The 72,089-nt window shown below is 40.1% G+C and overlaps 1 long non-coding RNA gene across 1 annotated transcript; it reads right to left on the bottom strand.

Moving 5' to 3' along the window:
* Positions 1-43,623: 43,623 nt before the first annotated feature.
* On the bottom strand, positions 43,624-65,935 carry LOC122460196. The gene is made up of 3 exons (XR_006281330.1): positions 65,923-65,935; positions 53,670-53,674; positions 43,624-43,755 (listed from the first exon to the last, which is right to left on the bottom strand). It is a non-coding gene; the product is annotated as an uncharacterized LOC122460196 (long non-coding RNA).
* Positions 65,936-72,089: the final 6,154 nt, after the last annotated feature.

Raw genomic sequence — 72,089 nt, 5'->3', positions numbered from 1 at the left:
AAAAAAACTTCAAAAACAGACTCCAAGGAGAGACTGCTGAATTGGAATTAATTTGCAAACTGGAAACAATTAACTTAGGCTTGAATAGAGCTGGGAATGGATGAGTCATTACACAAAGTAAAACTATTTCCCCATGTTATTTCTCCCCCCCACCCCACCCCCCACTGTTCCTCAGATGTTCTTGTTAACTGCTGGAAATAGCCTACCTTGCTTGTCACCATGAAAGGTTTTCCTCCCTCCCCCCCCACCCCGCTGCTGGTGATGGCTCATCTTAAGTGATCACTCTCCTTACAGTGTGTATGATAAAACCCATTGTTTCATGTTCTCTGTGTGTGTATATCAATCTCCCCTCTGTATTTTCCACCAAATGCATCCGAAGAAGTGAGCTGTAGCTCACGAAAGTTTATGCTCAAATAAATTTGTTAATCTCTAAGGTGCCACAAGTACTCCTTTTCTTTTTGCGAATACAGACTAAGACGGCTGCTACTCTGAAACCTATGTATATCATGTTTTCAGATAGGTGGCTGACTGTTTACAGAACTATATTTCACCTACAAAGGGAATTGGGGTGAATCTGAACACATTTATGCAACTGTCTATGATGGTTACTATATAAAAAGTAACTTTGTATAGATTTTCCTTTAGCACGCTCAAATAATGTGCATGTTTATACTGTAGCTCAGTAAACAGGGCCTGATTCTGCAATCCTTACACATAGTAAGGAGCACTTACCTTAGGGGTGCCTTTTCTTTGCTCCCTTCTAGACATCTACGTCAGCTGATCCCTCCCAACTTTAAAAAAAAAACAGAAAAAAAAATCAGTTTTCAGAGGGTTTCTCTATTTTAATTTAGCCTGTAGCAATTACATAAAATGCTAACGTGATATCATGCCATAGTAGCAGAACTGAGCTTAACATTACATGACCTTGCACTGGGAGAGAAGGGGGAAGAGATTGTGCTGCATCAAATGAACCGAAAGGCTGCCCATTCTCATGTCACGCTCATTGGTGACTGCAGCAGAATCTTTGTGATACTGAGAAGCAGGAGCTGTGCCAATAAAATCAATGGGAGTGTTTCTGGGAAATAGGTAATGCTTTAGGTTTTACTACCTGGAAGTAGTGCTGACTAGCATTACTTATAGAGAGCCAGATTGTGGCCCAATTTACACTCCCACACAGTGGAGTAAGAGAGTATAAAACATCCTATGCTGAACGGGTTAAAGTGGCTAGGTGGGCCAATAAATTGCCCAAGTTGCACCTGGAGGAGGAGCCAGGGAGCAGGGATTAATTAGAGATGAAGCTCAGCTGGACAGGGACAGGTGGGGCCTGTATAAAATCCAGGAGCGGGAGACTGCTGGGGAAGTAGTTACCCTCTGGGAAAAAGGGAGATGTGTTTGGTGCTATAGAGGCAAGTAGCTTATAGTTACTCCCTGGGAGGAGGATAGGCTGGAAAGGTAGGAAAGGCTCAGAGGAGAATCAACAAGCCTGGGATAGTGCAGACTTTGGCTGCTGAAGAGAGAAACTCTGAGCAGGATCCTGGAATAGAGGGTGGGCCAGAGTCCCCCTAACAGCCACTGGGGAAGTGGCACAGAACAGGCAGTGGAGAGTGAATTGTCTGGGACCGTTTGCCCAGAAAACTTTGATACCCTGGAAGGGGATTACTATAGTGGCCTGGCTGGACAGTTACATCAGGAAGAGGCAGCTGCAGGTCCTGGAGCAGAGAGGCTGCTGGGTGAGAGGGGATAATGGGTGGAGAGACTGGCAGAGGAGGGTGCAGCACCTGGGAGGAGCTAGTCCCCAGATCAGCCAGGAGGAGGTGCCCCTACTGGTGAGTGGACTCTGTGTCACACCCCTTTACTTCCCTGTGTCAATTACCCATACCGCGGATCTCCAGATATAGGGGACAGCAGGCTCCACTGGGTCATTATGTCTCCTCCTGTGACTGTAGGCAGAGCCTTGGCTCCTCCCCTATGCTGTGCCAGCCAGTGCAGCAATGCCAATGAACCAGGGGGTATATACTGAGACAGGTAGGAGCTGACACAGGATACTTCCCACTTGAAATAAGGAGATAGTAGGAGGTAAACTGATTCTTTTAATCACAGTTTGGTTCCTGGCCTGCTCATGGGGTAGTGCAACTGCCCACTGCTGCCTATGTAGGGTTTGTGGCAAAGCCACAGTTAAGCATACTTACTACTGTTGTAACCACTTGCCTTTCTGAGCTGACCCTGCATACACCACAACATGACAAATGTTGCTTTCAGCATTATCAGTGCACAGCCGCTTTCCAAACAGTGAACACCTTTACTGTGCTTTAGGTTTATAGAAGTAAAAGTCTAGGCATATATATGGGTCCAAAAAAACCCCAAGAAGTGATCAAATGGAAGAAGCATACTATCCCATGATATTAGCAGTGAAATGGAAAGCAAGAGGCTGCCTCTCAAAACATACTCTTATCAAGAAAGACAGTATAGGCTGTGCCATGGAGGAAATGCCAATGATAGTTACTGACACTGCTGCACCATAAACTACAACATGTATTTTATGACCCCCACATATATTAGCCCCATGCCACACATCCACCAGAAGGAAGTAACAGCTGTACCAAAAGTGCCACAAAGGAGATGACTTCCTAGTATTATAACTTTGTGCTGTAGGTTTCCTTTTCATAGTTTTACAGTCACTGAACTTGCTTTCACCTTCTTGTAATAGTTTAACTGTCTACTCTATCGGATTTAATGTTGTTTCGAAGATATATTCCCATCCATTGTGTCCTATGTAATTTTAGAATCTGCATGCGTAGCTTGGTGCAACATTTCATGTGAAAATTTTTTAGGAGGTCCTGTAATATATGAGAGAAACAAAGTATTTTATGTTTCAGAGTAGCAGCCATGTTAGTCTGTATCCGCAAAAAGAACAGGAGTACTTGTGGCATCTTAGAGACTAACAAATTTATTAGAGCATAAGCTTTCGTGGGCTACAGCTTATTTTACTGGATGCATAGAATGGAACATATAGTAAGATATATACAAACAGATAAGTTGGAAGCTAGCATACAAACTGTGAGGCTAAATAGAAAAGGAGTACTTGTGGCACCTTGGATACTAACAGTCTCTAAGGTGCCACAAGTACTCCTTTTCTTTTTGCGAATACAGACTAACATGGCTGCTACTCTGAAACCTGTGAGGCTAATTAGTTAAGATGAGCTATGATCAGCAGGAGAAAAAAACTTTTGTAGTGATAATCAGGATGGCCCATTTAGACACTTGACAAGAAGGTGTGAGGATAGTTAACTTAAGGAAATAGATTCAATATGACAGGTTTCAGAGTAGCAGCCGTGTTAGTCTGTATTCGCAAAAAGAAAAGGAGTACTTGTGGCACCTGAGAGACTAACAAATTTATTTGAGCATAAGCTTTCGTGAGCTACAGCTCACTTCATCGGATGCTCGTTTTCTTTTTGTAGATTCAATATGTGTAATGACCCAGCCACTCCCAGTCTCTATTCAAACCCAGGTTAATGGTATCTAGTTTGCATATTAATTCAAGCTCAGCAGTTTTTCATTGGAGTCTGTTTTTGAAGCTTTTCTGTTGCAAAATTACCACCCTTAAATCTTTTACTGAGTGGCCAAAGAGGTTGAAGTGTTCTCCTACCAGTTTTTGAATGTTATGATTCCTGATGTCAGATTTGTGTCCATTTATTCTTTTGCATAGAGACTGTCCAGTTTGGCCAATGTACATGGCAGAAGGGCATCGCTGGCACATATCACATTGGTAGATGTGCAGGTGAATGAGCCCCTGATGGTATGGCTAATATGATTAGGTCCTATGATGGTGTCACTTGAATAAATGTGTGGACAGAGTTGGCATCGGGCTTTGTTGCAAGGATAGGTTTCTGGGTTAGTGTTTTTGTTGTGTGGTGTGTGGTTGCTGGTGAGTATTTGCTTCAGGTTGGGGGGCTGTCTGTAAGCAAGGACTGGCCTGTCTCCCAAGATCTGTGAGAGTGATGGGTCGTCCTTCAAGATGGGTTGTAGATCCTTGATGATGCATTGGAGAGGTTTTAGTTGGGGGCTGAAGGTGACAGCTAGTGGCATTCTGTTATTTTCTTTGTTGGGCCTGTCCTGTAGTAGGTGACTTCTGGATACTCTTCTGGCTCTGTCAGTCTGTTTTTTTCACTTCAGCAGGTGGGTATTGTAGTTTTAAGAATGCTTGATAGAGATCTTGTAGGTGTTTGTCTCTGTCTGAGGGATTGGGAACGTTGGTTTTTTATGAGAGTATCCAGTTTTGAGAGCTCATTCTTAATCTTTCCCTGTTTGCTGTAGAGGATGTTGATCAGGTGGTTTCGCAGTTTCTTTGAGAGTGTGTGGCACAATCTCTCAGCATAGTCTGTGTAATATGTAGATTGTAATGGATTTTTTACCTTTAGTCCTTTTGGTATGATGTCCATCTGTTTGTGTTTGGAAAGGAAGATGATGTCTGTCTGTAACTGTATGAGTTTTTTTATGTAGTTCATGAACTTTCATTCCATATGGCTAAATTCAGTGCCTTGCATAATGACAGATTTCAGGGTAGCAGCCGTGTTAGTCTGTATCGGCAAAAAGAACAGGAGTACTTGTGGCACCTTAGAGATGAACAAATTTATTTGGGCATAAGCTTTCGTGGGCTACAGCCCACTTCATCGGATGCATATTTTATATTACTGGGAAGGTATCATCCTATAACTATGGAATTACCTTTATTGTTTATTATAGAGGTAGAGCTGGAGTGGGAGGGAAAGGATGGCATTTGCTAGAGAACATACTGCTCTCTTAGACCTACTTACTCCAAAAGCTTAGCAAAGAGAATGAGGTTTATCTATTTGGAATTCTGACTCATTTGCTAGAAATGTGTTCTTTAGGCATGCCAAACTAAGTGAGAGACATAAGAGAGCTCAGTATTTTGAATGAACCTGTGGTATGCATGATGTGTGCAAGATATTGAAGTATATGAAAGATGATAGTTGATATAAGTGTTGTTTGAGAGGAGGATGAGCATGTCTTAAAGAAAGTATATTTGTGTGTGTGTTTCCTGCCAAAATAAGGAGGCGATGGATATGAAAAGTAATAATTTGATATGTTAGTGTGATATTATTATTCTTTTTCAGATACTCCAGAAGTTGAAAGACTCACAGACATTTCTTTTCATCTATTAAAAGAAAATGGGGTGGAAGAAGGGGGAAAAGGATGTATTAAAACGAACTGGAAATAGAAAGTGCTTGTTCATGAACACAATTCATTTGTCGTTAAGAGCTGGGCCAAAGATGTCATGTGAATATAGTGAAGAATGACTTTCATCTCACACTGAACAAGGAACTTTATTAGAATAAGGAAAACAGCAGTAATCCGTAAAGATACTCTCTTGCTTTGTTTCACTGTAGCACTTCTACCTATACCTTCTCTACTGGTGTTCTCCAGGGCTTCCTGCTACAGATTTAAAGAAACAATACCCATATTCTTACAATAAGGAACAAGTTGATACAATGGGTTGTTTAGCATATACATTTTTCATCTATTCATATTGCACCTGGATTCCAATCTTAGTCTAGGTTACATCAGAGGAAATATGGTCTCAGCTCCCAACCTGCTTCCTATTATTGCGCATTACAAAACCACTACACAGCTTGGTACCTCTGGCAATTTCTACTCCAACAGGAGATCAGGATTGCAATAGTAGGAAGTGTTGCAAGTCTTCCTACTACATTTCCAAAACTGAGCTACATTTCCAAAACTGTATGTAAAGTAGCTTAAGCCCTGTTTTACTACACAAAGCAAATCAAAGTCTTTCCTTACATAAGCACTAAATTCTCATAAATATTAAGAAACAATTGTGGCAATCTTCATTCTCTCCTACTCTTTTGGTTCTTTAAGGCATAATATAATCTTTTTAATGATAATCATTATAGAATATATTAGATACAGTTAGACTGAGGAGGAGGCAGGATTAGGAAGTAGATTTTTTTTTAACTTTCTGTTGTTAGGTCAGGGCTATTTTTTTTTATTCAAATCCAGCAGCAATTATAGACAGTCCAAGTGGATCAAGTTGTGTACACTAAAATTGAAGCATCCAAAACCATAGTCACCTTTGAAATGTAACCCACTGACTCTAAGCAAATCTAAATCAGTGCACAGGAATGAAATTTACACGACTTTACTCATCTCAGAATGTGGCCTGGTGTGTTCACTTCCAACTGTCGGGCTCTGATTAGTAGGTAGAATGGATAAACTCTTTGGCAGAATGAGGTTAGTGAGGATGCAGAATGTAAGGAGTAGGCTTAAAGCAATGAAGTATATGCAGAGATGCTGAACGCTATCTAGAATGCAGGGTATGTCTTCAGGGAAAAGGCTTCCCCATTCCAGAAAGTATTATTTTTGTTTTATCCTATGCAACACATCAATCATGGGTGCAAATAATATAGTTTTTTGAAGTTTAAAAGTTATTTGTGGCTATATCAGGCTAAATTCTTTTCACAGTCTTGAACCCAGAATAAATCCACTCTAGTCAATGAAATTAATGAGGGAGCAGAATTTGGCTCATAATTTCACATTCAGCTCTTGTTAGCATGCTTATAGCTATGTCTGCTATCACAATGTATACAGAGTACAAAATGTAAAACCAAAAGCATTTCATGGAATATGATATAGTTTTGTTCACATGTTAAGGGGATTTCTTTGATACAAGGATGGGCAAATGGTCAACTGAACATCATACATAGTCACTCAAGCAGCAAAAATATATTCATGACCTTGAAATAGTATCCACCTATTATCATGAAGAACTCTGAATGTTTTATACAAGTGTGTAACTAATACTTCAGGGAATACTGGGAAATAAAAGAAGGCAGGTATGTTATCAGGCATAAACATACACTGTTGAATGTCACTGACAAATTAACTGATTATCATATTTTATTAGTTACATTGCTCAAGAAGCATTTTGTTTATTCTCATCAGCTTGCTGTCTTCTTGTTATACTTTACAATTACATAAGCAATATACTGCAGCCTTATTTGAAACACTTCAGAATCTATTGACCCTTTTAATCAGGGAACACAGTACAGTTTTGCTCTTATGTAATTCTGTCTTTACCTCCTATCTTTAGGGAAGAAGGATTTTAAAAAGCACATGAAAGGGAAGACTGATTAACGTATGCTATTTGTGATGATGGCAGTAAACTTAGCTGGATTTCTCTTCTGAATCTCAGTACAGGTGGCCCTTTGTTAGTGGGACCTACACCAAATGCTTTAACTCTTTCGTAGAAACAAAGGAAAAATCTTCTCTAAAGCAGATGTAGGTGGGACCAGATCTTGTTGCTCTGAATTCACAGACCATGCTTAGATCCCCATCTACCAAATGCCTTTCAGATGGATTAAACAAAACTGTTTATAGTGAAGTGTGTAATTACTGTGCTAACAACCTGAGGAAAAATTAATATTTGAACACAGTTGTCAGAAAAAGAAGACAGGAGGAACTGGAAAAATAGGTGGGGGGAGAGAAACTGCACTATTTGACAGAGTCTGTACACTTAAAATATAATTGGTGAGATATTTGCCATATATTTCCAGGTTCCTCTGGGATGATGCTTTCTTCTGGGATGATGCGAAGTGAAATAGATAGTTACTGTAGTTGTTGTGTTTGTAAGTGAGTCTCAATTTAAGTGAAAATCTAAGGATGACATTGTCTGTGAAAAATGTAAGGGCATCTAGAGAGAGTCTCTTGGTATAACATACCTGCTAGAAGCTCCAGAAAAAAGTGTACATAACCTCTTCACTTAAGAGTCACTCCAAAGTTTGACTCCCAAACGTCTAAGCCCTAAGGTCTTGCTTTTGGGGTTCAGTAATAAAGAATTGTAGAAGAAGGCCAGCTGGGGAGCTCTGGCAAAACTAAATTAAACAGATTGTATATGGATGAAAAATAGCACCCAAAGGAAACAAACTAAGTGTTTTGCCTTCTCATCTAAGAGTTGTTAGACCAGCATATAGGTGTGTGAAAGAGTGGGGGGATAAGGGACCTAAACCAATCTCAGTGGCTCTTTGATACAACAGGGCATAAAGAGTTAGAGGGCTGCATACTCCAATGATACCAACAGTTTTCCAGAATAATCCTTTTGACAAACTCATGTTACTGTAAGACAATAATGAGGCACTAGTTCATGTACCAGCTATGAGTTCTTCACAAACCATGCCTCTTGTTAATTTCTGGCTGAACTGAATCCTGTATCTGTTTTCCCCATCTGATCAGTTTTAAGTTCCAGTGATTCCTGAGGTCCTTTTCTATACTGATTTATTTCAATAACAGCATGATGCTGAAAAGTGGTGTTTGATTTGGAGAGAGTCAATTTCTGTATGCTCAGGTTGGGACACTTTGAAGGGGCACAATTTTCAGACAGTGCTGAGCATGTATACTCTAAAAATCAGGCACCTTTAAGGTGTCTCAGCTTGGGCACCCAAAAATTAACACACCCAAGATTAGAACTGAGTGAATAACTGAACTTTCTGGTTTACTGGCAAATCTGAAAAAAATCAAAAATAATATTTGAGTTGTGGATCCAATTGATATTTTTGGTGAACAGAAAAAGTTGGAAAAAATTTATTTTGGGTCAAATGAAAAATGTATTTCCCCTAGTTTTAATAAAAGCAAAGGAAATAAACGCCTATATTTCCAAAGCACAGCTACCAAAGGTGGTGATGACGGGATTCCCTTTCTAAACTTTAGCATTTACCTGGCATGTCGGAGACCCAAGTTCAACTCCCCACTCAGGAGCAGGGACTTGAGCCATGAGACTTACTTGATCTTTCTTGTGGGTGCCCTCATCACCAGATTACAGGGATATTCTGGGGTGGGGCTCAGTCTCACCTGTTGAAGCTGTTTCACCATCTATAAATTATTAGCCACTGAGACAGAAAGAGAATGAGAATGACTCAATAGCCCTGTGGTTAGGGCACTTACTGGGGGGATGCCTGGGTTCCAATTCCTCCCCTACTGAATATATACATTTTTATACAAAATGGATAAGCTTCAACAGGAAAGACTGAGAAACACTCAATTTAGAATACCCTTAGCCTGGTGGTTAGAGATCTCTCTGGGGAGAGACTTGGGTTCTAACCTGGGTTTTCCACATCCCAGATAAGTGCCCTAACCAGTGGGATAAATGTTATAATGGAGGTAGCTATTGCCTCCTTCTCGGATTTTGGTTTCTAGATCCTCTTGTGAGTCTAGCCCAAAATAACAAAAGGAAACATTGTGAAAATGTTGAAACACACCATTTTGACATTTTCAGAATGTGTTTTGTTTGTTTTAACCTAAACAATTTGATGAAATCAACATGAATTCGTGAAAAGTTTTGGTTGACCTTAATTACATTTTTCAGCAAAAAAAAAATTGTTTTGACGGAAAAAATATTATCTGGTTCTATGCAAGATTGCTAAGTATCTTCAAAAATTGGGATCAGAAGCCTGTTTTGCCTTTCCTTTAATGTAAGTTTAAGGCAGTCATTCATATGAAGTGGTAGGGACCTGAAATTTGTTAACACACAAAATAACAAAAACCAACTCAATCAGACATTGCAATCATTATACTGACATTACATGAAATTGTGTTCAATTTGGGATTTCATCATTTTATTGAGATGTATAAAAATTGCATTGGCCTTATAGAACAAAAGTTGAGAATTGCGAATGGCAAGAAATAATATTTTATACCTTCATGCACATAATAATGATTCTTCTTCTCAGAGACCTTCTGTATCACATGGTTTCCTAAGATATTGCTTTAGCCTGAGTTAAATGCAGTATCTAATTGCTAACTGCACTGCATTATGTTTATAAAATATGATACTTATTTTTTCCACTTGAGTAGATAAAGTGGGTATCTATTTATATTATCATGAATGTTTAGTCAGTAGAGGCTGATTAGTTATACTGAAGATCAGCAAAAGCAAATGCAATCTCCTGAAAGAAATGGCAAATTTTGTGGCATGTGAACACTAATGGACAAACAAGAAAAGAATTGTGCTCTATAAGAATGTCCTGGTATTTTTGTTGTTTGGCCTATTTACACAGCTAGAATTGTAAAATGTAATAATTCATTCAAGTTTTCCTTTCTTCGCTCACCAGATAACTAATTTTCTTGGCACAGCTCAGCACTAAATATACATAAAGATAAAGCCCTCAGCCAAACAGTGTATGTTATTTCTTTTTAGTGTGAAACAGTTACAGTGTCACTTTGCTGCATTTGATAGAGTTCATTTAGGTGAAGAGGCTCTGCTTTAGATGAGCTCCGTATTCCACTAATGAGTATTTTCGATATATTGCTTCTTATGAAAAACTGACAGCATTGTAATAATCTGTGTAGACATTATTTCCAAGAAATATTGTGTTAAATATTTTAGACATGAGAGATCATGGACATATGGATGTAGTTGTGCGTGTCTTGTCTAATTATATGCATTATACGATTTGCCATTGTTGGGGACTGTTGTACCATCTTCCATTCATTTAATAATGCTTTTGCAAATTGGCAGATAGCATTTGGGCTAAAATACACACAGGGTTTTCCAGGAATAAAACATGCTCTGCCTTGTCTCTAGTGTAGAGCAATTTGTCAAGTAATTAGCCAACCTAATTAAATTTTTGTAGCACTAATCAAACGAATATGCTAAAATTTTCTTTGCACAGCCAGTTTGCTGTCTGCTTGCATTTAACTTGATGGTTTGAAAGAGGCCCTAGTATGTCTGCCACTCCACTTAATCACCTAATTTGCATTTTATATTGGTAAATCAAATTAAGCACCAGTGGCTTTTAGTATGATTGACTGTGGTCAGGGCTGTTCAGATGGGACTTTTTCACAGAAAATTAGGCACATTTTAATATGAGTGAGGCTGTGCTTTCAGCATTCAGCAAACTACATTCACTCAGCTAATTAAAAGTGCTTGTTGCTTTTTGCCAATGTATGATAGATTTATCCAGCTGTTGCATAATTTCTTGATGGAAGTTTTTATCTTTATATACAATAAGATTGTCTAAACAACACTTCAAGCCAATTTGCAAGAACTATATAAATAATATTTTGTAGGAGCTGTTTACTTTGAAAGAAATATACTTACTCTACAGTAGACAGATATCTGCTATCCTAGTCCTTCTAATGAACAAAGAACATCGTCCTTGATACTATTAATTTTTTCAGTTGTTGGGTTCATTGGGCCTCCTCCATAAAACTTATGGGAAGGAATTAAATAAGATATTCTTCCCAATCTTCTGTTAGGAGGTGAAGGTTGACCCTACTGTGGAAGAGGTCATGGCACTGACCCTAAGCCCCACAGATGGGACTACTTATAGGAACAAAGTTATTCATGTCCATAAGTGTTCGTTGGATTGGGTTATTTTTTTAAATTTCCTGACCATATGTTGAGTTGTTTGAACAATAAAAATATATCCAATTTTTTTTAATTTAAAAAATGTCAAAACTTACAACAAATATGATTCACAATGGATTCCCCAACCATCTGCACATTATGTACCTGCTAGCAGTGGCTGGAAAATAGAAAATTGTTTTCAGTACAATTTTGGTGGAAAAAAACAAAACATTTTCCAGCTTTTCACTGAAATTTGAACATTTCTCTGAAAAGCCCCAATTGGATCTAATTTAAATGTTTGCAAGGAGAGCAGACAGATGAAAAAAATGTCTAGAAAGGGGGATGATCTCTGCCTGTTCACAAGGAAGTGTGGACATGAATACGAAGTTGTAAGCTACTATAAAAGACAGTGAATACATACGCTGTTAGTTTGTCACGCAAGTTATTGCCCTCTCAGTAGCATCAATTGGGTCATGAATCACCTGTGATAAAGAGCTAACTCTGGATCTGGCTAGGCAAAGAGCTCATGCTTTGAAACTCTTCTTTTATTTCAGGTTTCAGAGTAGCAGCCGTGTTAGTCTATATGCGCAAAAAGAAAAGGAGTACTTGTGGCACCTTAGAGACTAACAAATTTATTAGAGCATAAGCTGAAGTGAGCTGTAGCTCACAAAAGCTTATGCTATAATAAATTTCTTCTTTTATTGTGTTCCTCCCTTCAAAATGAAATTGATGATCTTGAAGCAACCTTGTGTAATCACAGAAGCAGACATTTCTCCTACAATTTCTTAACATCACTACCACTTGTCTAGTTGGGAGCAGAAGTGTAGAACAAGTACTGGTATTTTTAGCCACCGTCTGCCTGCACCTTGTCTACACTAGGACTCATATCATTGCTGCCATTGATGGAGCTGGATTGGTAGTAATTTCAGCAGGAAATTTTAGGAAAATCAGTTTAGTGTGAACAAAGACAGGTTCACACACATGTTAAATACACAGGGCAAAAGTATACCACTAAATGTGGACACAGATTCCCCATCCAGAGCTCCAGAATGCTGGGTGCACAATGTCTCCTGGACTTCCAGGGAGTCCAGCTGCTGTGCCACCCTTAAAAAGGGTACATTGTACACTTCTGCAGCTGTCAAGATATACCTGCTTAAGTGTGGGACAATCCCCCTGAACTCTGGAATTGTGGTTCCCACTTGTATGGGTGATGGGGAGGATTAAACATGTGAAATGGACTCTTTGCATTATTCTTCTCTTGAACTTCCTTGCAGGGACTAGTCACTAGCCCAATTCATGGAAGGTAGGAAAGGAGCAAATAAGGCTTGATAACGGAGGACTTGATAACCCCTGTAGAAAGAGGTTAATTTCACAAATTATGTGAATTAAATTTATTAAAATATTGTATTTTTTTCTTACAACCTGAAGAATTATGCAACACATTTGTATGCAATGGCCCAAATTCTCTTCTCCACTTTTATGAGCAGAGCAGGAGCAAAAGCTGAGGATCTTGGGAAATAGGTAACTCTGAGGTAAACCTACATTGTCTGGGTATACCATAAGAAGGACAGAAGACTTGTTATGGGTGTTAATCAGGCCACAACTTTATTATATAGATGTCTGAGACTATCCAGCAGATAAAGTATACAGTGCAGGAAAATTCATGCTTATTCAAATCAGTTTTCTGGGGCTTTCACCAGCCCCCCTTTGTTTCCATCCAGGTCCCCCAGCAGACCCATGGCTTGGACCTTATCATCCACCAGCCTCGTAAGAGGGTTAAGGAGGGCTATGAGAATGGAGGGGGTTGGCTCCCTGCTGTACCAATCATAGGAGTCCCTGAACCCCCTCACCCGTTCTTTTCCTTTATCCAGGATCTCCTTTTAAGTCCTTTACCAGGCCATTTATCCGGTCACTGGCGGCTCTCCCTATGGAGTACCTGCACTGAACATCCACCCAATATTACAAAATAAGTTGCGACATATGGCCTACCACCTTTTCTATTCACCAGAAAAGGTCCATCCTCACACCCGCTGTGAGGAAGGCGAAAAAACCACTCAGCCGAAGCCAATTCTGGTGATGCGGGAAAAATTCCTTCCAAGTCCCCCTTTAAAAGGGACGACTAGTGTAATGCCCACAGCAGATCCTAACCCAGCCTGCCAGTAGGGGAGGTAGGGTGGGTGCTGGCTTCCTTGCTGCTTGGACCTAAAGACTTGCCCCACACAGATTTCATACCTTTATGCACATTCCCAGGGTAGGGATGAATCATGGCTGCAAAGCACCTTTTGCAGCAGTTTCTGACCTTCCTCCTCTTCCCCCTCACCCCCCCCCCAACCACAAAGCAGAGCTGCCCTTATTTGGTACAAATTCTGTCCCACCTTTAGTTGTGGTGCAGTCATTCCTCAGCCTATGGAAACCTCTCCACAGAAACCCAAGGGAATCTAGGTGTGCAGGTTGTCAGGAGACAGGAGAGGCCAACAGCTGGGTTGAGCGGCCATAGTTATCAGCAACAGGAGTTCTGCACAAAGATCAGACAGTACATAGTTTTTACAGGCCCAATCCTCGCATAAACAAAACTTCCAATGCCATCCAAAGGTCTATGCAAGTAGAGAATGATGGTTCATGTTGTATCTGTTGTATTTGTTTTTATCATAAAACACTATTGAAGACATTTGTAATTACATATATTTAAATTATGGGTGTTAAATTAATTAATTTAAATTATCTGTCAAAGATATCAAATGATATATATCAAATGATCATATACAAAAATGCTAGGTCAAATATTGTACTCAGAATAGCTAAAGATGTATTATGTACTGTTGCTCAAATCTATAGCAATGGACTACATTCAAATGAATTCAGTCTCTTACAGGGAATTCCTGCACATAACATCTTAGTATTTACTCCTTAACATTTAGATAAAGACTGCAAATTGAAAGGACTACTACAGCCCCAATTACTGTTGAATCTGAGTACCGCACAATGGTTAAAGTATGTATTCTCCCAATGGTTAATGTATTTATTCTCACAATGCCCTTTGAGATAGGGAAGTTCTCTTAACCCCATTTCATAGAAGAGTAGCTGAGACACTAAGAGTACATCTACAGTGCACACTCTTTATAACTGCGTTTAAAATACATACACTGCACTTCCCCGCCCAGCATGGATATAAAGAACAGAGTAGATGGTGAGGCACTGCTTGGGTGAGCAGAGACATGCGGGAAGCCTTAGAGTATGTACCTTACCCATTTCTCTGCTCACCCAAGCAGTTCCTCCCTATCTACTCTGCCACCCCACTGCTGGACATAAAGGTTCTGGTAGTCTGGCAAGTGGGAGGCAGCAAGGTAAGACTCCAGCAGCTCGAGCCTTATCCCGCTGCAGGGAGCTGTTGGAGTGAAAGACTGGAAGTGGGGAAAAGCTCTGGCAGCTCTGCCCTTCCAAACTTTCACTGACACATGTAGCTACACACCACAGTGTGGACTTAGCCTACTTTTCACTGTGGCATGTTGCTATACATACACTACACACTGCCACGAAAGAGATGTAGTGTAAACAGAGCCTAAATGACTTGCCCAAGGTCACTTAGGGAATCTGTTGCAAAGCCAGGAATTAAACAGGGGTCTCCTAAATCTGACTAGTGCCCTAACCTAAATACCATCCTGTTCTCAGTTCAGCCTTTCCAAAAGGGGATGCTTGCACAGCTCTTACATAAACATCTCTCTTCCAGCATTAGTGATGGCTGAGCTTTTATAGCTAGTGCCACTAATACCTCGCTATTCCTGGAGATCTGACAATCTCTGTGATTGCTGCTTTTCAGGTCATTAATGTGAAATTCACAGTGGACATTCCTCTCTACCTCCTGACATTCCGTTGTGTATATACACATCAGAAAGGAAACCCACAAATGTGTAAGATATTCTTTAGTAGGGAAAGCAACAGCACAGTTATTCTTATAACAGACTAAGGCTTTGCATGTAATTTGAATAATTTCAATCCAATAGTGCTACAGTCTGGCATGAGGAATTACATGATATATATTTGTACTGTGTGTTGGTTTCAGATTGGGAAAGCTAGAGAGTACATCCCGGAGCTAGTAAAATCTTTGTTGTGATAAAAATGTGTTTATCCAATTGGTATTCATTATCAGAGTTTCACTTTTCAACAGGTGGGTTGCTTAATCCCTTGCTGTGCCCTCCCGCATTCTATCCCTTCCGCCAAGCTCCCACCCCCACCTTGCCTCTTCTTGCCCCTACTCCACCCTGAGCTCAGCCCCATTCCACCCCCTCCTCCAAGCACCCGCTGCTCCTTCCCTTCCCTCCCAGTGCCTCCTGCACGCTGCTGAAGAGCTGATCGCTGCAGGCAGGAGGCATTGGAGAGGGAGGAGGAGGAGCTGATTGGTGGGGCTGCCAGTGGGGAGTCAGCACCTATGCTTTAGAATCATTTGAGATCTGGTTAACCACAGAGGTGATAACTAGTTTCTATACTGTACAGAGATGACACTGGGAAGAATGCCTCAACCTGGTCTATATACTACTATTTCTATTGTTGGTACCACCAGTGGTGAATTATGGGCCCCAAGTAGATGCATTCCTAAAGGACAGCAGGTATAGAATGGGAGATATATATTAATTAATACAGGCTGGAGTGCAACCAAAACACAGTTGCATTTCCACAATCAAGTACAACAGGCTGCTACTGAAGATTTATTGCACACATCCCACAGCAGGATTTTGCTTTAAAATTGCATTTGCAAGTAAAATTAAACTTTGGAAAGATATCAATATTAATAACTCAAAATAATAGGGACCATATTGAGTTAAAACTTTCAAAACTATACCTATGGCTTTAGTAACCTAGCACTAAATCCAGTTTTCTTACTCATGTGAGTATCTTCATTGATTGGGACTGATGGTTTAGGTAAGATTATCCCAGAGTACTGTTCTGGACATGTGGGGGATGGGCAAGAATGCAAAAACAAACAAAACCCCAACAAAGGTAAAATAAAAGAAACAACCAAAAAGGCCATTGTTCACAGTTATCCAGTTAAAGATAATGCAAGCATGCAAACAAATGCAAGTACAATAGAGCTCTCTTATTGACATGATTGTTTTAACAGACTAAACTTCATTTTAGGAGAAAGTTTATTATAATCCACATTGCAATCTGCATGCTGCAATCCATGCAGTTCTTCAGGACTTTCATTCTATTTCACTACAAATTAAGGTTTCACTGCACATAAAATAACGTAACCAACTCTAGAAACTAAGGGATGAACTCTACCCTTTCCTTTATGACTAAATAATTGGTGTAATTTTGCCGCACAAGGGGGAGAGGATAAGGTTGGGCGGCCATGCAGATTTCATCTTGATAACAAGGTTAGCATGTGACCTTGTATGAACCAAATGTAACAGATGTCTGAATACTACCATGCAGATTAATCAAACATGTGCCAAAAACACCCTGCTCAGATGATTATGGTGATCAGGATTTGTACCTGCAAATATAGCACTTCAACAAAGAAGGAAGACCTTGTGGATAGGGCACTGGACTAGGACTCAAGAGACCTTGGTTCAATTCCTGCTTCTGCTGCTGGTTTGCTTGGTGACTTTGCACAAATCATTTCCCCACTCTATGCCTCAGTTTACCCATCTATAAATGGGGCTGCTGATACCAACCTCCTTTGTAAAATGCTTCGAGATCTATGGATGATCAGAGCTCATTGTTTATTAATCATAAGCCAGCAAAATATACTACTGTTGAGGTTATTTTGAAAAGAAAATTGGTGATGTGCATGCAATCCCATCTTTATCAATAGCTTGATAGCTTTTATTTATTTTTTCTCTAAGTTTTCCTGATTTGCTTTTCCAGCAGTCTGGCCTTTTAATTTTCTATTAATGAATTTACATTCAGCTAAATGTAATTTTCAAAATGTTGATATATGTCACTCTCCAGACTATATTCTGAAAATGCTAATATTACTAAAATGCATGTTGTCGCAAATCTTATGGTAAATGAAATACTTCATAGTCACTTGAAGGTCAAGAATCATTCTCCTAATAATAAAAATACTTGAAGAACCAAGTTTAAACACTAGCATTCAACTCCAGCTTCTCACATCTCCAAGAATTAACTATTGCTTGATATATCTTTGTTTTTTATCAGTCGCTGTTATGACTGCTATAAAGGTCACAAAGGACTTATGGCACCATAAGGGTTATTGTTGTTATTCTCAGGAGGAAGTTTTGACATATAATATACTACCAAGATAATATAGACACTCGCCAAGTTTTGTCAATGAATCTAGTTTACATGTAGGCCCAAATTTTTAACAGAAATGCCAAAATTCTTTATTTTGTCTAAACCTACAGGGGTTTAAAGACCTGATTTTTTGATATAAGCAAAGGATCCAAATTTAGGCCCAGAACCACAGATTAACACTGAATATAGAAATGAGCAAATACAAATATATACAAATACATTCTGCATAATGGTATAACTTTTATTGCAAATTCTTCACTATTAAACTCATAAATATATGTTAATGTTAGGAAGACACATTTCTATTTCTTAGCACAATTTGGAAGAAATGAAGGTCTCTGAATTTGGTTTTATATGCTGTATTCTGCATGCTAGAGAGAAAATAAATACTGTAGTAAAGCCTAAGGGCTGCTATTAACTTTGCCTTATACAATTATTTGTTTAGCATGAACTGACCTCACTTCTAAAAGGGCCTGATCCTTTTGATTTCAATAGGAGTTTTTGTGTGTGTATGGGACTGGAAATTCAGGCCTTTAATGATAACATTTTGTTACTGCTAGGTATCATCCCTAAAAGACCAGTGTTCTAGTCTAATTTTCAATAGCTATTTTTACCCTTAGTCGGTTTTTTGTTTAATTTTTCATCAAAAATAAGTTCCTGAAAGCAGTGGCTGCTTGCTGAGTCAGTATTTTCCTCTGATGGCTGCCATCTTGTACTGAGTTTGTCTAAGTTTTCCTTTTACAAAAAAATTACTGTAGACCCTGATCGTGCAAAGTCTTAAGCATGTGCTTAACTTCAGTGCAATTATTCACATGCTTACAGTTAAGCATGCATATTAGTCTTTGCAAGAACAGAGCCTGAGAATCTAGCTATTATAATTGTGAAGAAAATCAACAAAATGTGAACTGAGTGTAAACTGATACAGTGATGTCTCCCTGAATCTGCAGAAACCTGGAGACAATATCTTTAAGAGACGTTAACTGTCTTATTCATTGCAAAGATGTGTTAAATCAGAAGCTTTGCTGGTGGTAGATATGGTAGATTTAACTGAAACTATAAGCACTGAGGACCAGCTTTTCTGTGCTTATAGTTCAGTTAAATCTTTACCTCCACTTTAACTGAATGGGAATTCTGATATAAAATGGATGACACAAAATAGCTGCAGATTTGCACTTACAGTCAGGTACTTAGTCGTGTGTCTACTCACAGTTGTGCCTGCAACCAAATTGCAGATGCAAACCAATTCAAAAGCACAAATTGCATCTGCAAAAGTGAGGTCTGATTTCTGAAAATTTACCCTTAAATGAAAACAACAGATATTGTTTATTATCCGGAGAAGAGTGTAATATTGGATTTGAACAAGGAAAAGAATGCACTGTCATGCACACGGATTTAGGCAAAGCAACAACAAAACAAGTGCCATAAATACAGCTGAGTGATGCAACTGAAAAGTAACTGTACGCTAGTAATACAGTAGAATCTAAGGAATGTCTGCTGACTCTGGACAAACAATAACCACCACTTCTAATATCAGACTTAAACAATAATGTTTTGAGCAGCTTATTCAGATGAACTAATTAAAGACAACGGGTTTCTTCCCTTTATTATGTCTCAGTGGTGAAGTAGAATGTCAGCCAGTTCACTCAACAGAGGGCTTGTTTGGTCTCTTTGTGTGGTATTTATAGCATGGTCTGGTTAATGTCAGTCTTCACTTTACTGGTATTCTCTTAAATCCTGAAATTTTACCCAGACTTTTACTAATAAACCAAATCTTCTCATAGACAAGCTATGTATATTTCCAACATATCCAATGAAAACTTTCAAATCCTTTTCTTACATATGCCCTTTTGTCCTGTGGATAGCTATATTTCATTAAACTCCTTTGTTGTACTGTAGTATTTTATATCCTATTCTAGTCTTTGATTCCACTAGAATCCTTGCCATTTATATTTATATGCATATTTCTTAAAACCCTTTTGTCCACAAGACTGATTTTCTTCTTCTGATGGACTTTGTTAGCCACAGAAAAAAATAGAAACCTACTGTAATAGCTACCAGTGAGCTATTAGGATCACCCTCCATATTATGGTCAGTTGGGCTATTTCCATATAAATAAAATATGTTCAAAATAATACTGGTAATTTGCTGTAGTACAGACATATTGAAAAGAAGATGTTTCTGTCATTGCTATTTCTAAGAATGGAATTTGTATTTCCCCCAGATAATAGGGTTCATACAAACCTGTATTTCCAGTTTAGTGCTTATGGTGTCTACCTACAACCTGGGCTTTTGCTTTGAGTTTCAAATGTGAAGGTTCAGAGAAAACTCATAGGAAGCCACCAAATTTTACCTAATTGTGCAGTGGAAGCATGTGGAATTACCAATTTTTCATGGTTTCAGCCCAAAAGCATAAATGGGCCCAGGTTTGCCTGAAACTGGAAACAAGTAAACTTGCTCAAAACTGAGCCCAAGTTTGCTGAAAGTTTTCACAGTTTCAGACAGTTCTAATATTAATTATCCTTGTATATCCGTTAATTACTATATAGTTCTTCCTATTCCTAATGGAATGGTCTCACCTTGAATAAAAAAAATTGCATAAAGAGCAGAGTAATTTGCAAATAAATAAAAGCTGGAAATGCCAACATTTTAAAATTTTTGATCAAAAATCTAGGTGAAAAATCATTTTTTTTAAAAAAGTGCTTTGGAAACATTGAAACAACCTTATTGAAGAACCATTTCATTTCACTAATGTCAAAACATTATAATATATCAAAATGAAACAAGAAAGTTAGAACAAAATGGAAGGGGAAAAATCAGAACAAAATATTCCATACTGATTTTGAATTGTTTTGAAATTTTTCTATTAAATTTCCTCAACCTATTCCTGTGAAACACTTTGATTTCAACAAAATGATATTTGCAGGGGCAAATATGTTCCATGACAATTTTTCAACCAGCTGTACAGATCAGCAATAGAAACAAAATGGCATATATGCCATACCTGTGCCCAGCACAGAACTGCCAGTGATGTAAAGAGGAAACCTGCATGCAAATTGGACCCAATCCTGTGTTTCTTGTGCACCCAATACTCTCATTGCCTTCTCTGTTAGTTGCAATGAATAAATGCAGAATAAAGTCCATTATGGCTTTAATAGTTTTTATAGTGTATCATCAGCTGTGTGTTAAACTCCTATTAGAAGTCAATAGGAGTTTTGTATATAAAAAAAATCAATGGCTCTTTTTCTGTCCCTTTCTTTTCTTCTATAATCTGCTGTAAGCAAAAATTACTTTAAATGTGACATATAGATTATTATATAATTCAATTATCAACACTTACATAAAATAGAAGGTTACTTTTTTTAAGTTAAGTGCTTCATATTTTATATCATTTTAAATTTATAAAATACTAAAGATTTATCGTTCATGCAAAATATCCTAGGGCATAAAGATTCAATAATTCTACAGATTAAAGAGTATTGAGTCAGAGCCATTCTAATCTGAATGTGAAAAAAACAGGAAGCCTTCATAAACATTACCTTTTGCCTCCTTTCTTTTTTTTCCAAAATCTCAACAAAAATGCTAAGAGCAAGGAATTATACACCTATCACCACAAGTGTCTGGGAACCCTGCCGTCCATAGACTGTTTACTACATCTGCTTCCAGTTCATTCTCCAGGCCCATTAAGGTCTGGCACCATTAAGTCACTAAGAATTTGCTCAAGTGGCAGCAGAATCATGCTGTCAATCCTTGACGTCTCCTTTTAGGCCTTGTTTTTACTAGAGAACAAAAGACTGTTCACTCAGGTTAGTTAACTTGACTTAACTAATACAAGGTAAACTCCTCTAGAAGACAAGAAAATGTGAAAACTATACATGAGTTAGCAAGTTGAGGTAAACCTGAAGTTCCTCCATAGTCTTTAACTCAACCTGCTAACACATTCAAAAGCTACAACATGCCTTGTCTTCACTAGGATTTAATCCTAATGTTAATTAAATTGATGTAGCTAACTCAAATTAAGAACACACCTTTTTTCTAGTGAAGATGCACCCTTAGACTATGACCAAAAAGAGCTGGTGCTCTCTAATCAAAGAGGTGGGTCACACACACAGGAAGCTCCATAAATCTCCCTTCTTTGCTGCACTCAGGCACCATCTATAGGGTGAGAAATATAGCCAGAGGAAACCAGGGACACCAACTTTCTGATCCACACATAAGAAGCACTATATATATTTAAAGAATTAGTCATTAGTCATCATTATTAGGAATGGACCCAAGTTGTTTAGTTTGGATTAGCATCCAGATTTTCCCTATTTTAAGACTGCTCATATTGCGGGTCCAAGTGTGTGCCCGCTGTAGAGATCAACCCTGTATTGCCAATCCCCAGCATTAAAAATTAGGTGTCAAGCTCCCCAAAATCAGGAGATTCATTATAATTAAGCCACATTATTTTTTAAAACTTGAGTTTATATTACTTGCCTTCTGATTTCTGTGTATTTGGGATGCACTAGCTTCTCATTTGGGGGCTCTTCTCTTCAATGGTGAGGGCTATAAATTACTTTTAAAAAAAAAATATTAAAGCTGAAATTCTCATATATTGTCTCAATTTCAGGTGCTGGGGATTTAAGAAAAATCCCCATTATCTCTAGACTGGGGAAATTGGCAATATGATAGATCCATGAAATTCACCTCAAATCTACATTTGGGTTACAATTCTGCCCTCAATTACATGGGTGCAATTCCAAATGAAAATTGAACCACTGAGCCTTTTTCACATTCACCCATTTCCAGTTTTCACAAATCAAACATACCATAGGAAGCAATCCAGCACTGTCATGGGAATGAACCAGATGACTTAGATGGAATGGAAGAGGTTTAATAACCTCTAATAATTCCATATTTTAAAAAAGGTGGGCAAAAAAATTTCCCTGCGGAAAATTGTAAAGTGCGACAATTAACATGAAAACCAAAGAAATCAAAAAAGGTAGCATCAGCTCCAGTTTGCTTTGTGACTTTTTATAGTAGCTATTCTGAGAGCAGTACCAGTATTTTGTTGTACAAATCAACTTAAAGAACTAAAATTAGGGTTGTGAGGAAGAAAAAATATATACACATATGCCTATGGCTAACCTTTCCCTCTGAGCCATAGAGGATCAGATTTTAAAGTAAAAGGAAAATGCATGCACAGTCTTTGCCCCCTCAGAACTCATATTTGTTCATATAAGGCAAATACTCAGCCTAGCACCCAGTACAAGTAGCTAGGCTGGACCACGGGTAGAAAGTGTCCACAGTTCAGCTATGAACCTTCTCCCCAAAGATTACTTCAGCCCAATAGATGAAGTAGCCATCCAATCCCCTAACACAGCATCCCTATTTGTGTGGGGGAAGCTGAGATCATTCACATAGCACAAGATCTGCCAGATCCTATCCTTCCCTGGCTCAACCCCCACCTTCTGTATCCCACTGCGCAGCAAAGAGCTGGGTTCCATAGCATGCAGGTGTGCAATGGTACTGTGCTAACTCCCTGGTTTGGGAACCCTCTGCAGCCTTGGAGGAGAGGCCTGTATTGCCCCATAAACCATTGTTTGTGTACACAAATATGGATTTAGCATGCACAAGGTTTGGTGAGATTTGAAATTTGGCCCTGCATCAATAGTGACATGATGCATCCTTCCTGGAAGTCCAGACTTCAAGTTGGGCATTTCTGCAAAAGGCATTACAGGTGTCATTTTTAGAAGCACAGTTTTTTCCAGGAATACTGCTATTGTTCTCCATGGGAACTACACAAGCAGGTAGCCTTGTGAGAGTTACAAGATGCCCTACTGCAGTTAAGTGCATCCTTGTGTTAAGAAATTCTTCTACCTTAAACAGATCTTGAAGTCAAATTGCACTACTCACATGCATAAGGTTAAGCACATATTTAAATACTTTGCTGGATCAAGGTCAGAATGCTTCACACTTTACAGAGTTGAGCCTGTGATAAGGATAAATTGATACGCAAGAAATTTTAGGATGGGAATCTATATGTCTGTGACATCCTCTATGCTAGTTATTTTGTCTCAGAATAGCTTTTACTGAAAATATTTGCCTAGCACTTATAGGTTTTTACATTTTTTTAAATACATTTCGGTGGTCCCTCAATGGGAGTTTAGATACTGTCATAGTGAACAGTCCAGTCAACTATAACCAGTTGAATTTGAATCCAAACATCATTACTGTACCAGTGGCTTGTCAAATTTTCTTAAGAGTTTTCCAGTCTTGCCAACCTCATGCATTCAAAAATCATGTACTAGCATTCCCTCCCCCCCTCAAATCATGAGATTTGTTTAATATCATTAGGGGTTTTTTATTATAAAATGTGTGGTTCTTTACATTTGCCTTCTGAGTCTTGGATCATATTTTAAAACTTTTCTCCAACACCATGAAGTCTAGAAATACACTTTAAAAAAAAGAGTCCTTGTGGCACCTTAGAGATTAACAAATTTATTTGGGCATAAGCTTTTGTGTACTTTTCACTCCATGCATCTGATGAAGTGGGGTTTAGCCCACAAAAGCTTATGTCCAAATAAATTTGTTAGTCTCTAAGGTGCCACAAGGATGTCTTGTTCTTTTTGCTGATACAAACTAACACAGCTACCACTCTGAAACTTTTATTTTTAGTTGAGATGCTCATGCAGTCTCTCAATTCCAGCAGAAGGGGAAAAAAAAACAAATATCACAAGGCTCATGATATAATCATGATAGTTAGCATTGCTGGATTTCTAAGCTTGACTGGATTTTTGATATTGGTACAATTTATTTAAAAAAACCACTTAAATTAATTAAATGACTAATTATGATACTTTATGAAAATGTAATAAGTAACCATAATGTCCACAGAAATATTGCAAAAATGATTTCCCTGTAGTTCACCTTTAATGCTGTTTATCTGGGGAAGCACAGGCTGAGTTATTGGCACTTTCTCCATTCAAGCTGCATAGGGTTATGTGGAGGAGAAACAGTACTGAACCAATATATAAGGCATGTGGTGGAACTGTGTTTCACTTAGCTTAATTAAAAATACCAACAGTCTAATGACTATACTGTAAACTACAAATAAAGGGATGAAAGTCATAAAAGGATTTACATGTTTTGTTCTTGTAATTAGCCACCAGGGCTGGCTGATTAAAGACTTTATTTAAGGCACAGGTCAGACAAGTTTTGTGCTGTCTTTCAGGTGCAATATATACTTGTTTTTATTTATGAGAGACTTTGATCCCTCGCTTGTTCCCCCCAAACCTTTTGAGTTTGGAATTCTTGTGTTTTGAATCTTGAATTCTGATCACTTTTGGCTTTTAGTATGTTCAGGTTCATTTTTCGTTCTTTGCACAGGCTTTGGCATGTCTTTAACTTGGAGTATAAAAACACAGTAAGAAAAATAAGAACTAAAAAAAATGGGGCTTTGTACACCAGAAAATGTAAATTAGGGAAATTTCACTGAATAGACTAGTAATCATGTGCAGCATAGCTATGGAAGTTTAAAATACAGAATGGTAAAATATGGAAGCATACTCTCTCTTATTTTAATGATATACATCACCTTATCTAATAAAAGGATAACCAAATGGCAATAGGCCATTTGTCTATTTTCCTCCTTACTTCTCCCTAGACAGTCAGGACTTTTTTTTTTTTGGTAGTTATTTTCCTTCTTCTCTTTATTTTCATTCCTCTCCTTCTCATTTCAGTTTCTTCTCATTCTCTTCTTTCTTGCCTATACCTTCTTTTCCTCCTCCTCTTCTTTGTTATTTGTAGTTACAGCTGTTGAAAAGCTAAATTGAAGATGTGAGCATTACCCTTAGTTTGGGAGTCAATGAAATTTGCAGTCATTCTTGTAGTAATGAGTTCCAAAGCCTTGGTCCTGATGCCAAAAAAGACCGGTCTCCCATTCTCACAAGCTTCACTCTTGAGGTTGACAGCTTCATAGTTCCTGAGGAACAGAGCTGTCAAGGGAGGTCATCACAACAAACAGAGTCTTTTTGAGGTATCTCAGGCCAATTCCATGGAGGGTCTTAAAGATTAACACTGAAGCCTTGAATCTGACCTCGGATACTGGGGGTAATAGTATGGTGAACTGAAGTCCCATGTGATACATTCTCTCTCCGGTGTTGCTGAGTAGAAGGACTGCTGCATTCTGAACTAATTGAAGATTTTTTTAATACAGTATTAAAGTGCTAATACCTATGCCTAGAAAATCACAATAGTGCAGTCTGAAGGTCAAAAAGACTTTTTGGCTCTGATCCTTCAGTTCCAGAGTGCCCCAAATGCCCATTGAGTCTAACTGATTTTATAATTAGGGCCTACCAAATTCATAGGCCATTTTGGTCTATTTCACGGTCATAGGATTTTAAAAATCGCTAATTTCATGATTTCAGCTATTTAAATTTGAAATTTCTTGGTGTTGTAATTGTAGGGATTCTGACCCAAAAAGGAATTGTGAGGTGTTCGCAATGTTGTTGTAGAGGGGTATTGCTGGCCGGTACTGCTACCTTTACTTCTGCACTGCTGCTAGCCGCGGCACTGCCTTCAGAGCTGGGCAGCTGGAGAGTAGTGGCTGCTGGCTGGGAGCCCAGCTCTGAAGGCACAGCCACCACCAGCAGCAGCATCGAAGTAAGGATGGCACGGTGTGGTATTGCAACCTTTATTTCTGTGCTCCTGCCTGTAAAGCTGGGCCCTCAGTCAGCAGCCACCACTCTCTGGCCTCCCAACTCTGAAGGGAGCAGTGTAGAAGTATGGGTAGCATGGTATGGTATTGCTACCCCTAACTTCTGCACTACAGCTGGCAGGGCTCTGCCTTCAGAGTTGGGCATCTGGCCAACAGCCACTGCTCTCCACTGCCCAGCTCTGCAGAAGTAAGGATGGCAATACCATGACTTCCCCCCACACACAAAAAAAACCCTTGTGACCCCTTGCAATTCCCTTTTGGGTCAGGATGCCCAATTTTTGAAATGCTAGTCTCCCCCATGAAAACCCTATAGTACAGGGTAAAAGCACACAAAAGACCAGATTTCACGGTCCATGATGCATTTTTCATGGCCATGAATTTGGTAGGACCCTAGTTATAATTCTGACTGGATTCAATACAATGAGCGCTTGGGATGCACAAAGACTGTGGGATTCACACCTTTGTTCTACATTTTTTTAATCACCTTGAAGAGCATATAGATATAGGACCTGAACTAGTAACCAAGATCCAAATCTTTTAGGGTTCATTAGGTTAAAACTAATACCTTAAACTTCCTGTGGAAATCAACTGATAACCAGTGCAAATGATGAAGCATATATCTAATGTTCTGTCTTCTGGAAACAATGATTCTGCAGCTCTTTCAAGCTCCATAGATGTAGCCCTATGTAGAAAGCATTATAATAATCTAACCTTGAGGAGACAGGCATGAATTACCAGGCCAAGGTCTGCATCTGAAATTATGAATGCAATTTTCTTACCAAGCCCAAATGATAAAATGCAATTTTGGCAACCCCCTAATGCCTGGGTATTCAGAAACATTTTGGGAGTCAACAATCCCCGAGTTAGCAAACCTTCATACCAGACAGTGAGCATACCCTCTCATTTGGAGGTACCCTCATAACCTTAACCTTAGTTTTTATTCTGTTTGTGTTTCTCCATCTGTCAAAGGGTCACTCACCCCACGGGGGCCTCCTGCTGGGCATTTCGTGAATTAGCTTAATCCCAGCGGGTGCGCCTTCAGGTGGTGGTGGCTTTTCCCGTCCTGGCCTCCAGACCCATTATAGCTCCTTCCTCTCTGTGTCTGCTTCGTGGCATAGCCCTCCAGCCGTGTCACCATCCATTTTTCCCCCCTTCCGGGGACTCCTCCAACAAGAGTCCATCCACTCCTCACAGCAGCTTAGCAGTCAACAGCCAGGCTGCTCCTTCAGCGGCTGGGGGAGGTGAGACAGGCCCACCAACAACTCCAGGCCCCGGGTGTCTGCAAACAGCAGCTTCCTGCTGCCTCTTCCTTCCAGCTCACTGTCTCTATTCCCTGGGTCACTTCCCCACAGCCTCAGTTCCTTCTGCTCCTGCCTCTGGCTCCAGCTCCCTTTGCCCTCTTCCCAGGGCCTTTAGCCTATACATCCTGGCAGCCTGCCAGGAGCCCTCTAGGAAGCCAGTCTTCTCTCTAGAGCTCCCTTCAGCAGACTCACTCACTCTGGTTTAAAGAACAGGAGTACTTGTGGCACCTTAGAGACTAACAAATGTATTTGAGCATAAACTTTCTACATTTTTTTAACCACCATCACTCTGGTTTGCAGATTTCTTTTATATGGGCTAGCTGGGCTCTGATTGGCTGGTCCAGCTTACGCCCTAATTGTCTGCAGCCACCGCCCTAATTGGCTGTTTCCCCAGCAGCCACTCCTTTGGCTGCCTGCCATTCAGCTTCCCGAGGCTGGTTTTAACCCTCTCAGGGCCACTGTGCGGCTGGCGCCCCACCACACCATCCAATAACCATAAAGTCTGTCTCACCCTTGTTGAATCCTAGCCAGTTATCCTTCATCCATACCCCAATTTCCTTTTTAAAAATCTTGCCTGCAAAAGGAACTCCAGGCAAATATGCAAAACCATGAATCCTTGAGAAGTGAGAGAATTGAGTTTCACAAAATGCAGTATTAAATCCCAACCCTTGCTGTTCTTCACTGTTTCCTATTTGCTAATGCAATGCAAAGCTCTGATTTTGCTTAAGTCTATAAGGTTTTGCCCATGATTTCAATGACACCAGACCACTAATTTGTTCTTTTTTTACTTATGAATTGTTTATGGAAGTTAAACCTATAAAAATCTGACAGACAGACTAAAAGAATTACTCTTGATTTACAGTCTTATGTTTTTATTTTGTAGAAAACATACTGTTTTCTACAAAATAAAATATTATAATTTTTAATCAAACCATTATTTTATTTTTTCTTTCTTTTCTTCAGAAAGAATAATAAAACCAAACAAGTGCATTATGTGATGGGGGAACTGTAATGGTGAAGACCTGTGTAATAAGAGTTTTAAAATGTCAGCTATTTGAACTAGTTTTCACTAGTCTGTCTCGATTCATAAAATGTTACATACTCTTTAGGTTGATATTTTGCAGACTTTATTCATAAAAGCGAGACTGCTTCCAACATGAGTTGCACTTGCCTGCTGTTCCCTCATTCAGCAAAGCCTTTGCCTTTTTTTCATTGCTTTTCGAAGGAGTTTTCCTATAAAAAAAACGTTAAAAAAGTCAGCTTTAAAAGAGGTGCATACATTAAAGCTGGCCACTTAAGCAGGATTTAACATGAGTATGGATAGTGTAATAATGTGACCAGTAAAAATTTGTAGTACGGAACTTACAGTAATATAAAAAACTTTGCACCACTTCAGACAATAGATATGCTATTTATAATCTATAAATCACCTGCTTATGGAAATACATTTTGCCAACTGATATAAAATTTCAATTGTTAGATTTTATGGACCAGATTCAGCTCTCAATTACACCTGTGTAAATCCAGAGGAACTCCACTGATCTCCAAAAATTCTGGATTTTTAACAGAGTAACAGACAACAGAATCTGGCCCTACGTATTTTAAGGTAAAATTTTCATATATATTTTTTTTCTTTTCAGTATGCTTAAAATAAAAAGCAACAATAACAACACAAAATCTTCATGCATTTTCTCTTTTTTGTGCTTGTCCTTCAAAAACACACTATCATTAACATGAAATGTATATGGCAGAAATATACACTGTCAAGCGAACCTGACAGCTGGTGTGTCTACTGCAGTATGGCACTCTGCAGATACCACTTTGTTGATACTCTGAGAAAGATGTAAAATGAAGTCTGCCACCACATTTTTTGCTGAAAATAATAAATTATATTGCATTCTTGCTTTAATATTTTTGACACATTATCTTCAGATTTTGCAAACAAGGAATATACTTGAACAAATATATTTTGTTTTATGACTTATCTGTCCACTTCCATAGATCCCAAAATTAATTAACACTGGCCTGTTTTGTCTGTCTGTTCCATGCATTGAACAAAAGATACCTACAGAACACACATTTGTTTTTCTATTATATCTGATCTTTTAGAAACAATCTGAAGCTGTTGTACTGAATGCTAATATATTCGGGCTATGCATGCATTTATGCACAAACTTGGAATAAAATGGTTCTTAGACCTACCATTTTTTAGCAGTATTACTTTCAGTCTAAAGATTTTATTCCTGGGGCAACCTAAGTAGTGTAACTAATGTAAGTAAACCACAAGACAACTTTCTATTGAGAGCTGGTTTCACAGCAAAAGGACTGATTTTTCAAGCATGGAAGGCGCATAAAGGAAGAGAGTCCAGTTCTGTTCATCTTACACCAGATCTCCTTTTCTCTTCAGTGTGACTCCCTGTGTGAAAAAGGCAAGCAGGATTGACCCTTAAACATTATAAATTGCTACAGAAACCTAGCTAAGGTCCTTATCCTACAAACACTTAGACCTTGATCCAGCAAAACACTTAAATGCATGCTTAATGTTAAGCACATGCATAGTCCAATTGACTTCAATCAGACAGCTCATGTGCTTACATTAAGGGGTCCTGATACCCATTTTCCCTAAGGCTTCTTTCCATCACTCTAGAAGTGAAAAGGGGCCTATAGTAGACATAAATGGGTAATCAGGCTTAAACATAAGCTTAAGTGCTTTCTTGAATCAAGGCTTTAAACATGTGCATATCTTTACTCAGTACTAGGTTCTCAGAGCAATTTTTTTGGTGGCCTGAGAGTGCGGCCACCAACCCTTGCTGGTGGCCACTCTGACAATTTTTCCAAGCTCGAGCCCTGGCGCCCTGGGCTGAAGCCCAAAGCCTGCTGAGCGCATGCACTGGCCCCAAGTGTTTGCAGAAGCACTGCCCGAAGCTCCCAAGAGACTGCATGGTGCAGGACACTGCTCACCTGCTAGTGGTGCCAGCAAATACCAAAGCAGCCAGGAGTAATATCTGGTCACTGCAGAAAGGGGCCGCTGCTTCCCCCACCACCTCCCCCATCTCCGCCCAGGAGGCTGTCATGGCTGCAAAAAAATTCCCTGGTGGCTGCATGTGGCCACGGTGGCCGCATTAGAGAAACACTAGCTTATCAGCTAGTGTCTTTATAGAAATAAGTAACTAGTAGAAATAACTGTGTGGGAATATTAGTATGAATCCAAAAGTGACTTTTGGTTTGACTGTATTTGGAATCTTTCATATTTGCTTTCTATGAACATGCAAATGCTCAAGCTTTACTGATGTAAATACTTCTGAGAAGTCAATGTTACACATGGATCCTTGAATATTTGCCCCAAAATATATTTTAAAATATGTATTTGATTTTAAAAAATGCATTTTCCAGCTATACACTAGGCTAATCAGTTATATAAACCATTCATTCTGGAATAGAAATAATACCAGATGAATTATGTAACTAACTAACCCTACAAGTTTATCTGCGTACCAAGATATCTGGGTTAATCTGGCTACTAGCGGAATCCAAATGCACAGCCATAATATAAAAAAAAGCATACTATAGAAAACAGAATAGTACAAGTATAAGGATAGTGTATACTTTCAAGATGTGTTGATACATTATTTCCTTAAATTTGTCCTGCCACTCATTTAAATGAAATGACACTCCCATATTCCTGCTCCTGCACCCATTGAACTCAATGGGAGTTTTCCTGTTGATAGGGTGACCAGATGTCCCGATTTTATAGGGACAGTCCCGATTGTAGGGTCTTTTTCTTATATAGACTCCTATTACTCCCCACCCCATCCCGATTTTTCACACTTGCTGTCTGGTCACCATACCTGTTGACCTCAATAGGAACTGGAGCAAATACTACATTAACTCCTGATCTTGCAAAGGTTTATGCACCTGCTTAATTTTATGCATGTGAATAGTCCCAGTGATTTGCCTTTACTTAATGTTAAACAGGGTGCATAAGTCTTTGCAGGACTGGGGCCTTTTAAAAAATACAGTGTAAAAAGATATTTAGAAAAATCTCTAAAAAATTAAATATCTTTTCCACATTGACTTTATATTACAATTTGACAGAGCTCAGCAATACCAACACAAAATTAATTTGAACTAATACCCATTGTAATAAAATGTCCAAATAAAGGGGGAAAATAGATGATGATGCAGTGTTCACTCACTGTCAAGTCTTCCGGTTTGACGTAGGTCATAAGTGATATGATTTTCACTGTTGCAACCGACTCCCTTGTGGACATTTGTTTCACAAAATGACTGCACAACCTGGCACAATCTACAGTTTCCGCTCTAAGTAGATGTAGCTCTAAATTCACTTGTTTCAGAGTAGCAGCCTTGTTAGTCTGTATTCGCAAAAAGAAAAGGAGTACTTGTGGCACCTTAGAGACTAACAAATTTATTAGAGCATAAGCTTTCGTGAGCTACAGCTCACTTCATCGGATGCATTTGGTGGAAAAAACAGAGGAGAGATTTATATACACACACACAGAGAACATTGCAGGTCATGACCAAGCTGCAGGAGCAGAGGTGTTTTAGGAAGCTTGCAAAATATTTGCCTGCATTCTGTCAGGCCCGGGCTAGTCCTTCCAAGTCTCATTTTCATGGACACACCATGAAATTAAAAATATCAAACCTTAGTCTCAGTGTAAAAGAAAACATGCAACAAACAAGTGCACTCCGACCATAAAGGCAATAATATATATTAGAATTTCTTATGGAAAGTAGCTATAAAAATTCCTCAACTGAATTATTTTATTTAAAAAAAACCCATTTATTAACCACTAAAATAAACATCTTTATTTTGGATGAGTCCTGTGATTGTGTTTACAGCACTTAGGCACTTCCCAGAAACAGAAAAAGACAAAGGGTAAAATCCTGTCTTAACTTATGTCAATAGCAAAACTCCCCTTGAATGCAATGAAGCCATGATTTGGCCCCAGGTCCCTTTCCCAATATTTTACAAACTAGGGCCCTGATCATGCAAGGAACTTTCCTTTCTTCATTCATTGGGACTTCAGTCATTGGGAGTCTGCCCAGGAGAAGTTCATTGCAGGGTAGTGGCCTAAATTAAGATGTAACACAATACATAGTTTGACAGAGAACAGCACAGGGAGGGCTGAGGAAGAAGAAGGGTTACAATAAAAATTCACACGGTGACTTGGGCACCCTTCTTCATTGCCCTTCATCTTATGCAGCCATTTACAGGGCTACAGAGAATTTGCCCCCCTCCCCGATACACTAAGGCTATAATGGCTACAAAATGTCTATAGAAAACATGTATTTTTGATAAATATAACACTTTTTTATTTTATTAAGATATAAAATGTGCATAACAATTCATAATGTAATCTAAGGTTTGGTACGGTAAACCTTTGCACATATGAGCACTCCTTAATCCTTGGACTAGTCCCACCTTTGGGAAAATGTACATGTTAGCATGTGCTAACCAAGGATCCAGTTGTACAAAAAATTATTTTGGGTTTAATTTTTTCACTCATACACAAGTCAATACTTTCATGTCTAAAATTAAACATATGCCTAGTTTGAAAGATCAGGGACCATGTGAGCAAATAGTTTCAGGGTTGGGCCCATGCTGAAAAAAAAAAAAAAATTTGGTTACTTAAATTACAATCTGATGTCTGAAGGATGGAACATACTATCTGATAAATGTAAGTTAAATAGTATTGCAGTTCACAACTGCCATAATTGGGTATGATAACTGCAAAACAATGTATTTTAAAAAGTTTAATTAAGTTAAAAAGTGCATCTTATTTTTCACCTTCTAGATATTCTTTTGGAATATGCCTCATCCTAAATTACAACAAAACAAAGCAAAACTGTGATAAAGAAATATATATCGATATTGCTTAAAAATATTGCTTAAAATTGAACTATTTATTGTATCTTAGATGGAAATTGCATAAAGATTGCAACAAGTACCTTTTTATGTGTGACTGAATCTTTACCAGGAATGGGATTAAGAAGATAACTCTAAGTAACAACAGAGCTGCAGTGAAAGGGGCATGTTCTTTTTCATGTGTATTGTCTAAGTTAGAATGCTTGTCATTCAATGGAATAGATGTACTTTGACTCACGGGTGGCAATGGATAGCCTAAGATTAGCCTGAGTCCTTCTCCTAAAGGTTGAGTTCTGCAACTGGATGCTGACACTTCCCTGTTGCGCTATGGCATGTTTAACTAATATGGGCCAATAAGATTAGCATCAGGCAGCAATTACAAACTCTTCTTTACGTGGCATGAAAATTTTTTATTTCTAAATTAACTAATACTGTATTTCAACCATCTTTGGTGGTAAGAACTGTATTCTGATTCACTATCGTTCAAATAAAAACATAAGCAATTAAACTGGGGCCAGAATATGCCACCCAGATACAGTACTGTGCAAGCAGCCTCACTGACATTACTGGGAATTCTCACTGATTTGCATGCTTCATTTGTAATATTGGTTGGAAATGTTATACCAAGCTAATATTTTTCTACCCTTCTTTCAGCCCAATCTCATACTCTGTAGAAATCCCAAATGTATTGTAGGGACACTGGGTGGAGAGGTGCTAGGAAGGAAGGAGAAAACACTAGGAAATAGTTGCTGGTTGTGGCATGCTTCTCTTGAGTCAAACAATTTTCAAGTAGAAATTCCCTTGGAGGTTACTGCATGTTCACAAGCAATTCTTTCTGAGATTTGATATTGAAATACAAAAATTTGAGCACTGAAACACCAAAAGGTGTGAATTAAATTGATTTAGTTATTTTGGTGTAAATCTGTGTGTGGACACTCTAATTTCAGTTTAAGAGCACTTTTGTTTTTGTTTTTGTTGTTTTGCTTTAACTTAAATCAATTGCTTGCTGTCAACATAAGTTCACTGACTTTAGCTATTTTCATTTTGAAATTAAAGTGTCCACACACAGACCTGCATCAAAATAATTAAGGAATTGATTACACACAAAGTTACATCAGTTTAGCTTTTATGCCGATTTAGCTAAACTCGTATAACATTGGTTGTGGGACATTCTTACATAGTTTTAAAATTGTTAATATCCATTTAGTTTGCATCTGTAAATTTACTGACAAAAGCTAAACTGATAGAAACCAATTTTAAACCAGCATAAATGGTCATACACAAAGTTACAGCAGTTTAACTAAATTTGTATACAATCACACCTCATGCAAGTTTATGTGTAGACCAGGCACAAATTAGCTTTAAGAAACAGATTCAGTTAAACTGCTGCAACTTTGTGTGTAGGCCACCTCTTAGACACAAAGGTCATATGACATTTTCCTGTCCCTTGACTGCATAAATATAGGTCTTAGACTCAGGATTCCATTGGAAATATTCATGAACAATATGAGGAATTCATTAAAATGTCCTGTTTATGTGATTATTCCTGGAGTAAATGTATGTGCTAGAATTCCTATAGAACACAAAAGGAGTGCAAACTACTACCAATGGTTGGGAATTTTTTGACCAAAAGTATTTTCATTTGAAAATGCCGTTTGTCAAAACTAAAACTTTTCACAGGAATGAATCCATTTGGATGAATATTTTTTACTAAAAAAATTATGAGAAAAAAATCTGAAATTGCCTAAACATATCATTTTGGCATATTTGATTTGAAAATTTGTATTTTATTGATTCAACACAATTTTTTGTTTCGAAATGTAAGCTATTTATAGTAGGGAAATGGTCAAAAGAGGAACAAAATGTTCTGAAATTAAATGGAACATTTCAAAAGACCCCGTTCATTCGTTATTTATTTATTGGTTTGCAAACATCTGAGATTTCAACTTTTTTTTTTTATCCCAGTTCAGGATGGGAAAATTTTTAATACTTCAAAAAAATTTGTGGAAAGGGGAAATTGTTTTCTGTCCATCTCTAGAAACAACATCGAAGACGATTCATTTAAAAAATTCAAATGAATATTTGTGGAACTGTTTTTTGCAATTTTGCCCTTCTCTAAGCCTTACTCAGAACTTCAGCGGCAGTTTGCCAAAGTTGAAAATAAGGGCCAGATTGTGAAACCCTTATTCCAGGTTAACAGCAGCTTACTTGATGTACAGTTTCATAGGGACTACTTGTTAAGTAATGTACTAGTATGAGAAAAGGTATACAACTCTGGCTCTGAATAAAGACCTCAGCATTTAGCCTGGTATGTTTAAGTTATTGTCAGTGAAGAATGATTTCTTTTTTCTATCTATCTGAAGTCAGTGAGATCAGTTTACAGGCAAATCTGTAAGGAGAAACCTCATCGTGTTTTCACAAACCTCTCAGGTCCAGCTATAGATTTCTCTACAGAGGGAGTGACCTGGCACTAAGTTTCTTAAATCCACAACACTGATTCTTTTGAAACTGAGTACAGCTATCTCAATTATGGGTTCAAACGATAAATTAATTCTAATTACCCTGGGCCCTTTGTATGTAATTTCTTTTGTAAGCATGAAATTTGTCTCAAACTACACACCTAAAATAAATTACTGTTTTAATATATGTGCATATCTATCTGTTTTACAATGGGAATAATGACATTCGGAATGTACTGAACATGCCTATTGGAAACATAATATGGGTTCCACATACTAGAGGAGTTTCTGGGACAAACAAGTTGTACTTGACAGCTTGGATGTATGCAAAAGCTGTCACAAATTATCCATTTCAAAAGGAAACCTAGGCAGATCTTGTTGCATTTCCAGAAATAGAACAAAGAATTACTGTATGGTTAAAAATGGATGTTAGCCAACAGTCAGTACCCTAAGGCGAAAGAAGGATTTGCCTAATAAACCCTCAACTTCCAAACTGATGTTTTAAAATAAAGAACAATTAAAAAATAAATACACATTAAGTTGTAAGTTGTTACAGTATTAATAATGAAGAGGGTGCTCCTCTCTGTTGAGTTCACTGCAATATTTCAGTAATAGAATTGCCGGAAGTCTGGAGTAAGGAGAGCACACAAGAAGACAACTAAAAAAAACTTGCATCAACTCCAGAATACCTCTCATTTCTAAACAGCTGCAAGAGCTCACAGTAAAGCCTTCGAAGGGGAACACTTATATGCTTTATGTTAATATAAAATGCTTGGAAACTATTGAAAAGGAGGCTTAGTCCCCAAGAAATCCTAGTTTAAACCGCCCTCTTAAGCTAGTGCACGTCTATGACATTTCATTTAAAAAGTAACTGCAATTCTTTTTATGACTTCTGAACGGTTATGCACTGTCATTCAGATTTGTTATTGTCCTTTTGCATTTTATTGTGTTGGTCAAAATTCTCTGTGTCCCAAGGAAATTCCAACAGAGTGGCACGCTTTCATGTTTTCATAATCTAGTGCCTAACTCTCCCCTTTTCGTCGCTGCGGGGAAGGAGAACCTGCACACATGGGTCTGTCCTTTTGGGAGCATGGAATGTAGGCAGGATCCTTCCATATAGGGTGACCAGATGTCCCAATTTTATAGGGACAGTCCCAATATTTGGGGCTTTGTCTTATGTAGGTGCCTATTGCCCCTCCACCCCATCCCGATTTTTCATCGTTGCTGTCTGGTCACCCTACTTCCATAGCACTCTCCTTTGCTTCCAATTCCACAAGAATCAGTCAACAAGGGCTCTGCAAGTTTTCAGCTTACGATAGATAGGAATCGAGTGGACAAGCTTCTCTGAATTCTTCCCCTATACAAATCCAAGGTAGGGAAGCCAACATCAGGCTTCTTCCCCTTCATGGTTGGAATCAATCATTGATAGGGGCTTCAAGGACAGGTGCAGTCACTGGAATCCCTGGCAGCTGGACTGCTGCAGGAGTCAGGCTGTTCACAGACGAACGGAAGCCAGCGGGAGCCTTTGAGTAGTTGTCTTTTCTTTCCGCTAGAACTCTTGAAATCTGCAGACTAATGGTGGTGACCCTTGTCTCCTTCCTGGAACTGGAAAGAAGAATTACCAGTACTTGAAAACTGCACACTGAAATCTATGGAGTTTCTACTGACCACTGCAGGAATAGCTGTGGACAGCATAGAGTTTGGTCCTTTGATTGCAAGCTCTTCAGGTCGGGGCACTGTTTTATATTTGCCTATAAATCACCAGGTGCATTAATGTCATTACAAATATAAAAACCCAAACTAAACCATAGTGAAAAGGACATTTCTTCTCAACTTCAAGATCCTTTGCTACTGCAGTCAGCCAGTCAGCTGCTCAGGGAATTCTGCAGTTGATTTTAAACCAACAGGGGAGTTAATGGAGTATTTTCTGCTTTTTTTCAGGAGCAAATGTCAGCCCCATGGAGGTCCATTGCTCACCAAAACTCCATCTGGAGTCCTGGAGTCTGGTACAGAAAGACTAATACTTTAATTCATTGAGCCACTGTGGCCTTGGACTAGTCGTACATTTTTTAATATGAACTATAACAGTAATGACATTTAATCATATTTTCATTACTTTCCAAATATGTTTTCAGCACAGTTCCCATCACACATACATAAAAATCACCATGTACCTGACTATTGCCGTCACTATAATATATATTATCGAAGGACGGGGTATGAAAGAGGGGAGGTGAGATTTTTGGATGTAACTAATACACTTAAATGTACTAAAACATGAATGTCCCAGCTGTCTGAATCCCTGAACAACTAATTATGGTGCAATTTTGTTTAATTTTTCACAAGAATTATCTGCTTTGGACATCAGCCAGAAAGAAGGTAAGAGAATTTTTTCCATTGCTTAGAGAATAGCTTGTGTTTATTCACGGAGCTAATCAGTGAAGCTATTTCTATGACTATACCTAAGATATAATTACCTCCAAAACTATACAGCACAAAGCAAGACAAAATATGCCAGCTAACAAAATATATAAGACTGGGGAGGTGAAGTTTACATCTGAAGGTGAAGATTTACTCTGTATTTCCTGAGGACAGATTGAGACTGGTACTTACACAGCACAGGATAGTGCAGGGGAGTAAGATCCCCACATCACAAGTAGGGTTGAGGACAGTGCAAGGCCTGTGTGCCAGATTCTCCCCCTACCCTTGTGGAGGGAGAAATGGGGAGGGAGTAAAACCTTGGCTCTGCCTCTCCATGCACCAGTCAACCTACCTGGGATGGTACAATGGGAGAAGTAAGCTGCACTCTTTTCGGAACTGTTGTAAATTATTCTCCATCCCTCATGCAAGTAAGGAGCAGAGAGGGAATTGTGATTTGCTGAGAAATTGTGATAGCTTTGAGGCTTCTCCGGGTCAGGTGATACAGTCCCTTGCCAGTCCAAACACATTGCTGAGCCTCAACTATCAAACTTCCATGTCTCATTTGCAAAAAAGTGAAAGTTAAAAGAATGATTTCAAGTAATTGATGATTTTACCAGGGTCCTGGGTATTTCTGGGGAAGAAGTTTACATTTACCATAGAATCAAAGAAAGGTAGGCCTGGGAGGGACCTGGAAGGGTCATCTAGTCAATCGCCCCATGCTGAGGCAACCAAGGAAACTCAGGGTATGTCTACACACAAAATTAGGTTGCATTTATAGAAGTCAGTTCTGTAGAAAGCGTTTTATAAAGTCGATTGTGTGTGGCCCCACACAAACGCTCTAAGTGCATGTAGTCGGTGGAGTGTGTCCACAGTACCGAGGCAACCATCGACTTACGGAGCGTTGCACTGTGGGTAGCTATTCCACAGTTCCCACTGTCTCTGCCGCCCATTTGAATTCTTGGTAGAAATTCCGGTGCCTGATGGGGCTAAAACATTGTTGCGGGTGGTTCTGGGTACATATCGTCAGGCCCCCCTTCCCTGCCTCCTTCCATGAAAGCAAGGGCAGACAATCGTTTTGTGCCTTTTTTCTTGAGTTACCTGTGCAGATGGCACATACCACGGCAAGCATGGAGCCTGCTCAGCTAACTGTCACCGTATGTCTCCTGACTGCTGGCAGACGCGGTACTGCATTGCTACACAGCAGAAGTTTATTGCCTTTTGGCAGCAGACAGAGCAGTATGACTGGTAGCCGTCATTGAGGTAGTCCTGGGTGCTCTTTTAACTGACCTTGATGAGGTTGGGCCGCCTGGGCAAACATGGGAGTGACTCAGACAGGTCATTTCCCTTTTTGTCTCATGGTGATTCAGTCCTACCAGCAGTACGCTGTCTTTTAATCAGCAGCCAGCAGAAGATGATGGCCAGCAGTCATACTGCACCCTCTTCTGCCGAGCACCCAGGAGATGATGATGGCTGGCCAATCTGCTGCCAGAAAGATGTATAAAGATAGATGAAATGGCTCAAAACAAGAACTAGACCAGATTTCTTTTGTATTCATTTTCTCCTCCTTCCCTCCGTGAAATCAACGGCCTGCTAAACCAAGTTTTGAGTTCTATCCTTGAGGGGGCCATTCAGTTTCTCACAAAGCCACCCCCTTTGTTGATTTTAATTCCCTGTAGCCAACCCTGTAAGCCATGTCGTCAGTCGCCCCTCCCTCCGTCAGGGCAATGGCAGACAATCGTTCCGCGCCTTTTTTCTGTGCAGATGCCATACCACGGCAAGCATGGAGCCCGCTCAGATCACTTTGGCAATTAGGAGCACATTAAACACCACACACATTATCCTGCAGTATATGCAGCACCAGAACCCGGCAAAGCAAAACTGGTCGAGTAGGCGACGTCAGCGTGGTGATGAGAGTGATGAGGACATGGACAAAAACTTCTCCCAAAGCACAGGCCCTGGCAATGTGGGCATCATGGTGCTAATGGGGCAGGTTCATGGTGTGGAACATCGATTCTGGGCTTGGGAAACAAGCACAGACACATGGGACCGCATAGTGTTGCAGGTCTGGGACGATTCCCAGTGGCTGCGAAACTTTCGCATGCGTAAGGGCACTTTCATGAAACTTTGTGACTTGCTTTCCCCTGCCCTGAGGCACATAAATACCAAGATGAGAGCAGCCCTCACAGTTGAGAAGTGAGTGGCAATAGCCCTGTGGAAGCCTGCAACACCAGACAGCTACCGGTCAGTCGGGAATCAATTTGGAGTGGGCAAATCTACTGTGGGGGCTGCTATGATGCAAGTAGCCAACGCAATCAAAGATCTGCTGATATCAAGGGTAGTCACCCTGGGAAATGTCCAGTTCATAGTGGATGGCTTTGCTGCAATGGGATTCCCTAACTGTGGTGGGGCCATAGACGGAACCCATATCCCTATCTTGGCACCGGAGCACAAAGCTGGTGAGTACATAAACTGCAAGGGGTACTTTTCAATAGTATTTCAAGCACTGGTGGATCACAAGGGATGTTTCACCAACATCAGCGTGGAATGACTGGGAAAGGTACATGACCCTCCCATCTTCAGGAACTCTGGTCTGTTTCAAAAGCTGCAGGAAGGGACTTTATTCCCAGATCAGAAAATAACCGTTGGGGATGTTGAAATACCTATAGTTATCCTGGGGACCTAGCCCACCCCTTAATGCCATGGATCATGAAGCCATACGCAGCCTGGACAGTAGTCAGGAGCTGTTCAACTACAGGCTGAGCAAGTGCAGAATGGTGGTAGAATGTGTATTTGGACGTTTAAAAGTGCGCTGGCGCAGTTTACTGACTCAATTAGACCTCAGCGAAACCAATATTCCCACTGTTATTACTGCTTGCTGTGCGCTCCACAATATCTGTGAGAGTAAGGGGGAGACATTTATGGCAGGGTGGGAGGTTGAGTCAACTCTCCTGGCTGCTGATTACACGCAGCCAGACACCAGGGGGTTAGAAGAGCACAGGAGGGCGTGGTGCACATGAGAAAAGCTTTGAAAACCAGTTGCATGACTGGCCAGGCTACGGTGTGAAAGTTCTGTTTGTTTCTCCTTGATGAAACCCTCCACCCCTTGGTTCACTCTACTTCCCTGTAAACTAACCACCCTCCCCACCTCTCTTCGATCACCACTTACAGAGGCAATAAAGTCATTGTTGCTTCACATTCATGCATTCTTTATTAATTCATCACACAAATAGGGGGATAACTACCAAGGTAGACCAGGAGGGGTGGTGGAGGAGAGAAGCACGAGGAGGGGTGGTGGAGGAGGGAAGGACAAGGCCACACAGCACTTTAAAAGTTTAAAACTTTAAAACATATTGAATGCCAGCCTTCTGTTGCTTGGGCAATCCTCTGGGGTGGAGTGGCTGGATGGCCGGAGGCCCCCACACCATGTTCTTGGACATCTGGGTGAGGAGGCTATGGAACTTGGGGATGAGGACGGATGGTTACACAGGGGCTGTAGTGGTGGTCTGTGTTTCTGCTGCCTTTCCTGCAGCTCAACCATACTCTGGAGCATATTAGTTTGATCCTCCAGCAGCCTCACCATTGAATCCTGCCTCCTCTCATCATGCTGCCGCCACCTTTTAGCTTCAGCCCTCTCTTCAGCCCGCCACTTACTCTCTTCAGCCCACCCCCTCTCCTCCCATTCATTTTGTGCTTTCCTGCACTCTGACATTGTCTGCCTCCATGCATTTGTCTGTGCTCTATCAGTGTGGGAGGACAGCATGAGCTCAGAGAACATTTCATCGTGAGTGCGTTATTTTCACCTTCTAATCTTCACTAGCCTCTGGAAAGGAGAAGATCCTTTGATCCTTGAAACTCATGCAGCTGGTGGAGAAAAATAAGGGACAGTGGTATATAAAAAGACACATTTTATAGAACAATGGGTACACTCTTTCACGGTAAACCTTGCTGTTAACATTACATACATACCAAATGTGCTTTCGTTCCAAGGTCGCACTTTCCCTCCCCCCACAGTGTGGCTAGCCCCTCCCCTATCCCCACTCCCCTCTTCCCGTGGCTAACAGTGGGGAACATTTCTGTTCAGCCATAGGCAAACAGCCCAGCAGGAATGAGCACCTCTGAATGTCCCCTTAAGAAAAGCACCCTATTTCAACCAAGTGACCCTGAATGATATCACTCTCCTGAGGATAACACAGAGAGATAAAGAACGGATGTTGTTTGAATGCTAGCAAACATACAGTGCAATGCTTTGTTCTACAATGATTCCTGAGTATGTGCTACTGGCCTGGAGTGGTAAAGTGTCCTACCATGGTGGATGGAATAAGGCTGCCCTCCCCAGAAACCTTTTAAAAAAGGCTTTGGGAGTACATCCAGGAGAGCCGCGAATGCCAGTCAAATTAATCATTAAACATGCTTGCTTTTAAACCATATATACTATTTTAAAAGGTACACTCACCAGAGGTTCTTTCTCCACCTGGCAGGTCTGGGAGGCAGCCTTGGATGGGTTCAGGGGGTTCAGAAAACTGGTTTCTCCATTTGCTTTCTGTGATCTATCTACAACCTCATCATCATCATCATCTTTCTTGTCCCCAAAACCTGCTTCCGTGTTGCCTCCATCTCCATTGAAGGAGTCAAACAACACGACTGGGGGTAGTGGTGGCTGAACCCCCTGATGGCATGCAGCTCATCGTAGAAGGGGCATGTTTTGGGCTCTGACCTGGAGCGGCCGTTCACCTCTCTGGTTTTCTGGTAGGCTTGCCTCTGCTCCTTAAGTTTCATGTGGCACTGCTTCGGGTCCCTCTTATGGCCTCTGTCCTTCATGCCCTGGGAGATTTTGACAAATGTTTTGGCATTTCGAAAACTAGAACGTAGTTCTGATAGCACGGATTCCTCTCCCCATACAGTGATCAGATCCCATACCTCCCGTTTGGTCCATGCTGGAGCTCTTTTGCAATTCTGGGAGTCCATCATGGTTACCTCTGCTGATGAGCTCTGCATGGTCACCTGCAGCTTGCCACGCTGGCCAAACAGGAAATTGAAATTCAAAAGTTCATGGGCCTTTTCCTGTCTACCTGGCCAGTGCATCTGAGCTGAGAGTGCTGTCCAGAGCGGTCACAGTGGAGAACTCTGGGATAGCTCACGGAGGCCAATACCATCTAATTGTGTCCACAGTACCCCAAATTCGACCCAGTAAGACCGATTTCAGCGCTAATCCTGTTGTCGGGGGTGGAGTAAGGAAATCAATTTTAAGAGCCCTTTAAGTCGAAAAAAAGGGCTTCATCGTGTGGACGAGTGCAGGCTTAAATCGATTTAACGTTGCTAAATTCGACACCAACTCCTAGTGTAGACCAGGGCTTAAACATTCCCTGTCAGCTGTTTGTCTAACCTGTTCTCAAAAACCTCCACAATCCCTCTTGATAACCAATTCTAGTACCTAACTTTCTTTATTGTTATAAAGATTTTCCTAATATTTTACTTAAATCTCTCTTGCTGCACATTAAGCTGTTTACTGAAAGTAGAACAAGAAGTTGACATGCAGAACAATTGATCCCTGTCCTCTTTATACCAGCCCTTAACATACTTGAAGACTGTAATCGGGTCCCCTCTGTCTTCTTTTCTCAAGACTAAACATGCCCAGATTTTTAACCTTTCCTCATAGGTCACATTATATAAGACTTTTATCATTTTTGTTATTCTCCTCTGAATGTTCTTCAGTTTGCCCACATCTTTTTTAAAGCGTGACATCCAGAACTGAACATTATATTCATCTGAGGCCTCACCGGTGCCAAATACAGTGGAAAAATTAGCGCCTGTGTCTTACAGATAACACTCCTGTTAATACACCCGAGGATATTGGCCTTTTTTGCAACTGCATCACATTGTTAGCTCATATTCAATTTGTGTTCCACTATACCCCCCAGATCTTTTTCGGCAGTTGTCCTGCCTTGCCAGTTATTCCCCATTTTGTAGTTGTGCATTTGAGATTTCCTTCCTAAGTATAGTGCTTTGCACTTGTCTTTATTGAATTTCACCTTGTTGATTTCAGACCAGTTCTCCAATTTGTCTAGGTCATTTTGAATTACAATCTGTCCTCCAGAGTGCTTTCAACCCCTCACAGTTTTGGTGTCATTCACATATTTTATAAGCATGCTCTCCACTCTGTCATCCAAGTCATTAATGAAAATATCAAATACTGCTGGACCCAGGACAGACCCCTGAGGGGCCGCCACTAGATATTTTCTCCTAGTTTGACAATAAACAATTGATAACTATTCTTTGAGTATAGTATGTCAACCAGTAGTGCATTCACATCATAGTAATTTCATCTAGCCCACATATCCCTAGTTTGCTTATGAGAATGTTGTGTGGGATTGTTATCAAAAGCTTCACTAAAATCAAGATAAATCATACATACAGCTTCCTCTTACCCACTAGGCACATAACCCTGTCAAGAAAGGAATTTAAATTGGTTTGGCATAATTTGTTTTTGACAAATTAATGTTGGTTATTACTTACCACCCTATTAGCCTCCAAGAGTTTATAAATTAAATGTTTAATAATAATTTGTTCCAGTATCATTCAAGGTATCAAAGTTAAGCTGACTGGTCTATAATTCTCCAGGTACTCTTTGTTCCCCTTTCTAAAGAGAGGTTTACCCTTTTCCAGTCCTCTGGGATCTTACCTGTTCTCCATGAGTTCTTGAAGATAATTTTTCTGATATTGCTTCAGATACTTCTTTCCATACCCTAGGGTGAATTTCGTCATGCCTGCTGACTTGGATACATCTAACGTATCTAAATATATCTTTAAGTTGTTCTTTACTAATTCTGGCTTGTTTTCTTTCCCCTTAGTGTTATTATTAATTGTGTTAAGCACCTGGTAACAATAAACTTTTTTTTAGTAAAGACTTAGCAAAATAGGCATTACACACCTCAGCCTTCTGAGTGTTGTCTGTTATTAGCTCTCCTTCCCTAAATAGTAGACCTACCCTTATATTTTGCTTATATATTTACCCTATATTTAAATCTAAACTATAAATGGCTGGGACAAAAAAAATTAAGTTGTTATGTAAAATAGCATAGTTGGCTTCTTTTACTTGAAGAAATGCATACAACTTCAATTGAGTTCAAGTGTATCCAAAATTGAACATTTCCATTTTTTTAACCTGAGAAAAATAACTTAAGATCTAGTTACAACTTAATATCTGAAACAGTCAAGAGAGTTAGTGAAAAAATAGGAGCAAACAAGGGTGCATCCTAATTGAATTGTTCATTTCACTTTGCCTATTCTGTGGTGTAAGTAATAGGGTAAATCCTCTTTTTTAACTCTGCAGGATGAAAGTTTATCTGAAGTTGTAGTCTATAGCTGTCTTTTCACAGTAAATTGACCTTGTTCAGTGCAGCCAATGTCATAATACTCTGCTTTATCTAGGCTGAGAGAGAGAAAATCACAAATTGCTTCTGCATGATTAGTTCTGCCACTTCAAACGTGTTTCTTCCGAGTTGGCTTCCACACTTACTGCTACAGATATGTGCCGCTGGGAAACCCTAATCTGTTTCTGAACTTCTCTGATTTAGTAACCCCTTACTCACCAGTCTGGAATGCCAATAAAATAACTTCTGTTAAGAACAATAGGTATAATGAAGAAATTTTTTAAATCAAAATAAGAGTGACTATAAAGATTCTAAAATGTTTCAGTTTTGGGGGGAATAACAATAATTGGGACAGATCCTTAGCTGGTGTAAATTGACTTTGGAGCTTTTCCAAATATTCATTACATTGTACTTTTCTTTAAAAAGTAATTCCCTTTGCTTTGAAATTGTATGTATTATATAGTTTCAAATTAAAAAATCATTTTTTTCCTTAATGTGAAAATATAGAAAGATGTTCATTGCTGTTCTGAAAAGTTGCTATTTGAATGTTTGGTAATTTTTAATTGAGCAATTTAATCTAAATATAGACTTCTGCATTATACTTAGTTTTCCTGGCATCTAACATTTTATACTTGCAAGGAAATTTTCATGCACAATTGAGATCTTCAACTTATAAGTAAACATTTCATAGCCCTGCTAACTAGTTTTTTAAAAAGCCCCTAAGATTTATTATTGGAAAAAATTATGAATGTCCCCTAATATCCGTATGCAGCAAGATGGAATTATTATATAGCTTCCCAGACATAAGATAACCATTAAAAACACATTGCTAATAGATAAAATACAAGTAGGTAGTTGCACTGCTTAATGGTTCATATTACTACTTAGCATTTTTGGTTTCCAAAGGAAAAAATGTATGCCAAGGAAAATATAAACTGCATTAGGTACTAGAAATAGTCATCTTGCAATTGATTGATCTCTGGAAGTGATGTCTGTGCTTCTCATTTGTAATATTTCAAATCTAGGCCCTGACCCTACAAACACTTAGGTGTGTGTTTAACTTTATTCATGAGACTAGTTCCACTGAAGTCAATGGGAGAACTCACATGCTAAAAGCTCAGCACATCCTGAACTGTTTGTCAGAATAGGCCTTTGGTTTGGAATCTTTGTATGAATTAACAATCTGAACAATACAAAATGCCCTGTATGTGGGATTTAACCAATATGCATTGTTTTGCCCTATTACTTGAACATATAGGGCTAAATTCTGTGTTCAGATGCATAATAATAAAGCACAGTTTATTCATAGACAGGTTATTGCAAAAGTAGTTAAGATTTCTTTGAACATACTATGAGTTCAAAGAATTAAAATTATATAGTAAATGATGAGCATTTTCATAACAAAAGTCATCAAGGAATTTTCTCCTATTACAAGCCATCATTAGAGCCTTTAAAAATCATGACCCAATTACAACATAGCTTTATGAATTACTGTCATCTAATGCTATTTTTTTCCTTCTTGTGAAGTAGAGCAGCAGTAACAAGCTAAACATGACAGGTATTTAAAAATAAATTGGCTGATTTTAAGAATGGTGGGGGGGAGAGAGAAAAGTGCTGTTTTCAGCTATTTTTGACCAAAGAAGGATAAAGAATTTAAAGGTAAAAAGGAGGACAGGGAATCTGCTACCTGACCAATAAGTCTACATATCAAAAGATTTTGCTAACCGGTCTGACACATAAATGGCACATGATCTCAGCTTCTATTAAAGGCTTTATAAATGGTGACATCCCAAGAAAACAATGACTGTTTTCCAAGAAAAGAGTTTTTGATCAATTCAATATGATATTACCAAGCATTAGATGTGCATCCATTAACATCTTTACCATGAAGAAACCAAACTAGTTTGTAATACTTTCCGAGATAGAGGTATGGTCCACTGGCCTAAGCATAGGACTGAGAGCCAGTAAATCCTGATTTCTAATCCTAGATTTACTCTTCTGCTCAAGGTCCTTATGTGACTTTCAGCAAGCCTCAGTTTCCTCACGTCAGAACTGTATAATACTACTTAAATATCTCATAGGTATTCTGTGAATTAATGTTTTTAAAGTACTTTGCAAGTGAAAGTACAAAGTATTGCTACAAGTACATCAAAACGAAGCTAGACCACAGTACAAATCTGGCACAAGGTCAGCAGCTTTAGGAAACAGATCATTTGATTCAACAATGAAGTAGAATGTTCCTCACAGCAACTGAGTGCTACACTCATTGTGGCTGCACCACTGAGCAGGTGCAAACCTATTGATTCTAAGGAATTAGAAACCATCCTATCCCAAGATTACCTGTATGGTGCCAAAACTTTGTGGAAGTCAGGTGCTGCAGGTTGGGCCGTCGGACCCTGGCTATGAGTCAGAAATGCTCCATTTACAAAAGTGCCTGATCTAAAACCTATTAAAGTCAATGGGGGTCTCCATTAAGTTCCACAGGCTTTGATTAGACTTAGCCCTGGTCCACACTAGGAGTTGAGGTCGAATTTAGCAGTGTTAAATCGATTTAACCCTGCAGCCATCCACACAACAATCCTTTTTTTCGATTTAAAGGCCTCTTAAAATTGATTTCATTACTCCACCCCTGACAAGGGGATTAGCGCTGAAATCGGCCTTGACGGGTCGAATTTGGGGTACTGTAGACACAATTAGATGGTATTGGCCTCCGGGAGCTATCCCAGAGTGCTCCATTGTGACTGCTCTGAACAGCACTCTCAACTCAGATGCACTGGCCAGGTAGAGGAAAAGGCCCGTGAACTTTTGAATTTCAATTTCCTGTTTGGCCAGCGTGGCAAGCTGCAGGTGACCATGCAGAACTCATCAGCGGAGGTGACCATGATGGAGTCCCAGAATCACAAAAGAGCTCCAGCATAGACCAAACGGGAGGTTCAGGATCTGATTGCAGTCTGGGGAGAGGAATCCGTGCTATCAGAACTGCGTTCCAGTTTTTGAAATGCCAAAACATTTGTCAAAATCTCCCAGGGCATGAAGGACAGAGGCCATAAGAGGGACCCGAAGCAGTGCCGCATGAAACTTAAGGAGCAGAGGCAAGCCTACCAGAAAACCAGAGAGGTGAATGGCCGCTCCAGGTCAGAGCCGAAAACATGCCCCTTCTATGATGAGCTGCATGCCATCAGGGGGTTCAGCCACCACTACCCCCAGTCGTGTTGTTTGACTCCTTCAATGGAGATGGAGGCAACACGGAAGCAGGTTTTGGGGACAAGAAAGATGATGATGATGATGATGAGGTTGTAGATAGCTCACAGAAAGCAAATGGAGAAACCAGTTTTATGAACCCCCTGAACCCATCCAAGGCTGCCTCCCAGACCTGCCAGGTGGAGAAAGAACCTCTGGTGAGTGTACCTTTTAAAATAGTATATATGGTTTAAAAGCAAGCATGTTTAATGATTAATTTGACTGGCATTCGCGGCTCTCCTGGATGTACTCCCAAAGCCTTTTTTAAAAGGTTTCTGGAGAGGGCAGCCTTATTCCATCCACCATGGTAGGACACTTTACCACTCCAGGCCAGTAGCACATACTCAGGAATCATTGTAGAACAAAGCATTGCACTGTATGTTTGCTAGCATTCAAACAACATCCGTTCTTTATCTCTCTGTGTTATCCTCAGGAGAGTGATATCATTCAGGGTCACCTGGTTGAAATAGGGTGCTTTTCTTAAGGGGACATTCAGAGGTACCCGTTCCTGCTGGGCTGTTTGCCTGTGGCTGAACAGAAATGTTCCCCACTGTTAGCCACGGGGAGAGGGCAGGGGGAACAGGGGAGGGGCAAGCTACACGGTGGGGGGAGGGAAAGTGCGACCTTGGAACGAAAGCACATTTGGTATGTATGTAATGTTAACAGCAAGGTTTACCGTGAAAGAGTGTACCCATTGTTCTATAAAATGTGTCTTTTTAAATACCACTGTCCCTTATTTTTCTCCACCAGCTGCATGAGTTTCAAGGATCAAAGGATCTTCTCCTTTCCAGAGGCTAGTGAAGATTAGAAGGCGAAAAAAATGCACTTGCGATGAAATGTTCTCCGAGCTCATGATGTCCTCCCACACTGACAGAGCACAGACGAATGCATGGAGGCAGACAATGTCAGAGTTCAGGAAAGCACAAAATGACTGGGTGGAGAGGTGGTGGGCTGAAGAGAGGGCTGAAGCTGAAAGGTGGCGGCAGCATAATGAGAGGAGGCAGGATTCAATGCTGAGGCTACTGGTGGATCAAACCAATATGCTGCAGCATATGGTTGAGCTGCAGGAAAGGCAGCAGAAGCACAGACCACCACTACAGCCCCTGTGTAACCACCCTCCTCCCCAAGTTCCATAGCCTCCTCACCCAGACGCCCAAGAACGTGGTGGGGGGGCCTCCGGCCACCCAGCCACTCCACTCCAGAGGATTACCCAAGCAACAGAAGGCTGGCATTCAGTAAGTTTTAAAGTTTTAAACTTTTGAAGTGCTGTGTGGCCTTCTCCTTCCCTCCTCTACCACCCCTCCTCATGCTTCTCTCCTCCACCACCCCTCCTGGTCTACCTTGGTAGTTATCCCCCTTTTTGTGTGATGAATTAATAAAGAATGCATGAATGTGAAGCAACAATGACTTAATTGCCTCTGTAAGTGGTGATCAAAGGGAGGAGGGGAGGGTAGTTAGCTTACAGGGAAGTAGAGTGAACCTGGGGGCGGGGGGTTTCATCAGGGAGAAACAAACAGAACTTTCACACCGTAGCCTAGCCAGTCATGCAACTGGTTTTCAAAGCTTCTCTGATGCATACCGTGCCCTCCTGTGCTCTTCTAACTGCCCTGGTGTCTGGCTGTGCATAACCAGTAGCCAGGGGATTTGCCTCAACCACCCACCCCGCCATAAACATCTCCCCCTTACTCTCACAGATATTGTGTAGAGCACAGCAAGCAGTAATAACAGTGGGAATATTGGTTTCGCTGAGGTCTAACTGAGTCAGTAAACTGTGCCAGCGCGCTTTTAAACATCCAAATGCACATTCTACCACCATTCTGCACTTGCTCAGCCTGTAATTGAACAGCTCCTGACTACTGTCCATGCTACATGTGTATGGCTTAATAAGTCATGGCATTAAGGGGTAGGCTGGATCCTCAAGGATAACTATAGGCATTTCAACATCCCCAACGGTTATTTTCTGATCTGGGAATAAAGTCCCTTCCTGCAGCTTTTGAAACAGACCAGAGTTCCTGAAGATGTGAGGGTCATGTTCCTTTCCCAGCCATCCCACGTTGATGTTGGTGAAATGTCCCTTGTGATCCACCAGTGCTTGCAGCACTATTGAAAAGTACCCCTTACGGTTTATATACTCGCCGGCTTTGTGCTCGGGTGTCAAGATAGGGATATGGGTTCCATCTATGGCCCCGCCACAGTTACGGAATCCCATTGCAGCAAAGCCATCCACTATGACCTGCATATTTCCCAGGGTGACTACCCTTGATATCAGCAGATCTTTGATTGCGTTGGCTACTTGCATCATAGCAGCCCCCACAGTAGATTTGCCCACTCCAAATTGATTCCCAACTGACCGGTAGCTGTCTGGCGTTGCAAGCTTCCACAGGGCTATTGCCACTCGCTGCTCAACTGTGAGGGCTATTTTCATCTTGGTATTTATGTGCTTCCAGGGAGGGGAAAGCAAGTCACAAAGTTTCATGAAAGTGCCCTTACGCATGCGAAAGTTTCACAGCCACTGGGAATCGTCCCAGACCTGCAACAGTATGCGGTCCCACCAGTCTGTGCTTGTTTCCCAAGCCCAGAATCGGCGTTCCACCGCATGAACTTGCCCCATTAGCACCATGATGCCCACATTGCCAGGGCACGTGCTTTGAGAGAAGTCTGTGTCCATGTCCTCATTACTCTTGTCACCACGCTGACATCACCTACTCGCCCGGTTTTGCTTTGCCAGGTTCTGGTGCTGCATATACTGCAGGATAATGTGTGTGGTGTTTAATGTGCTCCTAATTGCCAAAGTGATCTGAACAGGCTCCAGGCTTGCCGTGGTATGGCGTCTGCACAGAAAAAAGGCACAGAATGATTGTCTGCCGTTGCTCTGACGCAGGGGGCGACTGACGACATGGCTTACAGGGTTGGCTTACAAGGAATTAAAATCAACAAAGGGGGTGGCTATACATCAAGGAGAAACAAAAACAACTGTCACCCAGAATGACCCCCTCAAGGATTGAGCTCAAAACCCTGGGTTTAGCAAGCCAATGCTCAACCAACTAAGCTATCCCTCCCTCTGCTATTTCAGGTAGGACTGAATCTCCATAAAAGTTTTCAAGGTGCCCCTGACAGACCTCACCAAAACAATTGTTGGCTGTTGATTTCATGGAGGCAGCGAGTGGGGAGCAAATGAATACAAAACAAATCTGGTCTATTTCTTGTTTTGATCCACTCCATCTATCTTTTACATCTTTGGCTGGCAGCAGAAGGTGCAGTAGGACTACAAGCCATCCACATCTCCTGGCTCCTCGGCAGAAGATGGTGCAATAGGACTGCTAGCCATCCTCATCTCCTCCCTGGTCACCATAAGATGGTTCAATAGGACTGCCTGCAGGACTAAAGAGAATGACCTGGTCGAGTCACTCCTAATTTAGTCCCTGCACCCATGTCTGCTGAGGCATTCCTGACCGACCTTACCGAGGCGGCCAGGAGCACCTCGGACACGATGACGACGGTTTTCAGGCCTATTGCACCATCTGCTGCCACAAGGCAATGGTTTGCTGCTGCTGTGTAGCAATGCAGTACTGCGTCTGCCAGCACCCAGGAAACATACGGTGACAGTGAGCTGAGCGGGCTCCATGCTTGCCATGGTATGGCGTCTGCACAGATAACTCAGAAAAAAAGGCACGAAACAATTGTCTGCTGTTGCTTTCATGGAGGGAGGGAGGAAGGGCCTGACGTCATATACCCAGAACCACCCGCGACAATGTTTTTTCCCCATCAGGCATTGGGATCTCAACCCAGAATTCCAATGGGCAGCGGAGAGAACGGGAACTGTGGGATAGCTACCCACAGTGCAACACTCCGGAAGTCGACGCTAGCCTCGGTACTGTGGAAGCACTCCTCCGAGTTAATGCACTTAATGCACTTAGAGCACTTTGTGTGGGGACGCACACAATCAACTATATAAAAACGATTTCTAAAAAACCGACTTCTATAAATTCGACCTAATTTCGTAGTGTAGACATATCCTTAGAGCTAGTAAAAAAATAATAAGAATGGGTTCCTCAATGTCTTCTAACTGAAATAATCTTTAACCTCCTAATAGCCAGCAAGAGAGAGACATACTCACCTTCCTCCAAAACAGCAAATATCATCCTAGCAATTTAATTCACGAACAGTTTCAGAATGAACTTTAAAGCTATCGCTAAACACTCACCTGCCACTCAAGTACTCACAAATCTTCTGTTTTCTGCGAGCACTATTTCAAACAAAACATTACTCATTTGAAAGTGCATGGGATGAAAACAATCACATGCACCATCACAGTGAATTTGGGGATTTTATTCTGTCTTCGCACTGTTTTGACCAGCTCTAATGGTAACAGTGCAAACTGGACAACCAGAGTAAATAACAAAATAGCCTAACCAAAATGACTCCATCTCAGTACATGGGTTAGTGGGTGAAAATGCTTTTGAGCCTCTGCCTATTCACAGGTCAGTCAGCCATCAGAGTCAACCAAATGACCAGATTCAAATGTCCCAAGCTGAGGCTCTGTACGCAAAAGAAAGTTCCTACTGTTTCCCTTAACCTGCCCAGTGACCTGAAATTACTGAGATAATTAAGGTGGCCAGGACAGCTCACTGATGTCATGTTTAACAACTGTGGACCTTAGCTTGAAGTCAGAGGCAAAAACTCTAATTTCAATGTCACCCTTCATAACCAAATGAGAAGTTCAGAGTACATTTCTGCAATGTACATGCTGCTATATGTTAATATTTTATGGCTTCATTATAAATTATTCTAAAATGATTGGGTTCAGGAGTTGCCCAATAATATATAACACAGTGAGTCAGAGATTAGCAGATGCTTAACCTTAAATTGGTCTCACATAAGTTATATAGCTAACTAGGTGGTCAGACCAGTAGAACTGAAAGGGGGGGAAGGGAGAGTGAGTGTATGTGTGTATGAGCATGCAGAGAAAGAGGGAGAGAGAGCCTCTACAGATCTGTTTTCTCAGATCAACTTAAACATTTCCCAAGCAATCAAAGTGCAGAAATGAATAACCTATTCCATTATTTTATTATTCTTGTACTGAATGTATAAAATGCATAGTCAGCACATCTTTAGATTCATGTCCTAATATATATTTTATACCGTGTATAAATAACAGGGTAACTTAACCACACAGGAAAAAGGGAGACTATGTAACTGCAACTGTACAGCATTTTTGCACACAGGTCTTCTGTATAAATTAGGAATTCAGGTTTGTTTTTATTAAATAGACTGTCACGATGTACATACAAGTGAGAAAACTCTATGGTCTGTTTTGTGTATGTCAGTCATCCCAGCCAATTGCAGGAATTTACAAATGCAGCAGAACCATATCAATTCTATTTTTAGTTAAGGAAGCAGTATCCTTTTAAGGATAGCAGCATTTGCTGTCACAGCAGTAAGATCTTCTATGGCAGGTAAAATATATAGCATTCACTGTGTGCAACATACTACGAATTAGAAATGGCCTTGAGTTACAAAGTTCTGATCTGGATCCAGAGCCAACCTTTCCCAGAGACCATAGGTGTTGAGATTTGGGGTTTTAGTTAACTCCATTATGGTGACAGGGGCCAGGTACAAAGTTTAGTTCTGAATCTAAAATCAAACACTCTCAATATCTGAGTATTCAGATCCTGGATTTTGCTTTAGATCCATCTCTGTTAGCAGTAAGATTGTAACATGGCTCTTCTAAATGCAGAGGAATTGGTATCAGAAACTTTTGCAGTTTTCTATACCAGCACATACTTTGGATTTGCTTTTATGTGGGGTTCCGCCCCTCTGAGTTTTACTTTTAGTTGGTGGTTTCAATTAATCCCAAAATGACAATGCAAACCTCAGTCAAAACTCAAATGTTTCTCCTAATTTCACATTGATACAATGAGAAACAGAAAAAAAAACCTGATGCAAAACCATAAAATCAGTTTTGCTAAAAATTTGATCTGAAGTTTGCACTTTTGGCCAACACGGTCTGATCTGTTACAAAGCTAAAAACAGGTAAGTTTTCATGGTTTCCGGTTCAGTTTTATTGGGAACATTCTTACTGCTCTAGTCATTTTCTTTCATTTCTTTCTTTCATACTCTTTTGTAACATCAAAGTTAAGATCTTTAAACTGAAGAAAAAGTGTAATTTTGAAAGCAACCATAATTTATAAATAAATATACACGTAAACAAAAGTGAAATGGATATATTTTTCTTTTACATAGTGTTTTCTCTCAATTAATATCCATAATCTGATTTTTATTGGATATAATATACCAAGAATGGCCATTTGGCCAATCATCATAAAATGGTCTTTGCACTGTGTACATTCAGACCAAATAAAATATAACTGCCAGATCAATACAATATCTCTGTTTATAGACACCTTCATATTTTACCCCAAATTTCTTCAGGCTATTGGACCTTGCTCTTAGTTTACTGTAAACAAACTTTCAACTGTTGGTGGATTGCTGACGAGTAGTGAACACAATAATGACTGTAGATCAAATCAGCACTTTGGAAATCAGCACTCCTTCCTAAAGTGCTAAGTAGAGTCTTTATGCAAACTGAATAACTCTAATGGTGAGGATATCCTCAATGACCTAACTCCTACTTGTGGATTGAAAATTAGGCCTAAGAAGCCAATTGCCAGATAATACTGTTACACTGAGACTTGTGTACAAACTGAAAGGTTGAAGTGCACCCTTTCAGCACCAGGATTCATTTCCATTGGAACCACTATCCTTTCTATGACTTATACCAGAGGAAGCAATATTGCTACAACCTCTCAGCATTCTTTTTCACACTCTGCCTGTAGACAAGCATATTGTGCTGTCTGGAGTGTCCTCTTCATCAACACATTCCATGCAGCTTTGGCTCAGCAGAATCTTACTTGTGCCCGATGACAGACTAAAATCGTTTGAGAGAAGTTAAAAAAAAGCCAGCATGTCATGTCACACTGTGCTGTGATCACTTTGGCTTAACTGTGAAATACAATTCTTTTGAATGCAGAAAGTTCCACTGATAACCTTGTTGGAGAATGATATTAGAGGACAAGGCATGTGTCCTAAATGTGCAGCTTTTAAACTATTGGCACTTTGAGTTTTGCTTCCCATTTTAAAGTTTTATACTACTGTATTATAAGTTGCATTTATGCAAAGTACAGATTTATCAGTAAGAAGGATGCAACTAATACAATGAAGCCTGATACAAAAGGAATCCAGGTTTACATTTTCAGAGTGATTAGTGATTTTGGGTGCCTCTATTTTTGGTTTTCCAATTCAAGAGACATTAAAGAGGCAGAATTATCCAAAAGTGCTGAATATCAATTCTCTGCAAATCAGGTCATTTTTAAATGTCTCAAGATGGCAATCCAAAATCATTAGTCATTTTGGAAAATTTAAGCCTCAGTATTTATATGTATATTCAATTAAAATGACAATATATGGTAGGGAATTGTTAATAAGATATATAGTTTTCCAATTCTGTTTGAAGGCATCTTAGATTTGTAGATACTGAAAGTCATTTTCATCAGATGGCCATTTGATGATTTATATGGAATAAGTTGTTATAGTAAGTCTATTTTCTAGTGCCTCCTGGCAGAGCTTTGGACATTAACACCAGAGAGTCCTATGACTGAATAGTCACATAGATTGAATTCTCCTCTGAGTACTAACAGTGGTTTCTCCAGGGCAATTAATATGTCTAATGATGGGTGGTAATGTTGATTTATGATTTCAATGAATTTGGGAGTAATACGTTGTGCGTGATCCATCTAAAAAACTTGTTTGACATGGCCACATACAAGAATGCAGGTAGGGTTTAGGCATGAACACTGCTGTGTTTCTAATATGTGCACTGGAAAACACCACTTTGCTAGTACTGTATAAGAACTGTCATGTAGTGGCCCAGCTGGAGTCTGCATGGATCCTTAAGAGAACAGTAGCAAGTAACCATGCTTTGCGGCATTCCCACGGCAGCATAACAATAACACTTATCTAGCTCTGTATATCTTCAAAGTACTGTACTAATATTTACTAGATAATGGTTAGTGTTACAAGGAGAACTGATAAATGAGAAGGCTGTGTAATCCATTTGATAGGGCACCAGGCTAAGAAAAGGAGCTCATTCCCAGCTCTATTATTAGCTCACTGTGTGACCTTGGTCAAGTCACCTAATCTCTTTGTGCTTCAGTTTCCCCGTTTGTAATACAGAATAAAAATACTCATTTTTTAAAGTTCTTTGAGATCTTCTGATTAAAACTACTAAATATTTATTATTAATCTTTCCCCAATGGAAATACTCTCCATTGTTTTAATCTTCATGGGACTTTCTTAAATTTCAACAGTAAAAAGCAAGAAAAGTAGTTACAATAGAGTTACAATCTATTGTAAAAAGTTACAATCTTGTCTTTCCTGAATGTCATTTGCATGAAATAACCCTCATCAGCAGACTATTTCAGTGCTTCCCAGTCATTGAGGGAATTTATCCTTACAACATCCCTAAGAAGTAGGCAAGTATGGTATTATCTTCATGATACATATGGGGAAATGAGGCAGAGGATAAACTATGTAACTTGCCAAGGGTCACACGAGATGTCTGTAGCTGGGCTAGGTGTGAACCTGGATCTCCTGAGTCCCAGTCCAAGGCCCTATGCTTGTCTAAACCTTACATGTGTATAATGTGTCAGTGTACATGTGAACTGCTACTGTGCTCAAGATGCAGGACTTTTGTGCACCTTCTTTTGTTCAATGGTTCTCTTCTTTGAATACCTTTCATATCTAACTAGTGTTTATTATACACTTATTATTGTAAAAGGTCTCTCATATTCTTATGAGAATGTCTACTGTAAGTCCTGTTGCCCTATCAAAAAGAATAGCCCAGCTATAGAGAGCCATTTTCTCCTCTCTCTCCTCTCTTTCTCCTCTCTCCTTTCTCCTCTCCTCTTTATAATAGTGCATGGAGATATACACTAGTATGGACCCCTGCCAACATGTGGGGAACCTCTGAACTCTAAGACTTCACAGAGTTGCAGAGGTTCCATGCTAGCAGATTCCAATACAGGATCAGCCCTAAATCCAGAGTAATTCCTGAACTTCATGTTCTGCATGTGGATCAATGCACTGAGCTCAAGATGAATAGGAATATTTTGTTTTAGAATTTGGTATTCTTTTTTCCCACATCTTTAAGAGCAGTGACTGACAGGTACATATTTATACAAAGAGTAATGGAGGGTAATAAATCACAAAAAATTCTTTATGCAAATATGTACTTCAAGAAACAGAAGAAGAGTCACTCTTTGATGAAAGGAATCCCTTTGTACAAATGTCTATTCCTGAAGGAAAAACACAATCTAGTAGAATATGTGACAGGTAGCCAGGACTGCTGGGTTCTAGTCCTAGCATTCGGTCTGCCTCTGATCATCTCCTCCCACAGTAAAATTCATGGGAGGGACGTTTGGAAGAGGAAATCTTCATGAGAAACCATGCCATATTGATCAAATAGAGTAGACCTAGGCTAATGAATCAAGCCCCAGTGACACTGTGGAGACCCAGTTTTATTCTATGGCCTGCTACATCAGCAGTGCTTCTCTGGAACAACGCAGATCACAAAGCCCAGAATGATGTATGTAAGACCTGGCAACAAAGCAACCTTGGCTGTGGAACAAACTTCCAGAGGAAAGCAGGCAAATCCAGAGTCTGACTGTCTTCAGAAAATGCTCCAAAATCTTTCTCTTTGAAAAAGCCTTTCTCTCATACAAATGACACAACACTGACCCCTCCTCCCCCATGCTTCTACTCAAGAATCCCCTGCAAACCAACCTTCAGTGGCCCTCTTAGTGGCATGTTTCCCCCTGGCTTTGACTCTCCCCTCAGAAAAGATAATAGAGGCCAAGGAGTTGGTGGAGTGTAGAACCCTGCCCTACCCTATAACATCAATTTGGGCTGGAAGGGGAACTAGGCAGTACAAGGGTAGTACCAAGGGGGATACACATCAATTCGTACACCCTGTACTCCACCCTAGCTCCCCAAAGGTTAGTAAGAGAAGCAAACTCTCCAAATTACAACCACAGAGCGGACCATGAATCCACAGAGAGCCTCCAGGAGCAATCAGACACACAGAGGCAGTGTGCTCACTACTGCACCCTGCTGTAGATGCAGTTTGCTTGCCCCAGCATAGCTGGCCAGCTCTGCTAATGGGGAAATCTCAGAGATCCATTGATCTGCCTCCTTCCCAAGCCTCTCTGCCTCCTTTGGGATGCCATGTTCCCCAGAGGAGTGGGGATGGAGCAGCCCCTGTGGCTCACCTGAGGAGACATGGGAGGCAGTTCGGAATTGTAGGATTATCACGTTGGCTGGATGTACTTGCCAAATGATCAACAATATAATAGCTAACAACGCTCTCAAGAAAATTCTCATCTTTATTGTTCAGCATTAACAGCTTATTGAGGCAGTTCAAACATTTCAGAGCCATTTTCCTAGGTTGTCTGCAGACTCAGGGAGATGAAATTACTTCATATTCTTTTTTAATTAAAGCCTAGATTCTGGAGCACAATTCTGAAGAAAGAGATGGGTCATGGAATGTATAGCTTCCTACCCAGGCTGAACTCAATCCATATTTTGTCATCTGATCAAAAGACATTGGCCAGGCTGTTTGGACTGCTAATCTAGCTTACACTGGGTCTTATGAAAGCCCATTGAAGTCAGTGGGAGTATTTCCATTGACTTCATTGAGCTTTAGATCAGGCCTTTTAAATGATCACTGGCTTTTAAATGAAATATGTGCTAATAATCATTTGGTATTTCATTTTAAATGCATGTGACCCTTATATAAATAATTGAGAATGTTTTAAAATATGTTTAACAGCTGCTAGGTATGGAAAAAAATCTAAACGCAGAATTTAATTTATGGTTTAAAGTGCCTTAAATAACATTTGAATGCCATGTTGTACAGATTTGAATAAAACTGATCTCGAGACCGCAAGTAAGGATACAACAAGATATGGGTTTAGTGGTTTTCTTGGATGTTACGGACAAAGGCAATCAAGTCCATTAATTAACAGGACACACCATAGGTCAAACAGGAATTGACATTATGTAGTGCGTCATCCTCTGACTCATCTATTTCACTATAGTTACAAACTCATTTGCCAAATTAGTAGGTATAATTTTGTGAACAAAAGGTTAATGATTAGCTTTAGAAATGGTGAGAGTCTATTTTTTTTAAAAGTTAGAACAATTAGTTCATATCGAATGATGATGCAGAACATCTGTTTATTTTGAAACAAGCTGGCTTAAGTAGCTGGTTCACAGAAGTATTTTCCATGCACATCTATATGGATGTTTCAAATTTAAGCTCTTCCTGTAACAGTAAAACCTGGAATGTCTAAAGTTTATGTGTGCCTGGTTTAAAAGATGGCAATTTTTTTTTGAAAGAAGCACAAAATGTCTGCCAAGCCTAAAAATGATGTGTATCATGTTTCTGTGTCTGTTAGGTGGCGCTTACCAGGCAGCCTGGCTCTTGTCAGTAATTTTTCAACTGCTTGCTGTGGTGGAATTACAGTAGAGAGTTAGGAGTGGGGTTAGTGGGAGGGATTCTTTGTCCAAGTTGCATTTAAAATTACATCTAATCTTATCAAGGAGCTCGTCATTGTTTCTGGCTGCCTGTAGCAGGTACAATACTGCTTTTGTTCAAGTCTGTTGCTTTACCAAATAAAGGCAGGCACTGCTTGACTTTCTCATGTGAGTTCATCAATTGATTTCAGCAAGATTACTTGCATGAGTAAGGCATACAGGATTTGGTAATAAAATTGTAGAACAGATCCTGAATACTAGTCTTTCTGAACAGTATGGGCTGACTGAAAAATGCTCAAACAGACAGGTGAAGGCATAAATACGTTTAGATTTGAAATACTAAATATGTCTGAGACAAATCATTAGTGTTGTCTATTAAAAAACAGTGAGAGCTAAAGAGCACAAATCAGAACAAAACAAAAATGTTGAAAAACATCTCTCTCAAAAGCAAGTATTTAAATTTAAATAATCTTTGGTGCTTTAGATTAGGCATTAAAATCTAGATTTAGGCCTGATTTTTTTTGCTGAACACACAGAATCCCAATTGGCTTTGGTAGGAATTATGGGTGCTCGCATTCTGGCAAAAGCAGGCCACTTGTTAAGGTGTTTAACTAAGGATTTAGGTATCTAACTTCAGGTACCAGGTTTGAAAATACTGGTTTTTAATCTCTATGGGCCTTGGGTTTCTCATCTTTAAAACAGAGATAACACTGGCCTGCCTCCCAGGAGAGTAGTGAAGTTAAATTAATGTTTATAAAGTGCACTGAAGGTGCAACTGTATGTAAGTGCAAAACAACAGTTCGAACAATCCTGCATCCATATGGAGTTTTCCACGATAAAGAACTTCATGATTGAATCCTTAAAGTATGAGACTTCAAAATGATAGAAGTCAGTTAACAAGCTTTTGTCCTCCATTTCACTTGATTTTTACTTTTTTCAAATAAAGAAATATTTTATTAATCCCAATATTAGCATTGGTGTATTGTAAAAACTTAACCAGATATAATTTCTGTCTCTTGCATTGCTTTTTCAAAGAAAGTTGACTGATTTTTTCTTTTGTTCATCTGGCATACAATGATTAGGGTCTAGATTCTCAGCTGGTGTAATTCTTTTTTCCTAGCTGTTGTAGCTATAGGCTTAGTAAGCATAGTAGATGCAGGAAGCAGTGTTAATACTTTCATTACTTAAAAACTTGCCCTGACCAGTACTGAACAAACTAATGTCATTGTAATACTAATAGCAGAACAATACAATTATCAGGCAAAATCAGACCACCAGTTTCTCTTGTGTCAATAAGGATTCTGAGTTAAATCAGACAGAAGTAATTGGTATTAAGATTTACTGGAAGCTCCATTAATGTCACTTTAACATTAAGATGCAAAATGTAACTTGTTCAAGCAGGCTCAGTTGAATACTATGAAATGGTTAATTAACTATAGTTATTTGTAGACACAGAATAACTCTTCCAAACAAAACTTACTGAGAGTTTTAAAAAAAAATCTGGAAGTGGGTTAACAGAATTTTTTAATCCTATTTACTTGAGGAGAAACATCCTTGACAAGAGTCTTAGCTTGCAAAAGAGTACTTTCAATAACACTAACACTATGCTGTTTAAATAGGCAAGATAAGGTATGACTTATTTCTTCTTATTATTATTACTCTCATATAAAGAATATATATACTGAATAAACTGTAACTATTCAGGATGGATGGGTGTCACTGTAGATAGCTCAATGAAAACCTCTGCTTAGTGAACTCTATAGGTCAAAAAGGCAAGAATGACAAAAATATCATGTAAAAAGAATGGATATAAAATATTATTGACAATATTATGATGCCATCCTAAAAATTGACAGTATATTTTCCTTATTTTGAATACTGTGTTTAGTTTTGGCCACCCCGTGTCTTTTTTTTTTTAAATTAAATAATTTTTTCATATACAACAAATAAACCAAATTACAGGTTCACGATAAGGCTACCTCGTGTCTAAAAAGAAAAAGAAGGGTTCTAATGATGGATGACAAAAATCATTGAGGTCAGGATAACTTCCATATCAGAAAAGATGGGAAATATTAGGATTATTTAATTATGAGAGGAGACAAATAAGAGGAACATGACACAGATAATAAATGGCATAGAAAGGAGCTCCCATTTATATTTTGTCACAAATACACCAACAATGGGTGAGCCAATGAAACTGGTAGGTGACATAATTGAAAATGAGATAAGGAAATGCTTGTTTAAACAAAAGAAAATTAACTTGTGGAACGCATTTCCATAAGATGCCATTGAAACCCATAACGGAGTAGGATTCAGAAAGGATTAGACATTTATGAGAACATCCATAGTTACATTAGAAAGGACAAAATGTTTTAGAGCATAAGCCATCCACTAACTGACCAGAGCATGTTATGAAGAATTTACTTCCTAACTGTCCATTATGGGAATTTTTGCATATTCCTTTGAAGTGGTACTGACCACTATTGCTGGCAGGATATACAAAACTAAATGGTTTGTTCCATTGTGACAATTCTTATGTTCTTATCATTTTGTTTCAATTTTAACTCAACGACTGTTACTGGGATTACTTTAATGCTACCACAGTGATCAGTAAAAATTATCAAAATCCTGTCTTGGTACATATTTTTACACAGCATTTAGCACCTGACAATTGAAGTCTATGGAAGCCTTTTCACTGACTTCAATGTGCTTTGGATAAGGTTTAACATTCATACTAGGAGAAAAGTAGCTTTCAGACATTTTTACGAAGGGTTTATAATGACTTTAGAATAATATTGACATAATTGCATCATTTCCATTTCACAAGGATGGTGTTTAACATATATGATGTAATGTAAATTTATTCAGCTTGAAGTCATACCATACATGTGCTGCACATATTTAGAACTATATACCTAAATCTAAATTATATATAATGCATTTATGATCTTCCTATAGTAAATAATACTTAGCATGTATACTGCTCCAAATTTTGGCCTCAGTAACCCCAGAGTAACCCCATATTCTTCAGTGGGGTTGCACAGATAACCAGATAAATACATCCAGTAATGCCTTACAAAGAATAATCTTCCTAAAACCCCTTTGATATATATAATTTCAATTTTACTGATGGAAAACACAAAAATTGAGGCTAAAAAGTTCACATTTGGTTACCTACCTTTAGGAAAATTAGCACATTTCCAAACATCAGTTCCCAAAGTTAGCTACATACACTTGTATTCAGGTACCTACATGAAAGTGGCTTGATTTTTTTGTGATACTGAACACTTACAGTTCCCATTGACTTAACTGAAAGTTTGCTCAGCACACCTGAAAAAAGATCACATGTATTTAAATATCTAAATATGGATTTATTGGCTAACTTTAGACCCCAGGTTGAAAATATTCACCCAAGTGACTCTCCTAAAGTGACACACAGAATCATTGGCAGAGCCATGATTAGAACTCAGGGGTTCCTGACTGAGTCCACTAAGCCATGATGGCTCAGTTGTTAGAGAATCTTGGCAGGTATTACTGCAACCTGGTTGGAAGATGATGATGGACCATTTTTGACATGGTTGACTCTGACCAAATAATTGGTACCGTTTGGACAGAAAGAAGTATTGGTGGAGAGTGCATTTGGTCCCCAGCTCAGAGATAGCTCAAATAGCATGTTCATCTTCTATTCAATTATTAGAATGGGACTGGTGTTATTGTACAAATTGTCCTACTACACTACAAAATCCCTGCATGAGCTGTTGAAATTTTACACTGAGACAGCATTGGAGGTGCAGAGGGTGATTATATTATAAGAGAAAGAGAGAGTAGTTGTCAGGACGTTTTCTGTATGGGGCCTTCAACTTTGGAACCTGCTTTCCTTACGTCAACATCTGAATTTGTTGATCACGGAGAGACTGCAGGGTGCAGATGAGCACTGGGGTGTTTATTGTTTTTCTTCTCTGGCCCTAGAGAAAATGCTTGGTTTCCTTTTACTATTGTTATCAACATTTTAACATGTGGCAAAGATGGCTAGCACTATGTATAGGGGTTATTTTTATGTATAATTTGTATAAATATTAATCTATAAATGTACTGATGACTGTCTCTATTTACATATTATTGCCACAGAAAATTACATACAAACTCCACTCTCTGAGGCTATGTCTACACATGAGCTGAGTTGTGATTCCCCTGCTTATGTACACATACTTGTGCTAGATCTCATTGAGCTAGTTGAAATATAAATAGCAGTATAGCCTCAGTAGCACAGGTAGTGGCAGCTGAAACCTGGATTCAGGGAGGTTTGTACTTGGCACAGATTGGCCATGCCTCTGCTTCCATTAACAATACTATCATAGCTACACTGATGTTTATACTTGAGTTAACACAATGAGAGCTAACACAAGAATGTGTACACAACCAGAGGAATCACAGCCCTAGCTTGTAATGAAGAAGTAACCTGAGATGTGAGCGAATCCACCCCTTCCACTGTCCCCCAGATTTCTATCTTATACTTCCCTAGCACAGAAATACTTTGTTCCCATATTGAAATGATTCGTTTTCAGTTTTTATTAACTTTTACTATGCTTCAGTCAACAGTGGTGTGTTTCATTCACAGTTAAGTGTGTGTGCCTCAAGCTTTAAACCTCCACAGTTTTGTTTAATTTTCCAACACCAGTATGAAACTACTGTAACTTCTCGATCATTGCAATGTGCCGATCTTAATATAAACTTAAGTTAAAAAGTTCAGTCCTGCAATATGTTTGTGCTGCTCCCGTTGTGACATCCCATTGACATTTCTACATGTATCTGAGGTAGTATTTAGCTCTTGTTTTACTAAAGGATATGTGATTTAAGGGCCTGGAGATGGAAGCATCTCTAAACTAACGGGTCAAATTTTACTGTCATTTTCATTCATGCAACCCCACTGTGTTCTACAAGTTATATGAGAGCAGAATTTGGCCAGTATCTCTCTTCTTGGAGCCTTCTGCTGTTTTGCAAGGATTTGCAGAGACAAGTGTACTTTTGTTTTTCCTAAACAAGGGGAATGCCTGTCATATTTTTAAAGGCTTTTACTCTGCATATGAAAGAAGAAAGAAAAAGACAGCTTATACTAGAGATGGGGCAAGTATTTTCCACAAACAGTTTTGTTTAATTAATTTAGCCCCTTCTTTCTATTTACAAGTTATTTGCAACCACATCTGGTTTTTTATGAACGTATTTGTTATTTGCAATCCTTGAATGAATGGTTTGAGTGTCAGAGGGTAGGTCTACACTTCAAGCGGGGTGTGTGATTGCCAACTCAAAGAGAAATACTTGTGCTGGCTCTCAGGGACCTACTGCGCTAAAGGTAGAAAGTGCTGTGGCAGCACAAGCTGTGGGAGGGGCTAGCCTCCCTCAGTTCAAACCTAGCATCTCAGGTGGGCACGCATACAGGGAGGCTAGCCCCTCCCACCTCTTGTGCTGCTGCAGCTACATTTTATTTTTAGCACACTAGCTTGATGAGAGCTTGTGCAAGGATGTCTCCTTGTGCTGAGAGTCAGCGTTTAAGGCCAGAATAGACCACCAGGTGATTGAGTCTGACCTCCTGTATATCACAGGCCATCAGCTCCAGCCAGCGCCTAGACACAAAACCTAACAACCAGAATTAGCCCAAATTATTACTGCCCTCAGGAGATGAAACTATTATGTGCCAAAGTCAGAGAACAGGAGGAACTGAAGAACACCAATCTCGGAGGCCCCTGCAGTGGCAAGGAATCGATTAGGTGAGATATACCCAGATGGTCCTGACTAGTGACCCATGCCCATGCTGAAGAAGAAGTTGAAAAAAACCTCAAGGCCACTGCCAATCAGACCTGGGGGGAAATTCCTTCCCAACCCCTTAAATCAGTTAGACTTGTGCATGTGAGCAATCACCAGCCAGCCAAGCACCTGAGAGTCAAATGCCATCGTTCCTCCTTCCCAACTGGAGCCCCAATTCAGAAAAGCGCATAAAAATCAGTTTATTTTAAGCTCACATTTAAGGGCTGCCCTGGTTGGAGCTGTTTTCCTGAATCAGGGCCTCAAAGACTTCCAAACTCACAGAGCTTAAGATGCCCATCCATTGTAAAACCTCATGAGAATTTTAATTTACATGTAAATCAGCAAAAAAAAATATTAGCATGAGTATTTGTGACACTTGTACAACATTCAGCAAACAAAACATTTGCTTACAAAAAGCAGTTACACTGGTGCATATTTGCATCTTTTATTTGAATGAACATTTGCAAATGCTTTTTTTCTGGTTTTAGTAAAGGAAGAATTTTCTTTCACCTTTTGTACATTGTTTACTTAATATAAATGTCCAGTAAGGAGGAAATGATTACAAGACCATTGATAATGTACTAAAAATGTTAGCTAGTTAGTATTACTTACAAGTAAATATGAACTCTCTGGTTACAACCATGTAGAGAACAGTAGATAAGAAAAGACAAAGTGAACATTAAGAGACTATAATGTTATTTAAAGAAGCTTTTGATATAGAACTAGACTCACCTTGTAGTTTCATACCAGAGCTCAATCTTAAACCATTAGCTTTAGCTAAACATCAGTGACATGGGTTTTGATTTTTGTGTTCTATATGAATATTGTTTGTCATTTCTGAGTAGGAATCACACTTTAAGTATACCCAGTTTTGAGCTTACAGAGTGAAGAATAATAATTTTAAGAGAACAAAATTGTATGTTGGGGAAGGAAACAAGAATCTCAGTGCTCATAAGTACCAAAAAATATATGAAATGCTCAAATAACTGCAGATAAAAAACCTAATACTTAGATATTGTTTCCAGAGATGCTGAGCCAAAGTCAGAGGTGAGTCTAAGTGTGTCTGAATTCATGAGGCACATATTCATGTGTCTGTTACACCAACTTAGATTTTGTCTTGACTGTTTTTGATTTATTAGGCTCTTATATTCATTGACTTACTTACATAATTAGACTCACATCCCACCTACCATCATGTAACTTCTCTACTTAAACATCACCTATGAATTTGGCCTATTGAGCTTAACAAAGTGAAAGGAAGCCTCAGTTAGCATAATTGAGTTTAACTTACACCACTTTACACACTACCCTCTGAATTTGGCACAGTTTCCCCGAATGATGCGAGAACATGAGCCAAAAAGAATTCCTGGCACTCTTTTGATGCTATAGGACATTTTATGGGTGTTACTTTTAGGACTGTGTCCAGAAGAGATGGAGGATTCGCAATATACTCCTACTGATAGCTCTTTAGATATTTGTAAGCACTGTTCAGTTCTGAAGAGTTGCTATGTAAAAATGCAACTTTCTTATCCCTGGTCTACACTATGAGATTAGGTTGAATTTAGCAGCATTAGGTCGATTTAACCCTGTACCCATCCACACGACCAAGCCTGTTTTGTCGACTTAAAGTGATCTGTCACAGGGTCTGCTCAGGCTTCCCCTCCCTCACAGTTGCACCCTGCGCTTAGGCTGGTCAAATAAAGAGTCTCAACGGCCCTCCTGTGCTGATTCACCTTCGTGTCTTTATTTACAGTGCTCCAGTTAGCCCCCAACTGCTATCCTCCTATAGATCCTTTCCAGGGTCTTCTGGCCCTTGAGCCTTCCTTCAGCTGGCACAGAGGCAGAAATGCAGCCCTCCTGTCCCCTAACAGGCTAGCCCTGACTGAGCTTTTCTCAGGGCTTATGTAATCGTCCCAGTACTCAGCACAGCTGTCTCCACTTGGCTCAGCCTATTCCTCTGGACTAGCCCTCTTTAGGGCCTGCAGCTGGGCCCCCTGCTGAGTGCCTGGGCCCCCATACCTGGCCACCCTGCCAGGAAGCAGGGTGTGACCCGCCCCTTTTAGCAGGGCATGCACGGGGTTTACCTCTGCCCTGCCACAGGCTCTTAAAATCGATTTCTGTACTCCTCCCCGGCAAGGAGTTTAGCGCTAAAGTTGACCTCGCTGGGTCGAATTTCGGGTAGTGTGGACGCAAATCGAGGGTTTTGGCCTCTGGGAGCTATCCCAGAGTGTTCCATTGTGACTGCTCTGGACAGCGCTCTCAACTCACATGCACTGACCAGGTAGGCAGGAAAAGCCCCGGGAACTTTTGAATTTCATTTTCTGTTTGGTGTGGTGAGCTGATCAGCACAGGCGGCCACACAGAGCTCATCAGCACAGGTGACCATGCAATCCCAGAATCACAAAAGAGCTCTAGCATGGACTGAAAACTGGATCTGATCGCTGTATGGGGAGAAGAATCTGTGCAGGCAGAACTCTGTTCCAAAAGACAAAATGCCAATATATTTGCCAAAATCTCCAATGGCATGATGGACAGAGGCTACAACAGGGACACATAGTAGTGTCACGTGAAAGTTAAGGATCTGAGGCAAGCCTACCAAAAAACAAAGGAGGCAAACGGTCACTCCGGGTCAGAGCCCCATGCATGCTGCTTCTATGGTGAGCTGCATGCAATTCTAGGGAGCACCCCTACCACTACCCCACCACTGTCCGTGGACGCATGCATGGGGGAGTCTCACGCAACAGGGATGATGATTTTGTGGATGAGGAAGATGAGGAGGAGGAGGTTGAGGATAGCGCACAGCAGGCAAGTGGAGAATCTCCCTGGCAGCCAGGAACTGTTCATCCCCTTGAGCCAATACCCTCCCAACCCTCCCAAGGCGGGCTCCTGGACCATGAAGTCGCAGAAGGCACCTCTGGTGAGTGTACCTTTGTAAATATAATACAGAGTTTAAAAGCAAGTGTGTTTAATGATTAATTTGCCCTGAAGACTTGGGATGCATTCGCAGCCAGTGCAGCTACTGGAAAAGTCTGTTAACGTATCTGGGGATGGAGTGGAAATCCTCCAGGGACATCTCCATGAAACTCTCCTGGAGGTATTCTATAAACCTTTGCAGAAGGTTTCTGGGGAGGGTAGCCTTATTCTGTCCTCCATGGTAGGACAGTTTACCACACCAAGCCAATAGCAAGTAGTCTGGAATCATTGCAGAACAAAGCTTTGCAGTGAATGGGCCTGGGCTTTGGTGGCATTCAAGCAACATCCATTCTTTAGCTCTCTGTGTTCGCTTCAGGAGAGTGATATCGTTCATGGTCACCTGGTTGAAATACGAGACATTTGTTTAAGGGGACATTCAGAGGTGCCCGTTCCTGCTGGGCTGTTTGCCTTTGCCTGAAAAGAAATCATCCCCGCTGTTAGCCACGCGGTGGGGGGAGGCCCATTCATGCTGAGCTGTTCGCATTTGGCTGACAGGGATCTTCCCTGATACTAGCCACGCAGTTGCGGGGGGGAGGTGGTGAAGCGATCATCCCAGAGAAATTGGGTGGAGGGGTGGTTGGATTGTGCTGCACATTCACCTTAAAACTGCAGCCCCTCCTTTTAAATAGCCAACCCAACGGGCTTTGCTTAGTTTGGGAAAGGAGGGTGCTACTGTTTGAAACCGTTCCCACATGTTATGAAGGTTGAAGAAGCTGAAACCCTCTGCCTTCCCATGGCTGCCTGCAAGCCGAATTCTGTTGCCCAGCTAAGCGTGTGTTATGTCTAACATCAAACCGGCAGGCACTCAATATAAGAGGCAAATGCAACCTTGTACCAAAAGCACATGTGATATGTAATGTGAATCGCTTGATTCAGTATGAAATAGTCTTCCCTTTGTTCTCTAAAATGTATTTTTTAAATACTACTCTTCCTTTTTTTCCTCCTGCAGCTACAAATGTTTCTACACTCCCCCTATCATCTCCATTCCAGAGACTAGTGCAGATTAGAAGGTGAAAAAAATGCACTTGCGATGACATGTTCTCAGAGCTCATGCAGTCCTCCCATGCTGAAAGAGCTCAGCAGAATGCATGGAATCAAACAATGGCAGAGTCTAGGAAAACGTTAAATGAACGCAATGAGAGGAGGGAGGAGCATGATGAGAGGAGGCAGGATGCAATGCTGAGGCTAATGGGGGAGCAAACTGACATACTCAGGTGTCTGGTGAAGCTGCAGGAAAGGCAGCAGGAGCACAGACTGCAGCTGCAGCCCTGTATAACCACCTGCCCTCCTCCCCAAGTTCCATATCTCCTCACCCAGATGCCCAAGAACATGGGGGGAAGGGAAGGCTACAGGCACCCAGCCACTCCATCCCAGAGGACTGCCCAAGCAACAGAAGGCTGGCATTCAATAAGTTTTGAACTGTAGTGTGGCCTTGTACTTCCCTCCTCACCCAACCCTCCCGGGTTAACTTGAGAGTTTTCCCCCTATTTGTGTGATGAATTAATAAAGAATGCATGATTTTGAAACAATAATGACTTTATTGCCTTTGAAAGTGGTGATTGAAGGGGGGGAGGTCGGCTGGCTTACAGGGAAGTAGAGTCAACCAAGGGGGTGGGTTTTCATCAAGGAGAAACAAACAGAACTGTCACACCGTAGCCTGGCCAGTCATGAAACTGGTTTTCAAAGCTTCTCTGATGCTCTGTGTGCTCTTCTAATCGCCTTGGTGTCTGGCTGTGCATAATCGGCTGCCAGGCAATTTGCCTCAACCTCCCACCCCACCATAAACGTCTTCCCCTTACTCTCACAGATATTGTGGAGTGCACAGCAAGCAGCAATAACAATGGGAATATTGGTTTTGCTGAGGTCTAACCTAGTCAGTAAACTGTGCCAGCAAGCTTTTAAATGTCCAAATACACATTCTACCACCATTCTGCACTTGCTCAACCTATAGTTGAACTGCTCCTTACTACTGTCCAGGGTGCCTGTGTATGTCTTCATGAGCCGTGGCATTAAGGGGTAGGTTGGATCCCCAAGTATAACTATTGGCATTTCAACATCCCCAACAATAATTTTCTGGTCTGGGAAGTAAGTTCCTTCCTGCAGCTGTTCAAACAGACCAGAGTTCCTGAAGATGTGAGCATCATGCACCTTTCCCGGCCATCCCATGTTGATGTTGGTGAAACGTTCCTTGTGATCCACCAGTGCTTGCAGCACCATTGAAAAGTACCCCTTGCGGTTTACGTACTGGCTGCCAAGGTGATCCAGTCCCAAGAGAGGGATATGTGTTCCATCTATCGCCCCACCACAGTTAGGGAACCCCATTGCAGGAAAGCCATACACTCTGACCTGCATATTTCCCAGAGTCCTACCCTTGATAGCAGCAGCTCAGCGATTGCATTGGCTATTTGGATCACAGCAGCCCCCACAGTAGATTTACCCACTCCAAATTGATTCCCGACTGACCGGTAGCTGTCTAGCATTGCAAGCTTCCAGAGGGCTATCGCCACTATTGTGAACTGTGAGGGCTACTCTCATCTTGGTATTCTTGCTCTTCAGGGTGGGAAAAGCAAGTCACAAAGTTCCATGAAAGTGCCCTTATGCATGTGAAAGTTTCGCAGGCACTGGGAATCATCTCAGACCTGCAATACTATGCAGTCCCACAAGTCTGTGCTTGTTTCCCAAGCCCAGAATTGACATTCCATGGCATG

The sequence above is a fragment of the Dermochelys coriacea genome, chromosome 5 (assembly GCF_009764565.3).
Source record: "Dermochelys coriacea isolate rDerCor1 chromosome 5, rDerCor1.pri.v4, whole genome shotgun sequence".
NCBI lineage: Eukaryota > Metazoa > Chordata > Testudines > Dermochelyidae > Dermochelys > Dermochelys coriacea.
The sequence above is the reverse complement of the archived record's forward strand: the minus strand, read 5'-3'. Positions and strand labels throughout refer to the sequence as shown.